The 54,621-nt window shown below is 43.3% G+C and overlaps 1 long non-coding RNA gene across 1 annotated transcript; it reads right to left on the bottom strand.

The window, feature by feature from the left end:
- Positions 1-23,552: 23,552 nt before the first annotated feature.
- Positions 23,553-27,048, bottom strand: LOC310742691. The gene is made up of 3 exons (XR_014538652.1): positions 26,922-27,048; positions 25,049-25,149; positions 23,553-23,631 (listed from the first exon to the last, which is right to left on the bottom strand). It is a non-coding gene; the product is annotated as an uncharacterized lncRNA (long non-coding RNA).
- Between the last annotated feature and the right edge of the window lie 27,573 nt (positions 27,049-54,621).

Raw genomic sequence — 54,621 nt, forward strand, 5'->3', positions numbered from 1 at the left:
CATTTCCTCTTAGCATCCATGGCGGGATCTTTTCTGTTCCTGCTCTTGGCCATTGCATCTATCTTCCTTGGCATGTCAATAACTTTCTTGTCATGGGGGAGGAAAAGGGATTTCCCTCCCAGCAACAGTTTTAAACAAAGTAGAACAGCTTAAAGTGAAAATAAGCAAAGGGCAGCATGGGGCAGGGTTAGGGGCTAATGAAGGCATACTATGTCAAACAGACCCAGTGGGTGAATAGGGGCAACAGCACTGAAAAATAAAATTCTGTGGTCACCAGAGACAAAACTTGCATAGAAGTCTGTTCTGTGATGCAACAGAAACAGTTCATTCTTCGGAATATGAAAGCATTTCTCCTGAAAATTCAACAGCACCTTTGTATGAATTTCTCCTAATATACACATTTTTTTTGGTATGCAATTTTGCCCAACATGACATTTCTGCAGAGCAACTTCCTCTAAGATAACACATTTTCACAAACACTTTCCTCCAGTATATGCATGTTTGTACACATTACTTGGCTGGAGAATTACATTGCAAAATTCACAGAGGTGGGAGTTTAAAAGGGTAGCTATGTGGCGCTGTGGTCTAAACCACTGAGCCTCTTGGGCTTGCTGATCAGAAGGTCGGCGGTTCGAATCCCTGTGACGAGGTGAGCTCCCGTTGCTCAGTCCCAGCTCCTGCCAAACTAGCAGTTTGAAAGCACGCCAAAAAGTGCAAGTAGATAAAGAGGTACTGCTCTGGCGGGAAGTTAAACGGTGTTTCCATGCGCTGCTCTGGTTTCGGTGTTCCATTACACCAGAAGCGGCTTAGTCATGCTGGCCACATGACCCGGGAAAACTGTCTGCGGACAAACGCCGGCTCCCTCGGCCTGTAAAGCGAGATGAGCGCCGCAACGCCGGAGTCGTTTGCGACTGGACTTAACTGTCAGGGGTCCTTTATCTTTTATGTTCCAGTTTGTGTATTGGTTTAGGAAGTAAGAATGACAACTGAATTGAAATCACCCCCCATCTCTAAAGATAAGGCTGCCCCCCACAAAGGAAGGTGGATAGAAGCAGAAGTCAATAGAGGCTGGTCGACAGGGGCACCACCAACCTCAGTTTGCCCTCAGTCAACCCCCCAACCTGCTGTGGTGTAGTGGTTAAGAGCGGTGGACTAGTAATCTGGTAAACCGCGTTCGCATCTCCACTTCTCCATATGCAGCTGCTGGGTGACCTTGGGCTAGTCACACTTCTCTGAAGTCTCTCAGCCCTCACTCACCTCACAGAATGTTTGTTGTGGGGGAGGAAGGGAAAGGAGAATGTTAGCCGCTTTGAGACTCCTTCGGGTAGTGATAAAGTGGGATATCAAATCCAAACTCTTCTCTTCTTCTTATCCTCTTAACTTACAACCAATCCAGGGTTGAAGTCAGACTTCATTTGAGCGAGGGGGGGGATTTGATTTTTTTTAGCTCCTCCCCTTTGAACCTTTGTGCCATTTTTAGGGGCACCCCTACATTGACCAGGCTCTCCATTTCCTGGCTTTTCAAAAGGCTGATATTTTTTAAAGAAGACCAACCAAATTGCTCCCCTTGCGCATTAATTGTTATTTCAATTTACCACTGCTGCAAGGCAAATGGTGTCGTTGACATAACAGTAATTTATTCTGGCTATTCCGGAAAGAGCAACGACACACAACTCATTAACTGATTGCCATATTTGTGCAATAGTGAGAAATCCTTATAGATTAGAAACGTCAATATCCAGCCCTAGCTGCAGGACTTACTTCAAGTGCCCAGAGGTTGCTTAGTTAAAGCCTGCAATTAAGCTGTCAGAAGTGGCGTTGGAGCTGCGGTTATCCATTGAATGGAAAGATCTGTGCTTTGTTTGCTAGTCTGATAGCCTGGTGCACATTGTGGGGTTGGGGTGTGTGTGTGAATGAGTGAGAGACAGACAGACAGACAGACAGACAGACAGACAGACAGAGAATGTGTGCATGTGACAGAACAAGAGCAAGCTGTGACACAGAGAAGGATGAGGGGGAAATTTAAAAGTTAAATGATATAAAAATTGTAGCTACTACTCCCTCTAGTGCCAATCTCATTTAAGGATGCTTTTGAGGTCCAGATGTGCGAAATGTTTTGCATAACAGGAGCAGGTGGAGCAGATGCATTTCTATCATCTCGGATCTGGAGATTATTTAAATATCTGAACGGCCACAATATAGCAGGCAGAGGTCCTCCATGGGCAAAAGAGAGAGAGAGAGATTTAGGTGTGAAGAGTACCACCCACTTACAGGCAGTTGCTACAAAGAGAGAAGGGAAGAAAGAGTTGAATTCAGCTATGTCCTTTTCTGAGTCAACTTATCGAAATTAATGGATCCAAATTATTCACATCACTTAACTTCAATAGGTCTACACTGCGTAGGACTGAGACTGGATATAACTCAAAATCTCCACTTCTGGGCACTGGAAGTGCATGGAGTCAGATCTGTTTTTTTATACACCTATATTAATTATGCATTTTAGGTTGTTTTATCCATGTTGTTATCTTTGTTTTTAATGTTTATTTTTGTGAGCTGCATTGCTTTCCTTTTATTTATTTTTTGGGAGGAAAGAGGGCCTGGTAAAAATGAAGACGAAAAAGTAAGTCTAATGTAACATGAAAAGACGGCCACAGAGGCATACTAAAATGAGGTGGGGACTTAGGCTGAATTGTGTTTTAGGGTTCCAGTTGTCTCTGGCTCATACATCACATATTCTCCCAATATTGGTGAAGAGAGCACAGCAGAGGTTATATTTTCTGAGAATCCTCCGGAAAAACAATCTCTCAAAGGACCTGTTGATGGCATTCTACCATTGCACTGTGGAGAGCGTACTAACTTATGGTCTGTGCGTGTGGTTTGGGAGCTGCACGGCCAGGGAAAAAACAATGCTATCCAGGGTTGTAAAGACTGCAGAGAGAATTATTGGGTGCACTCTTCCCACCTTAGATCAAATCTATGCTGCCAGGTGCCATAAGAAAGCGGCAGAGATAGCACATGATAGTACGCACCCCGGAAATGATCTCTTTCAGCTTCTGCCTTCTGGAAGAAGGTATAGGGTTATAAAGGCCAGGACTAGCCACCTGAAAAACAGTTTCTACGCTAATGCAATTCTGGTTCTAAATGCAGCATAAGGGGTCTCTGTAGTATAGTGTTTTTTAAAATGGGGTTTTAGAGTTTTTAGGGGGTTTTGAATGTTTTATGTAGTTTTGTAGCAGTTTTATGTAGCTTTTATGTAGTTTTCTGGTAGTTTTATGTAGTTTTAATGTAGTTTTATGTAGTTTTCAATTTCATTGTTCCGCAAGGGACAATGACAATAAAGATATCGTATCGTATCGTATCGTATCGTAATATTCACCTACAAATGGAGTTATCTGCTAAGGTCCTCTCTGATTCCCACCTGCCTTATCTACCATGCCATTTCCTTTCACCGGTCTCGCTCCTGGGTCTTTTACAGCACCTTGCTCCTTGAAATTAAGCACCTCCATCATGCCAGGAAAAGAACTTTTGTCTCTTAAATTCCTGCTATTAAATCAGGCCGCTATTAAAGACACATGAGCCGGACTAGTTTAAAGCATGACAGCACTGAACTCCGACTGTTCTGTCCCTGAAATCCTCTGTAAAACAGAAGACACCCTGCTGGCAGTTCAGCATTCAGTGCATTTTACTATGGTTGTAAACATGGTCATGATTCTGTTGCCTTGGAATGAGGAAGCAACTGCTTTATTCTGAATTACAGTGAATTTTAAAGAGGTCATGTCTAAGATGAGCACTACTATTTATACTGGTAACATCCAAGATAATTTAGCAAGAGCCAGAGACTCAGTTTAACAGAGGACAGACACTCCCACCTAGCGATCCATTTCCATATGTGGTAGGCATACAGATGACATTTATCACCTGTTCCCTTATCATCCAATGACTGATCTCATGATGGGGGGGGAGGGGAGGAGAGGGCAGTTTACATCCCTATCCAGTGGAGAGATTTAAATCTTTCCACCCAACCCACAGTTGTGTTTACATTGGATCTATATTGGCTCCCAGTATGCTTCCAAGCACAATTCAAAGTGTTGGTGCTGACCTCTAAAGCCCTAAATGGTCTCAGCCCAGTATACCCGAAGGGGCGTCTCCATCCCCATCGTTCAGCCCTGACACTGATGTCCAGCTCTGAGGGCCTTCTGGCAGTCCCCCCACTGCGAGGTTACAGGGAACCAGGCAGAGGGCCTTCTCAGTAGTGGCGCCTGCCCTGTGGAACACCCTCCCACCAGATGTCAAGGAAATAAACAACTTTTAGAAGGCAGCCCTACATAGGGAGGTTTTTAATGTCTGATGTCTTCCTGTGTTTTAATTTGTTGGAAGCCGCCTGGCATTGCTGGGGTAACCCAATTGGAAGGGTGGCATATAAATAAATTATTATTATTATTATTATTATTATTATTATTATTATTATTATTTTCTTTCTTTCTTTTTGCCAAAATTGGTGGGGTCTGGAAAGGGCAGAACAAATGGGTAGGTGGGAAGATCAAGCCCCTGAGGTGAGGTTAGCTACCCCTGCTCTAGAGATGGGAAGTGAATGGAACCTGAAAATTGACAGCTCTGGTACATACAATAAAATGATGGTTTTTAAATAGAAAAACAACAACGATGCCTCCAAAATCTCCCCGACTCATAACCAGGTCAGTTTCCAGAAAAATAGTGACTTCAGAGGTAAATAGGGCCACTTGGAGAACCAGTAGATATGAATTGCTGAGATCGTGACTTCAGCAAGTTCATCTTGTCCCTTCCTGCCCCCAGGAACACCCTCAAGACTAATTTAGAAACACTAAATATTTTATAATACTTCTCTGCTCTTGGCGATTTCTCAGTGCCCTCCCTGCACCCTCAACTCTCAGGTCCTTAAAAGGTTTCCACAGATGTTGCTGGCGGCTGATTCAGGAGTCAGGATATAAGTAAGAAGGTCAATCAGGTCTCCAAGTGCTTATGTAAAGGCGATGTCGATGGGGTTACACAAGGAGCACTTCATCCATCCTCTCCCAGCTTCTCTGGTGCAGCTATAGTGATGCAGGCTTTTGCTACCTGCCTGTTTTCTCAGTCACTGTGTGCTTCAGTCTTGACCTTCAACATTGTCCTGCACATCCATTTCTAAGCGAGGGAAAGTTCAGAAAAGCCAGACCATCTGAATTCCAGGAGCTGCACAGACTTAATAGTTCTGTGATGGAGACTAATGGGAGTCTCTCTGGCGATACTTCTGATACTTTCTATTTCTGACTGGACGGCAGGGGAGACCTTTCCTGTATTACTTAAGTTCTTCTTCGTCCAACTTTGCCTGGAGAAAGGTGAAAATGACAAATGAAACTGGGCAGCCAAAGGTGATGAGGGAGCCAGAAAGAAAATCACTGACACCCCCCTGAAAAAAACTCCTGTAGAATATTTTTGAAATTCAGTGTGTTGCAGAAAGGTCTTGTTATAGCCACAAGTCACCATTTAAGCCTCAGCCTAGATAATGAAGGATTAGGAGGAAGAATGCTGGAGGAATTCCAATTTCTTATAGAAAAGCAAACTGATTTGCAAACTGAATTCAGAAATTCTTATAGAAAAGTAAACTGATTTGCTGTTCTCGGGCTAATATGTGGATCAGAACTTAGCAGCTCACCAGATTTTGCTCGCCTTTAGGACTGTTTTGGCACTGTCCGGGGCAGTTTAAGTAGGCAGGCGGCCTGTTCTTCACTCCCTAGGCTAGCCAGCTACCCTCAGGAAGGGGATGTTGTCTAAAATAAAACTCAGCTGCTAGTTCAGTTGGTTCTGTGTCTGGAATGAGGGAGGCAACATCTTCTCTTTCTCTTCAGTTGGCAAAATGTATTGGGCTGCCCTAATATGTGGGGAATATGAGGAAATTTGTCTGCTTCTTAAAGGTACGATAAGGTGCAGTAATAGAGATAACTGTGGCTGGCTTCAAGGGATGTTGTGCTTGCTTTTGCTGCATCCTTAGTTACTGATCAGTTTTGTTGCTATGGAATGACGACCTTCTCATTCCTCTGTTGCTGCAGTGTGTTATCACAACTCTGTTTCCCGTCGCTGTTGTCACCACCACCATCGCTAATCCAATATCAATCATAAATTGGAATCACACTGCCCATTGAAATCAACGGACTTAGACTGACATCACCAAGGATTATTAAGTGTATTTCTATCTCACCTTTTCATTAAAAAGGCTATAGTAAAGGTAAAGGTAAAGGTACCCCTGCCCGTACGGGCCAGTCTTGACAGACTCTAGGGTTGTGCGCCCATCTCACTTAAGAGGCCGGGGGCCAGCGCTGTCCGAAGACACTTCCGGGTCACGTGGCCAGTGTGACAAAGCTGCATCTGGCGAGCCAGCGCAGCACACGGAAACACCATTTACCTTCCCGCCAGTAAGCGGTCCCTATTTATCTACTTGCACCTGGGGGTGCTTTCGAACTGCTAGGTTGGCAGGCGCTGGGACCGAGCAACGGGAGCGCACCCCGCCGCGGGGATTCGAACCGCCGACCTTTCGATCGGCAAGCCCTAGGCGCTGAAGTTTTACCCACAGCGCCACCCGCGTCCCTGTCAAAAAGGCTATAGTTTCTTGCTATAAACAAAAACAAACCCTCAAGCACAACAACACAATAGCACACTGAAATAATAAAAATGCCTCAAAAATAACTGCAAATATTATTATTTTTCCTAAATAGCACTAACCATACTTGAAACAGAAATTGGAACTTAAGGCCTAAAAGTGACACAGAGAAAAATACAAGCAGTTCCTTAAAAGACTTGGTCTAGCCAAAATATTATGTTGTTTGTGGGGTACTGGGTCCCCACTAACTGTCATCAGCTGTGAATTTTATTAGTAATACTTTACCAAATTGTGATGGGGGGGAGCCTTACTACTCTATGAGTTTCCAGCTTTCCACACAAGTTAGATGGCATGGCAACACACACACACACACACACACACACTCACACACACACACACATTTGCATTAATGTCGATAACCAAGCAAGAATGTGGTAGGAGACCTTGCTTTGCGCTAAGTCAATTGTCCTGTTCATCCAGTGTTCGTGGATGAAAGTAAATTTCCCTTGGTGTGGAGAAATGTTATTAAAAAGAGGTGAAGGGGAGGGGGCGTCCTTTAAAAAGAGGGATGTTTTTAAAAAGGCAAAAGGCTGGTAGCAGACTACTTTGTGTCTTGTTTGGTCATGGCGATGCTTCCAAGTATTCTCCAGTCGCAACGCATTATGCTTCTACTCTCTCGTTCTTTCACACATACTTGTGAAGTGACTGGGACACCATGCAACTCTGACTGAGAAACAGTTCTGCTTAAAAAAATGAGCTGTTGTGCTTAGTTACTGACCTCTGCTGAGAGTAATGCTGGTAGTTATTGTGCCTATTGTGGCAACATGACCCTAACAGGAAGCAGGAGGGAAATATGGTTTCAGGTGAGGAAGGGAAGGGCTTATGCATGTGGAAGGAAATGCAATTTCAGGCACAAAATCTATGGACACTGGGCAGAGAGGCGAAGTACATATGCCTGTGAATGTCAGAGGTTGGCCGATGTTCACATTTTTATTGGAAATCAGCAGACAAACCTTTGAATGGAAGACTTGGCGGCCTCCAGGCTATCATTCTTTTGTAGGAGGGGCTCAAATGCACATCAGAATTTTAAGTTTGCACATCACCTCCTGGCAAATAGAAGGGGAAGAAATGGAGGCAGTGAGAGATTTTACTTTCTTGGGCTCCATGATCACTGCAGGTGGTGACAGCAGCCACGAAATTAAAAGACGCCTGCTTCTTGGGAGAAAAGCGATGACGAACGTAGAAAGCATCTTAAAAAGCAGAAACATCACCTTGCCAACAAAGGTCCGTATAGTTAAAGCTATGGTTTTCCCAGTAGTGATGTATGGAAGTGAGAGCTGGACCATAAAGAAGGCTGATCGCCGAAGAATTGATGCTTTTGAATTATGGTGCTGGAGGAGACTCTTGAGAGTCCCATGGACTGCAAGAAGATCAAACCTATCCATTCTGAAGGAAATCAGCCCTGAGTGCTCACTGGAAGGACAGATTCTGAAGCTGAGGCTCCAATACTTTGGCCACCTCATGAGAAGAGAAGACTCCCTGGAAAAGACCCTGATGCTGGGAAAGATGGAGGGCAGAAGGAGAAGGGGACGACAGAGGATGAGATGGTTAGACAGTGTTCTCGAAGCTACCAGCATGAATTTGCCCAAACTGTGGGAGGCAGTGGAAGACAGGAGTGCCTGATGTGCTCTGGTCCATGGGATCATGAAGAGTTGGACACGACTAAACGACTAAACAACAACAACAAGGTGCCCTCTCACCCTTGGCACAACAAATTTACTTTTGAAAAAAGACATTTTGCAGTCAGGAATGTTACAGGGAAATGCACAGAATAACATAGGGGGAGTGGATAGTTAATGGGAAGAAGAATGCTGCCCAAGCAAACCACGATGTTGTATAACCACTGCACAAACTAATTAGTGCAAATGGTTAATAAAGAACAGACATAGTCTATTGTCCATGTAAGCTGTGTACAGAAGCGCTGTATTGCGGCCCAGGTTTTTTTTGGGGGGGGGAGGCCCGGCACAGATGCCATGTGCGCGACGTATGACGTGTGCGATGTCATGCGCCCAGGAGCCGGTCACTGAACTGCACCACACTCAGCTCCACGTTTGACCTCCTCTGCCCCCCTCAACTTTGAGGGGGCCCAGTCACCTGCCAGCAGATATTGAGGGGGCCGAACATACCTCTGCCCCTAGGAATTGGCACCTCTGGTTTGTGCAAGGGAAACAGCCTGTTCAAAGCCCAGATACCCCACAAAAAAAGGCATTATATAAGAGCACAAGTGTCACTACAGTTTGGGAAGAACAACAAGCCACGGAGCATCACTTTATGTGTTATATAGGTCAGATTGTCATGTCATGTGTTATATAGTCCAACGAGGTGTTATCTTACTTATAGTACTTATAGTAACACGTTGTACATAAAGAGCTAAGGTGCTGCTGCCAGGAATGTAGTGAAGTAAGTGAACAACATAAGAAGCCGGTCTCTGGAAACCTACATGCCAAACCATTCAGTCTAATCCAAAACTATATGCTTACCATATTTTTCTGCCTATAAGATGCCCCCATGTATAGGATGCCCCCTATATTTGGGGACGCAGATTTAAGAAAATGGGGGGAGATGGCACAGAGTTGTTGAATGTTTTGGGGGGATTATCCAGGGTTAGTTGAGCTTTTTTAGGGGGGATTGCTGAAAATCGCTCATCCACATGTGTCGCATAATCCACCTCCCGTCTGTCTCATCGCTGGCAGAAGCTGCCAATCGCTCGCACAACTGCCAGAACATCAGCCAGTCAACACCACCCATTGACGAAGCAACCAATAACATGCACAATAGCCACTGACAGCCTCAGCAGCAACCAATCAAATGTTCATTCTACGCAGTACTCATGTATAAGACAACCCCCACTTTTTAGCATGATTTTTAAAGAAAAAAACATAGTCTTACACACGGAAAAGTACGGTAATTCCTGTCTGGCATAAGTCTGTTAAAGGGCAACTCTACCTGTGTAATATACAGTGGTACCTCGGGTTACATACGCTTCAGGTTACAGACTCCGCTAACCCAGAAATTGTACCTTGGGTTAAGAATTTTGCTTCAGGATAAGAACAGAAACCGTGCTCCGGCGGCGCAGCAGCAGTGGGAGGCCCCATTAGCTAAAGTGGTGCTTCAGGTTAAGAACAGTTTCAGGTTAACGAATTAGGTTCTTAACCTGAGGTACCGCTGTAGTTAAGTGTGTGACTTTTCTTTTCAACAATGCACAACACAGTTTTTTGTTTTGTTTTGAAAAGCTTCTCAATTTACATCCAGAAATGAAAGCCAACATACTAAAGCAAGGGTTGCCTACTTTTTTGGGACGTGCGGGCATATTTTCAAACCCACCTGTCCTGATCACCACTACCAAGGGAAGGGGGACCCTCTGGGCACTGAGGAAGGCCTCTGTGGGTGCTGTGTTGGTAACACTTGCACTTAAGAACTATGGCCAATATCTGCTGACATAAAGGGTGTTCTGTCTTCCTGCCTTTTTTAAAAGCAGGGCAGATTTATGATGCACTGAGTTGCAGCAGTTTACCACAATTTTTCAGCACTTGATATATGGACAGCTCCAGCACCATAGATATGGTTTGAATGGCTTGTCTGAATAAAGCAGTTTTTAAAAGAAATCTGAAAGAAAGCAGGAGTGTGTGTGTGTGTGTGTGTGTGTGTGAGAGAGAGAGAGAGAGAGAGAGAGAGAGAGAGAAACTTGGTATCAAGGGAAAGGGCAGTAACCTAGTCTAGGTTGCTCCCCCGAAATACTAGTTTTCAATATACAGGGAGGTTTTTTTCCATAGAAGACTGAAACAATACTATAAAGAACCCCAACCAACAGCTGTAATTTGAAGCAGCTGAGGCCTGGAATAGCTTTACCGTGCGATGTCAACTCCTTACGAAGGGGGTTTGCGCAACTTAAATTCCATAATGACAAAAAGCCATCATTATTCCAATTCACAGACGGGGTTTAATGATTCCAGTGTATTGCTCAACCTTTATGCTTCAGGTTCTTATATAATCCCAATACTGACAGAACGGTACAGCAGCGCAGCAAGTTTAGTATTTGCTATGGAAACAGATATTCTCCCCACCCCACCCTCCCCTATCACACTAATCAGAGAAAAAGTCTCCTGGTGTGTTTGGCAGTACTTTCACCACCAAAAATGGTGCATAATCCAATGCAAAGTGTTTTATATAATGAAGTGGGAACGATGTTGGGGGAGGAAAGAGAGGTGCTTTTTTTCTGTATAAAAAAGGAATTATTTTTGGTACTTTTTCAAAGGCTTAGTGTTCTCTGCTTAATATATCTGTAATAAACTCAGATTAAAATTTCCTATTCCGTTTTTTCTTCTTTCAGCTTTCTTGCTGCTAAAAACTCAATTAACAAGAAAACCAATGTAGGAAATTGATTCTGCATTGAGTAGAATCCATTTATTCCTTCCATTTCACCTTTGCCTGCTTAGTGAATCTCAGCAAGCCTTCCATTGCACAGGAGTCCTTATAGCTTATTTGTTCACAAAACAACAAGGGTTGTCAGCTATTCCACCGGCAGGGCTCCTCTTCCATAAATAGCTGAGTGAAAAGGAATAATAATAATAATAATAATAATAATAATAATAATAATAATAATAATTTATTTATACCCCGCCCATCTGGCTGAGTTTCCCCAGCCACTCTGGGAGGCTCCCAATCAAGTGTTAAAAACAGTACAGCGTTAAATATTAAAAACTTCCCTGAACAGGGCTGCCTTCAGATGTCTTTTTAAAATAGGATAGCTGCTTATTTCCTTCACATCTGAAGGGAGGGTGATCCACGGGGTGGGCGCCACTACCGAGAAGGCCCTCTGTCTGGTTCCCTGTAACCTCACTTCTCGCAATGAGGGAACCGCCAGAAGGCCTCCAGCGCTGGATCTCAGTGTCCGGGCTGAACGATGGGGGTGGAGACGCTCCTTCAGGTATACAGGACCGAGGCCATTTAGGGCTTTAAAGGTCAGCACCAACACTCTGAATTGTGCTCGGAAATGTACTATGAGCCAATGCAGATCTCTCAGAACCGGTGTTATGTGGTCCCGGCGGCCACTCCCAGTCACCAGTGTAACTGCCGCATTCTGGATTAATTGCAGTTTCTGGGTCACCTTCAAAGGTACCCCCCCACGTAGAGTGCATTGCAGTAGTCCAAGCGGGAGATAACTAGAGCATGCACCACTCTGGCGAGACAGTCCGCGGGCAGGTAGGGTCTTAGCCTGTGTACCAGGTGGAGCTGGTAGACGGCTGCCCTGGACACAGAATTGACCTGCGCCTCCATGGACAGCTGTGAGTCCAAAATGACTCCCAGGCTGCGCACCTGGTCCTTCAGGGGCACAGTTACCCCATTCAGGACCAGGGAACGATGCAACAGTTGGACGTTTCCTGGAAAACAATTGCAGTAATGGGAACAACCTTTACTCTGCTGGATTTCAGCTCATCACCAAAGGAATTCAAGACACCCAGAAAACAAAGTTTACCTGAAAAGTTACTGGGGAATAATTTGTGTGTTCTTATTCTTATTAAGGCTACATTTGCCATTTGCATGAGTGGCGACTCTCTTCTCTCAGACAGGGCTTTGATCTCCAATGCAAGTGCCTGGTATAAGCCTTTCATTGTAAGGTCTAATGAAATTAATGAGCTTCGCTTCCAAGTAAATGTGCTCAGAATTAGGTTAGGTCTTCCTTATATTCCCCCCGGGGAATATTGGATTGTGCTATTTGACAAGGAGATTAGACAATGTGTAACGCAGATAATTTGCTCATAGAAACAAATTGCAATAAATAATAGTAGCTGTTGTTGTCTGAAGCCTTTTGTTCAAAGGCAGCATAAAAAAATGGCCATTGTGGAGCCTGATGGGTGCAAGACAAGGCTTCTGTGTGCTTTTCCCCAGATGGATTGCATGAATCACAGGCACAAATGAGTGCTACTAAGGCAGTTTTTCTTCTGTGTCGAACAAGAGGCATTTTGGAGAGGCATTTTACATCATTTGAAACGTGTGGCTTTCCATTGTGTCTTTTTTTGTGCGTTTAAAAAAAAACATTGTGGGACGCGGGTGGCGCTGTGGGTTAAACCACAGAGCCTAGGACTTGCTGATCAGAAGGTCGGCGGTTCGATTCCCCGCAATGGGGTGAGCTCCCGTTGCTCGGTCCCTGCTCCTGCCAACCTAGCAGTTCGAAAACACGTCAAAGTGCAAGTAGATAAATAGGTACCACTCTGGCGGGAAGGTAAACGGCGTTTCTGTGCGCTGCTCTGGTTCGCCAGAAGCGGCTGAGTCATGCTGGCCACGTGACCCGGAAGCTGTATGCTGGCTCCCTCGGCCAATAAAGCGAGATGAGTGTCGCAACCCCAGAGTCGGTCATGACTGGACCTAATGGTCAGGGGTCCCTTTAGCTTTACCTTTTTTAAAACACCAGAAAACGTGGGCAGCCCTTTTACATTGGGACCACGCACTGGTATTCCAGGTGGGTAGTGGTTGTGGCCCGGAATGGCTCCCCTTCGTCAAGGCACAGGTGAAACAATTTCACTGCGCCCAGCAGTTGGAGCCCTGCACAGCCAGCTGCAAGGGCTACTACTATTGCATGTCAAGACCCCGAAGCCTCCCCCTTATGTTGAATAATAACACGTGGACACCATATTTTAGGTTAATGGGCAAAATTTAGGCCACAACTTTATTGGTTACAGAATGTGAGCAGTATTGGCTTAGGCACTGGAATTGAACCGACTATATCTGACTCCTGCCCGCCTGCAGGAAGTCTCACAAGGGTTAAGCACCAGTAGGGGGAGCCCTGTTGATGCACATCAACTTGAAGCTCCCCCCCCCCGGTCACCAGAAGGTTGTGCCATGGCCCTAGCCTCCACCCGGGCTTCGGACAGGAACCACGACCCCCGGATTCCTTTCACACAGGCATGGCCAAACTTGGCCCTCCAGCTGTTTTGGGACTACAACTCCCATCACCCTAGCTAACAGGACCAGTGGTCAGGGATGATGGGAATTGTAGTCCCCAAACAGCTGGAGGGCCAAGTTTGGTCATGCCTGCTTTAACAGAATACCCTTTAGTATGGAGGGGCAGGTGATGGCCACACCTCCCATCCCCCAAACAAGGTTCTGGACCATAAAGAAGGCTGATCACCGAAGAATTGATGCTTTTGTATTATGGTGCTTGAGGAGACTCTTGAGAGTCCCATGGACTGCAAGAAGATCAAACCTATCCATTCTGAAGGAAATCAGCCCTGAGTGCTACCTGGAAGGACAGATTCTGAAGCTGAGGCTCCAATACTTGGAGTGCAATACTGGTGTGCTCTGGTTCCTGGTGTCATGAAGAGTCGGACATGACTAAACGACTAAACAACAACAACCACTCAAGCCGAAGGCTCGCCGCCAATACCCTCACACCTGCAAGTATGACACTGAACCTGGAGTATTGAACGAAATCTAGTCCTATCCCTTACACCCTTGTTGGATATCCAAATATGTTTGAATCAAGCAAACAGCAGCTGACCAGGATTTTTCTTAAACACACCGCTGCCATGGTCATAATCAAGACTGGGCATCTCAGGTAGCTGTTGCTGCTGCTTCTCGACACAAGTGCAAGCTTTGCATTCCATGTCAAGTGTTGTTTGGTCCCAAGACTCTCCAGAAATTCCTCTTCCATTCTCACCAGCTTCACCTTCCTACAATGTGGTTCTATCAGGAATCACAAAGGCCATGAGAAATGCCATCACTTTTATGAATAGCTCCAGGACAGTGGGAGTAGATGGATAAAATACACAAGGGCATTGGTTGGTAACCCTAGCAAATGAAGCTTTATAAAAATCTTCATGGCATACAAATAATCCAGGTGTAATTATGTACAGCATTCTTGGCGAAATGGAAACATTACATTGCTCTGAATATAAAGAGGAAGAAATTCTGGGCATGGTTTCAACTGCAAAAAGGTGTTTGGTTCTCTAAGGATTTGCTGAAGAGAGTTTATACAAGAATGTGACAACATTTTGCATGTAGAAATATGGGGAAACAAAAAACAAAATGTGTTGTGCCACAAAAGCTTCCCTATTTGGAAGGAGAAACAGGAGCAAAGAACTATAAATTTCATAGCATCATTTCATACTTGTCTTCTAGTTGTAGAGCACATGTTTTGCATCATAAAGCCCTATGGTTCAGTTCCTGGTTTTCCTATTTTAGGGATCTAAGGTGACAAGGCTGGGAAAGAAGGTTTGTGATTGAAATCTTAGAACAGCATTGAGGAGCTCATGATCTTCCAGATGTTGTTAAGAGTACAGATCCCATCATCCCTGACTCTTTGCTATTCTAGCTGAGGTTGATGATTAAAGTTGGAGTCCAACAACATTTGAAGAGCCACAGGTTCTTCTAGGAAAACATGGGGTGAGCTTTTAAACATCAGAAGGGTAATCTGTGTACTTCTGTTCTAGAGCTGAAACAATGATCTAGGACTCTTCAAACATTGCCTGACTCCCCAATTTTGCCATTCTGGTTTTGAATGTGAATTTTAAAACCTTAATTTATATTATGAATATGAAATCTTATCTCCAAATGTGAGTTCTTGTTGGCATCTGGTTATTCTTTTGATCGTCAGTGGCTATCAAACATTAAATGGTCAATACCATTAAATATGAAATGCCACAGCATTCCAGCTGTTGAAATACTGTCCAATATCACGTTCACAGTTCAAATACCTAAATCAGGCACCATCAACCTGTCTCAGCTTGAAAGGGAAAAAAATGAACTGAAGTGAAGGCCCAATACAGGTGTTGATCATGATGTGAGCTGCGCACAGGTGGTCTGAAGCGAGCGAGCGAGCAAGCTACCACCATTCCTGTGGAGCCTCCTTTTATTGAGACAAACATGCAAGCTAGGCAAATACATTTTTGGGCTGTGACCTTTACACATCTTCCGTCCCGAAATCATGGGGTGGTACGAAGCTATTTTGGCACCTGTTCCACAGCGTCATTTCCCCCTTGCTCAATGTATGACGTAGGAGACAAAAGTCTCATGGAAAAGGGTTACAGACAGGACACCGCTGACTGCTGAGACCGCAAAAGGTCAGACTTAGGAAACGATGTTCCAGACAGCCATGGCTTGTCTGAGGGGGAGTTTTTCCTGCAGCCCAGGGTCACACGTGCAGGCAGACGTGGCAGCCTGCTGGTGGGGAAGTGTGCTCTCTCCGGACCCCACTCCCCACTCCGCGATATCCCTACATTGAACTTTTAATAAAAATATGCAAGTTGTGTCTAAAATCAGCCTTGTTACCAGACGACATGGAAGAAAACCACTTTAACATCTCTCTCTCTCTCTCTCTCTCTCTCTCTCTCTCTCTCTCTCTCTCTCTGTGTGTGTGTGTGTGTGTGTGAGAGAGAGATGTCTCATCCACACCTCAGTTTGCCCTGCCGCTTTCACCCAGGGAAAACACACTTTTTACCCCTGAATCAAAACAATCCAGTTTTATGGGGACTGCTGTTTGTTCTGATTCAGCTGCAAAGAGTGTGTTTTCCAGGGGAAAGCTGTGGGGCAGGTGCAAAACTGCCTAGAAATCGTGTGAGAAACTGAAAACTGCTCAGACCTGGGCATCCTAGGCATGCGACGAGCAGAAGTGTGGAAAAGCCCAAGGAGAGAAAACTAGCAGCCTATTCCCCATCTGTTTGATCAAGCCAATTATTCAACTCCCCCTCCCCCAATTCTTTATATCAAAGTTTGCAAAATGATAGAACTGTATAACTGTATAACTGTATAATGATGAGTGAGTAGGTCCTTGAGGTTTTGTACTATATGCCCTTTACAGTGCATACCTATGTGGGCCTATGAACAAAATCCTAATGGAGAGTAGGACTCAAATCAACGGCTTCAAGTGACAAGAAAGGAAATTCTGACTAAACATATGGAAAAACTTTCAGACAGTGAGAGCTGTTTGACAGTGGAACGGTCTTCCTCGGGAGACTGGGGACTCTCATTGCTTACCTTAAAGTTTTTAAAGCAGAGGTTGGATGGCTATCTGTTATGGATGCTTTAGCTGAGATTCCTGCATTGGACTAGATGACACTTGGGGTGCCTTCCAGTTCTAAGATTCTATGAATTCATTGTTGGGAAAAATGCCCAGGAAGACCACCAACTTCCCAAGACCCCGGGGCGTCTCTCCGGGGGTCACTCTCTGGCTGTAAATCTTCCTCAGTCCAGAGAAGCTGGTGATAAGTGACTCCTCTCTCCTGAGAGGAGCACGCTCGTCTTCTTGCATCTGATAGCAGAAGAAAGAGTCAATCAGTAGCTCTAAACTACAGTGGTACCTCGGGTTACATACACTTCAGGTTACATACGCTTCAGGTTACACACGCTTCAGGTTACAGACTGCGCTAACCCATAAATAGTGCCTCAGGTTAAGAACTTTGCTTCAGGATGAGAACAGAAATCATGCTCCGGTGGTGCAGCGACAGCAGGAGGCCCCATTAGCTAAAGTGGTGCTTCAGGTTAAGAACAGCTTCAGGTTAAGAACGGACCTCCGGAACGAATTAAGTACTTAACCCGAGGTACCACTGTACTTTATTTTACAGTCTATATGCAAAGAATCCATCAGCATGTCTGTGCTCTCTCAGCATCAGTACAGAAAAAGCATCACACACAGAAGTGAAACTAACTTTCCCAACAGTACTGAGACTTCCTGTCTCACGCTCTCAGAAACTCACATGATATAAACAACATAGTGCTACGTACTGGAGCAGCGCGGGTGGATGAAAATCCTAACATCATTTGGACTTATTCGCATGAGAGTGGGTATAGGACTGCAGCACCTTGAATTTTAAGATATAGCATTGATAATTATTTGCTTGAATCACCATCATTGCCTTGCTAGCTGCTGAATTTTCGAGAATAAACACTGCATATACTAGTAGCACGTCTGATTTCATTTTCTTGAATAGCATATTTCTAACAATGATTTCTCAGCTTGGCAACTGTTATCCCTGATAAAAGGGGTCTCTGCAATGAACCTGATGCCTTCTTCCTTGACAAACAACAGGACAGACATTTGTAAAGATTTTCTTTTCTTAAAGAAACCCCCAAACATAATTACTGTGGCTCAGGGGAATGACCTAATTAACTTTCTGCGAATGCCTCTCATTAAGATAGCAATTAGCAAATTCTTCTCTTTCAAGCCTTTATTGCTTTTGCAATGCAAATCCAAAAACAAAACAGTGAGAACTAGAGTCACCAATCACGGCAGACAGCGCACAAGCAAAACACGAGTGCGGCTGTGGGGTTATTTAGACTCGCTATCAAAATTAACAATAAATAGCACTGTGGTCAAATGTTGCAATTTCAGAATTTCCTGATCTTCTGGCAGGAATATCAAAAACCCTGTCATGCTTTTCAGGCAGTAATCAAGAGGTGGTCATGACGGCCGCACTACACCATTCCCGCAATATCAGCAGCTCTCAAAATAAATGCCCATTTTCATTGCCCAAACAGCTGCACTTGTGTTCATTTGCAGCTGTTTTGCAACACAGTCTGTGTTATTTAGCTGTTGCAATATAAGGATCAAAGTTTCCACAGGCAGAAAACAAACCTCTTGGAGAGGTTGGGTGATATAGTTGCGGGTGGTGCAGGAGACTTGGTCCGGGAAATTACCGTATTTTTCGCTCTATAAGATGCACCAGACCACAAGATGCACCTAGTTTTTGGAGGAGGAAAACAAGAAAAAAAATATTCTGAATCTCAGAAGCCAGAACAGCAAGAGGGATCGCTACGCAGTGAAAGCATCAATCCCTCTTGCTGTTCCGGCTTCTGGGATAGCTGTGCAGCCTGCATTCTCTCCATAAGATGCACACACATTTCCCCTTACTTTTTAGGAGGGAAAAAGTGAGTCTTATAGAGCAAAAAATATGGTATCTCTGCATCCCTCCTCCTCCGGGGAGTGACCTGGGCTGCAGCTTTTTAGGGTTGGGGAAGAAGCTTGGATTGTAGCTGCCTTCTGTGCAGTCTTATTCTTTGAGGTTAGAGGGGGTCCTGTAGCTGTTATTCCTTTGCTCATGTTTGGCATTGACCTTACGGTGGTGAGATAGGAGTCCATTCTCATCTGTTTCTCCACTTTGCTGGATTTATGAGCCCCATTATCATTACTGGGGCTGGTCCAGATTCTTTTCTTGCCTCTGGATGACATAACACAGTCTGTGATATCAGATGAGAGCCACAAATGCCCAAGAATAATAAAGTGACCTGTGTTCATGCATAATGCTAAGCCATGGCTTAACCTTGAGTTGTCCCCAGATGATCAAACAGGCCATGGCTTGTTTCTCCAAAGTGTGCTTTGTGTTCCAGGTACTCTTGTTTCATGCCTTTGACATTTGGTGGGTGTCAGTGGTGAGGTCGGCAAACAAGCCATGGTTAAGAAAGGGCACAGAGTTAACACATAATGCTACACCGTAGTAAAAACCAAGGTTTGTAAACTGCCAACAAACCATGACTTCAGACTGTGGTTTGTTGACAGTAAGCAAACCATAGTTAAACTGCTGTGCAGGGTTCAAGCACACCAGTGCAAGTAGATAAATAGGTACTGCTGTGGCAGGAAGGTAAACGGCGTTTCCATGCGCTCTGGTTTCTGTCATGGTGTTCCATTTCACCAGAAGCGGTTTAGTCCTGCTGGCCACATGACCTGGAAAGCTGTCTGTGGACAAATGATGGCTCCCTCGGCCTGAAAGCAAGATGAGCGCCGCACCCCATATTCGCCTTTGACTGGACTTAACCGTCCAGGGGTCCTTTACCTTACACCTCATGCTAAACCATGGCTTGCTGTGATATGTGACTCATTTCAATGTGTACACAGCTTTAAAGCTAAAAGACTCATAATTCTTTGTGCCCTAAATTGGATCCACACCTGTCACAGAATTAGGAGGGCATGGGGTGGAATTTTCCTAAGATGACAGAATAGTGGACAACTTGACACCTCAGATGAACATTCAAAACAAATACATCACCCGCAAAATCCTACAAGTAAAGAACTAGAATGGTGGAGAAAAGAGTATACGATGCACATTATTTTGATTGCGGCAGGTCTTTTCTTGCATATAGGGTATGGGGTTGTGTGCAGGGATTTAGAAATTGTACCTCCCAGTTGCAGTCTGACATGGTACCTACAAAATATGAGGCAAATTCAGCTAGTGAAAGTTCCAGGATTAATTTTACAGGTGATGGGAAGTTTTTGCATTTTTCAACAGGAAGCGATTAATAGTCTAAAGTTACATTTATAAGATATGTGCTTGACATGACATTTACATCATTCTCATCCCTTAAAGCTAAAAATGTTATTTACAGCCTTTTCCATTCTTCAACAATGGCACCCAGAGCTTCCTATCTGAAAATATCCTAAGATATAATTATGTGGAGACATCAGCTGTCTTGCAAAGGAAATATGTAAGAGACGATAAGAAGCGAATTTTGTACAAAATTCAAAGAGTCTATTAAAAGAGGGCAAAAGCAACACACAACACTTGTTTTAACTCTCGACAAAGGTTTATTGTCGGCATTTTAGACAAATAGTATCTCTTTCACCTTCTTGCATTATAGTCACGGAAACAAAATGAATGGATTAATAAAAGCAGCAGGGAATCTATTTTTGCCTTCGGATTGCTCATATGTTGTCATAATGCATTAAAAATTTATGGATGGATGAGTTATCTGCTGTAGGCCTTATTCAACCTTGCAAGAAGCTGCTCTACCCCAGACTCAATAGTAGAGAAAGCTTTAGGTAACCGAAAATACAGATGAGAGGCCACTGTAACATTCCACTAATTTGCCACCACCCAGAGTCAGTGCCAGGGTAGCAGAAAGATGAGGGCAATTTGCTGAGGAGGACTAGAATAATCAGAGACTGAAACATCAAGAGAAGAACTATAGTTCAGTGGGCAACCACAAACACTGTATGCAGAAGCTCACAGAAGTTCTTGGGACGCTCAAGGATTTTGTTCAGTCCACCTTTAAAAGTGAATTAACCCAATTCACACTTCCAGGACTAAATACATAGTTTAGAATAGTTACCCTTTGGTTTTCACACTTTTTCTGAATTTTGAGATGCATTGCTTATTGGGACTGAACCTAAATGGGTCTACTTGGAAGGATATAGGCATTGACCAAGGTAGGTTGAGACAGCCACAGATAGCTACAGATCAAGTTGGATAGCCCAGAATGGCTTATTATGAAGTCGCTGTTGGGCTGTGTTAAAGAGTACACTGAACTGCCCACCACTTGACAAAGCCCCTTTCCCAATTTATATCTATCGCACATATAATTGATGCCAGTCTTTGAGCAGTTTGTTTCTAAAGTGTGGCAGCTGCCAGTAGAGGCTGTCTCTTTGGAACGTGTCTTCTCCATATCTCAGCCCAGGTTTATAGGACTATCTCAGGTCATTCATTTGTTTTTATTCCTTAAACAAATATTAATCCTGTACTAATTTACCAGGGAATAAGTCCCTTTCAACTCAGTGGGGCTTAGTTCTGAGTAGACACAGACTGCTGTGTTTGTTTTAAAGAAAAACAATAGTACTAGATTTCTGCCCTTCCTATTATTTTGTTCTTCTAAACAGACTATTTATCTTGGTATCAGATAGATGGATAGATAGACAGATAGATAGATATCACCTTCATGTGGATGGAAAGACCTGTAAATGTCAGCAAGGTGAGAGCTTATAAAACAAGTGACTGCTGATTCCTATAACTCTATAATTCATGAAAATCTTTCTAACATTCATCCATATTTCAAAAAAGCACCAGCAGGTTTTCTTTCAGCTCCCATGACAGCTTGTCTCACTGTGATTTACTTTGGATGCTGTTTGTTCATTATTCCATATCTTTCCCCCATATTATCCTCTAGACTTACTATTTCTCTCACATATCCATCATCTATTATTTACGTCAGGATCACTGAGACCAAGCGGGATAAAATGTCTGAGCACAAGGGATTGCATTGGGAATTGAGTGGCTGTGTCGTAATTAGGGCTAGGTCAGGGTGATGGCTAAACCATGCCCACTCCAGTCTTGAAGTCTGTGTTCCTCTGCTCAGAATCCCTGAGATGGAAGTCAGAGAAGCTGGAAGCTCAGCAGATAGGAGCTACTGCCTTATTGCCAAAGCAAAAGGAGAGGGCCAGGTTCCTAGAATTTCACAAAGGTCTGGCCAATCCAGGGGCTCCACCATTACCTGATAATTTCTGAGACTGATCTTGACACCCTTGATTCATTTAGATTGAAAGGAGGTTATGGGACTTCAGCACACATAGTCTACAGTAGCACACAGTTAGTTAGCACAAAGCCCACTGTCTCTGACCACATCAGAGCTCTGGGCTTATAGAGAGAAGAGAGACCCCATTGGACAGACAGAAGATGGGGTGGAGTGGAGTCCCACTGGCAACACTTGTCAATTATGAGGGATCTGTTGAGATAAATACTGTATAAGATGAGTTATGTTACACTATGTGAACATCCAAACAAGTATGGAATTTATACAGAATGCAGGTAATGAGAAATCTAGACATTCAAGGATAGGAGTGTGGGGGAATGATAGGAAAGAAAGGCCAACCATTTAATTCTTGTTGCTTTACATACAACGTATTCTTGAGAATAAAATACAAACATCTATTGGGGCTTTCCCTCCAAGTGCTTTCCTTAGTGGAGGTATGTTCTGGATTTACAATACAGGGGCTTTTCTGTGATGGCACCCTGACTTTGGAATGCATTGTTATATTTTATTGTTTTACTGCGGAATGAATAATTTTTATTTATGCCCATTGTATACTGCATGGGAGTCTGAGTGGATGAAGCGTGGTCAAGTCATATTTTAAATTTTTTAAATAATTTTACAAGGAAAATACAAGGAAGCACCTTTCAGCAAAACAGTAAGAGAAGTTCAGTCAGTAGAGCATGAGAATCTTAATCTCAGGGCTGTGGATTCAAGCATCACATTGGGTAAAAGATTCCTGCATTGCAGGGGGTTGGACTAGATGATATTTTTGGTCCCTTCCAACTCTATGATTCTGATTCTATGAACTTTGTAACAGTAAGGGCAGCAGTGGAGCAGAATGCCTTCATAGGTGGTGGTCTTTATAGGCTGAATTGACATCTGATAGAGAAGATGTAGTTTTGCCCTGTACAGTGGTACCTCAGGTTAAGTACTTAATTCGTTCCAGAGGTCTGTTCTTAACCTGTAACTGTTCTTAACCTGAAGCACCACTTTAGTTAATGGGGCCTCCCACTGCCGCCGTGCCGCCAGAGCACGATTTCTGTTCTTATCCTGAAGCAAAGTTCTTAACCTGAAGCACTATTTCTGGGTTAGCAGAGTCTGTAACCTGAAGCGTATGCAACCTGAAGCATATGTAACCTGAGGTACCACTGTATTGCAGATCCTGTATTGAGCAGAGGGTTGGACTGATCAGCTTTTCCTAATCTGGTGCCCTCTGGATATTTTGGACTATAGTTCGTATCAACCCTGACCACTGGCTATGCTGGCTGGAGCTGATGGGAAATTGGAGTCCCTATATTAGGCAAGAAAAATTGCCTTCTAGTTTGATATCATACACATTCTGCAAAAGTTTTATGTCTCACTGGTTAAAGCATTTTGGCTACAGAGATTTAGTATACTGGATGTTGAGGACATGAAGAAAAGTATATTTACAAAAGCACATTGATTTCTTATACCATAAAAAGGCAATTTAGAAAGCTCTTTCCTTTGTACTTGGTAAATCCCTCCATGCAGAATGAAAAGAAATTGAAGAATAGTTTGAAAAATCAAAGGTGAATGGATTTAGTGATGACAAATAGCAAGGGGAAAAAATGTGAAGATGCTGACAGTTGTTGGAAATGGGATCATGGCTGTAAATAAAACACCACTCTTGTTTGATCAATCAAGGACAGTTTTCTTTAATTAAAAATGCTGCATTACAATCTTCAAAGGAAAACCGGAGGGATAACCTATATGCAGAAGAATACAGAGAGAAGGATCTCAGCAGGGACTTGTTGAAATGAATGGCTATAGATAATACAGCACATTGTAGGTTTATCAATCAGTTTTCAGGGGCAATGCAACTTATTGTAACCCTACAAATCTAAGTACCCCCTACATTATCTCCTAGACTTATTGTCTTTGTGGAGGGAATCCTTAAAGCTGCTCCACATTTGCCCTGGTCTGGCAATTGCAAGGGCCAGGTTTAGTTTAAAATTCCAAGTTAAGTTCCCTTTTTGTTCCCTTCCTTTGAAATGTTACACACACCCTTAACATTGTGTAAACGAGGCTCTAGTGACAACAAGGGTGAGGAAAACACAATACACACTGGAATTCTAAGCACTGGAGAACTGAGGCAAGGAAAACATTATCATCTACATGAAACCACTGGGGGAGAATGTCCAGAATGGGGTCACCAGCACATTTAGAAATCTACGGAAGTATCAAGGGCACCATCACAAAATGGCCGCCGTGAAGAGTGTGGTTAGTCACAAAATGGCTGCCATGAGGATTACGGCAAGTCACAAAGCACAAGTAGCTGAGTCCAAGGCAAAGGCTGGGTCTGAGCCCCAAATGTGTAACCACATGTTTGACCTCCACACAACACAATAAAATGCCCATTTCATGGAAGACAAACTGGCAAAGCTCAGAGAAGAGCAACTGGGGGAGGACTGTGGCTCAGTGGTAGAGCATCTATTCTGTGTGAAGAAGGCCCCAGATTTAATTCCTGGTATCTCCAGGTAGGGCTGGAAGAGAAATCCTGACTGGAATCCTGGAGAGCCACTATCAGACAGTGTAGACCAGACATGGCCAAACTTGGCCCTCCAGCTGTTTTGGGACTACAGTTCCCATCATCCCTGACTACTGGTCCTGTTTGCTAGGGATGATGGGAGTTGTAGTCCCAAAACAGCTGGAGGGCCAAGTTTGGCCATGCCTGGTGTGTAGACAATACAGTGGTACCTCGGGTTACATACACTTCAGGTTACATACGCTTCAGGTTACAGACTCCGCTAACCCAGAAGTATTACCTCGGGTGAAGAACTTTGCTTCAGGATGAGGACAGAAATCATGCAGCAGTGGTGCAGTGGCACCAGGAGGCCCCATTAGCTAAAGTGGTACCTCAGGTTAAGAACAGTTTCAGGTTAAGAATGGACCTCCAGAACAAATTAAGTTCTTAACCCAAGGTACCACTGTACTGACAAAGATGGGCAAATGGTTTGACTCAGCCAAGGTGATGATGATTTCCAATATTTGCTCTTGTTGTAGTCGCTCCTAAAAGCTGATATGACCGAGTGCAAATAGTTGGATCTGTGCTTGTATGGTACCAGAATATTGGTATTGTGTGGGTTTTCCTTCTTCCCTACTTGCTACCCTGCGGGATCTCACCTTCATCAGCTGCCTCTTTCCAAAGCTCATCACTTGCATGGATCAACCTGTTCTTCTCAATTTGTGCTCCACTTGAAACCTCACACTTCAGGTTTATGAATCTGGGAAGAAAAGCAGAGCCTCCATTTGTGGGTGGAATACTGCAGATCCTACTCCAAAGCAATAAAAGAAGATATTTTCCTCCCTGAGACAGAATCACATGCCAATGAGAAAGAGAAGAATGAATAATGATCCGGTCATTTTCAGCTGGGTAGGAAAAGCAGCTGAACAAAGGATGAATGGATAGGTGGGGGAAAAAGAGCCTGAAGAAAGTTATCAATGAGCAACTTTAGCAAATTTATGCTCTCAAGGAATTCTGAATGGATTGAAATGAATTGTGTGCGAGTCTGGCACACAATAGCCTTTTTTTTGGCATTCTCTCGAAGGATAAACCTCAGTGAAGTGAAGGAAGCTCACCTTTCCCTTTTAAAAAGATTCTGCACTTACAATCAGTGCTATTTGACTGGGAAAGAAAGGATTGTTGAATGGATGACTAATGTCAGAGGCAAGGAGAGGCCTGGGAGCTCGTCTGCTTGAATGGACTAAAGTATGTCATTAATGAACAATCACAGGCTCTCTCAAAAAGCCAAGGGAAAAAGATGAGTTGGACAAAAAGGCACTGGGAACAGCGGATGCATCACCCATTCAAAACCATAAATGGTGGTGGTTTATCAAACACAGGAAGAGGATGTCATGTTAAAAATTATTCCTGCTGGTTTTTGTTTTTTTTTAAAAATTGATCAATATATAAATGTGTGATTCAATGTATGAAAATATAAAAATAATCTAAACATATTCCTGTTTTATATAAAGTCCAGATGAATTCAAATAAACATGCAAAAATGTAATAAACATTAGTAATATCCTTCCAGGCCAACACCTATATCCTATAACAGAAAAGCAGTTGATCTTAATCTTATATCTAATTCCCCCAAAACTAAAGAACGGAAAGCAGATATGTTTCCTCAGATATGGATCTTAATTGTTTCCCAACCCTTAACGTGATCAGTTAGACACTTGCCAGACTTTCTTTATCCAACATCCAATGGTTAATATTTTATTAGGGCTGCCATATTTCTAGAAGTAAAAATCCTGAACATTTTGCAGGACGCTATTTTTGCCAGTTAAATCCTGGACATGTCCAGGGAATTCAGGATGCACAACAACCCTCATTTCTCTAGTTTTAAAATATGTTTATGCTTTTATGATGCCATTTTTATACAAATTGTACCTCTGAGTGCAGAAACATTTTAAGAATTTTTGCTCTGGATTTTGGATGCCAGCAGTGTTGTCAAATTGAGCCTGGTGGTTTAAGATAACTAGATGAGATTGGAAGTCCTCAGACTTTCTGGGCCCAGGAGCATATTTGGAAATTTAATAAATTATTGGGGACACCACAAAACACAATTTCAAAGAAGAAAAACTGGTAATGATCAGAATCTCCCCACCCCACCCCAGAATAAATAGGCAAATAGTCCCTAAAACAAAACCAAAAATCCAGAGACCACCCCCAAGCAACAGGCAATGCCTCATCAAACAGGCAAAACCCACAATTTCATTTTTTTAAAGATAAAAATAAAATTGGGAGGGACAAAAGTCACTGGCAGGCACCTAAGGGAGTTTCTGAGGGCATCGTGGTATGTCCAGTTGCCATATTGCGGATCCCAGGAATAGGTGGACAAACAGGCAGAATTAAAGTGAAAGAAGTTCTGAAATAATTGCTCAAGATAAAACAACTAAAACCACATTAACTGTACGACATAACCTTAAACAAAGCTTCTAGAACTGAGTGAAAAAGTTCCATCATCGACAACGGATGCATAAAAAAAACCACGGTTTTCATCTTTCCATGAATATCATCTCCTTTATGATGCTAAATATTTGTTTATGGTTAGCTTGGCTACGAAAGGATCTAGTTAAGTGACTCTGCGAGAAAAGTACATGTAAAAAAAGAGTTGAAGTGTTTTCAGTTGCTATGGAAATGCCCAGTGAAGTGTGTCCCTGATTAGAATGCACATTACGAGAGCCCTCCCCTCTCGGTGGAACGAAAGAAACAACAGAAATGAATGCCAGTCAGTGAAATTCACTTGACGATACCCATTTGCCCCCATAAGAGCAGCAGCAGCACTGGCAGGAAGACTAGACAGTGGGGAAAAGGTAACATCAGAACCTTCCATGGGGTTTCTCTTGGAAATCTAGGGGGTAAATCTGATAAATTGGGGGGATGGGCACCTGCTGCCAATGACTGGCTTGTGATCTCTTCCTGTGCTGGATTTACGTATAAGCTAAACAAGCTATGGCTTAGGGCCCCATTCTCTTGGGGGGCCCCAAAAAAATTTAAAGGAAAATAAACCTGGATGTACATTTCCAAAATATGAGTTAAAAAACAAAGAAAATAAAACCTACATACAGCAACAGTGTTTTGTGTTGTGTAGGCTCCTATGATGTAAGTAATGGGTCCCGCCTGCTAGCCTGCTCCCTAAAATATCACTGGTTTGCTCATTTCTATATATAGGGTGCCTACATTCTGCATGGACTGGTTGCAAATGTTATGTGCAAATGGCTTTAGATACCTATTAGGTCCATAAATTACCAGATAGCATATATTCAACACATAAAAACAGCGACAATTTGTTGTTGGCAAAGGACAGCTGGACGTATAAAGGGCCCCATTACCTTCAGTAGCTTAGGGCCTCATCAAACCTAAATCTGGCTCTGATCTCTTCATGATCCATTTACAAATTAAGTCCGTCGCTCCCTAGGGAGCACCCACAGTTTTACTTAGGTCATGTTGTCATCATGCATTTCCCCACCATTCTGCCGCCATATTGGTAGAAACACAGAATGTGAAGCCTGTTTAACATTACGATGAAGGAGAAAAAAATCTCATGAGGACTGCTATTTTAAGTGTCCACTATTCAGTGTTATAGGCAGTTCCATCACCTGGTGCCAAAGATATAATACTCACCAAGAAAATATAAATGCGGTATTACAATGGTACCTCGCAAGACGAATGCCTCGCAAGACGAAAAACGCGCAAGACGAAAGGGTTTTTCGTTTTTTGAGTTGCTTCGCAAGACGATTTTCCCTATGGGCTTGCTTCGTAAGACGAAAACGTCTTACGAGTTTGTTTCCTTTTTTCTTAAAGCCGCTTGAAGAGGTGCAGTTGTGACGGACCGTGCTTCGCAAGACGAAAAACATCGCAAGACGAAAAGACTCGCGGAACGAATTAATTTCGTCTTGCGAGGCACCACTGTATTTCTATTTTTTTTAAAAAAGTGCCTCCACAAATACATGGCACGCAATTAGTAGGCCGAGTCTAAAAGTGGCGTTTCGTCTTTCCTCCAGACAATCTTTGAAAACTTGCATAACACAAAAAAGGTTATTGTTATAATTACCGATTTAAAACTTAGTTATGAATAGCTCTTAGCTGTGAGAGGCATTTTGCATTCCAGGAATATCTTGCATTATTTACTTCTGCTTACAGCTTTTCTGGTGACATCATAGGCCTCTCAAGCAACGGTCATGTGTTTGCTTTGAAAGTCTTTCAGTTTCCCTATTTTAAAACAGGCAACCAAAACGTTTCCATGGAGATCGGCAAGCGAGTCAAATGACGAACTTCTTAGCTGTACTTCTGCTTTGGTTTCTATGGTTTCCGGATTTGAGGTTTAGTGGGGCGGGGGAGCAGTGCAGTTTCCAATTTGTTAAATATAAAAGGTCAATGCAAGTTGAAAGAGGGAGTCAGAATTCCACCAGCAAAGGACCTCTGTCACCTCTGGTAAGTGGGGTGATTTGCAGATGTCGTGCTGTTCAACCACATGGTTTTCTGTCCCAATTTCATAGGGTAAACTAGATTGCTAGGTCTCTCCAGTCTCTGCGCTGCGATTAATCATTTATACTGCACTTTGACTGTGCCAAAGACATCACAGTCTTCATTTCCATCCTCTCAGGTAGGTGGTTATTATTGCTCCCATTTTACCACCGGGGAAACCATGCAGAACAGCTTGCTAATTGCCTTGGCCACCCAGCAACTAAATGTTGGAAGAGGCATGAAACTGATGCCACAAATGGTAGCTCCAAATCAGTTCGAGTTCTTCCTTCCCCATGACATGTTGTGATCCTTCCCCACCAAGTGCTGGGGGTTTCCCCACCTACTCTTCTGCCCCTATTTTCAGGTGTTGTTGAAGAAACAAATAGCACAGCAGTCAGGTCAGTGTGCAGCAGAGACGAGATATATTTTTATATCAGCATTTGAAGAATCTCAGTTCAGCCTCATTTGACTTACATACATGGAAGGCAGAGATTCCATCTCTATCACTTACCCGCAACAAGTTGGAGTGCTGAATACTTTGCCATGTTGAGCATCGAGATTGCCAAGCAGGATTGGGCATACCCTACACGAGTAACAAAAATAGTACACTTTTCAAGTGGAAATTACTGTGGACTGGCAAGGGTACCATTTAAGGGGCACAGGAGGAGCAATGACTTCCATATTCTATCAGATTACACATTGGCCTGATTCTAGAAGATCACCACAGGCCATGTTACTGGTTTGTTTCTTTTAAAATACAGTGGTAGCTCTGGTTATGAACTTAATTTGTTCCGGAGGTCCGTTCTTAACCTGAAACTGTTCTTTCTTTTTTAAAAAATAATTTTTATTAACCGGCCAATCACATTAAATTAAATCACATCACATAAATTCCGAATTACAAAGCCGAATTTAAAATTTTGTTGGGGGGACCCATATTTCAAGATCCGAAGGGGGATTCTGATCATCTTCTTGCTGCTGCGTTAATGTCCAAATCAGTCCAAATCAGTCCAAACAGAGTTCATAATTCTATCCAATCTTATCTTGCTGTTTCCACATCACATCTTGTTCATATATTTTCTCTTTTTTCTTTATGATCTCTTCTGATAGTCTCCTTAAGCCGATAAACACCAATAATAATAATAATCCTGTGTGAATTTTCCGTTCTTCCAATCCTCAAATCGAGATGGTTTCCATATATCATCTCCTTCATAGATAACATCGCTCTTTCCATCATAATCTCGCAAAACTGTCGCTCTTAAGTCCCTCTGAGGAGTTTAACCCACAATATATAAACAGCTCTATTTCTCTCTTTCTCCTCCCAGACTCAAGACCTCCGACAGAACTTCCCAATATGGCGACGGCATTTTTAACTGCGTCATTCCAAAGCTCTTATACATTCCACGCTCGAAACTGTTCTTAACCTGAGGTACCACTTTAGCTAATGGGGCCTCCCGCTGTTGCTGCACTGCCGCCACACGATTTCCACTCTCATCCTGAGGTAAAGTTCTTAACCCGAGGTTAGCAGAGTCTGTAACCCGAAGTGTTTGTAACCCAAGGTACCACTTTAATAATTCGAGTAAGTGTTGTTATAAACAATAAAAGGTGCCCTGTGTTGTAGGTATTCAAATCAGGTGCATAAATTCTCTCTCTCTCTCTCTCTCTCGGACTGTTTGACCTCTGTTGATATTTTTGCTGCAGTATTATGAGATATAAAAAAGTGACAACAATGAAGGTTCTGAAACCATTTGCAGTTTAATCCTAAATGCACCCAAGAACAATCCATTGAATCTTGCTTCTAATCTCACCCACTCCTTAACACCCCAAATTAGAAATGGCACTCCTTAGCAGCTGATTTCAGACAGGAGGTGAATAGCACTCATAGAAGAGCCAGATGTGGCTGTCACATCCCTGAAGAGGCATCTGGAATCATAGTTGGGCTAGATTGGGGAGAAGGATGGATCTCAGCCCTCTAGGCTTCTCTACCTGCCCCCTGGGACTTGCCCCAGTTGCCTTCTTTGTTCAAGGAGGGTTCCTTGAGTGTTTTTGTTTGACAGGAACATGTCTTTGAACTCTCATAATGCTCTTATTTCACCTGGATGGATGAAAGAGTCCACCTCTGGCCTGTGGCCTCTGGAAAGTTGTCCAGTAGGCAATGCTGCCCTCAGCTGAAAAAGCTTCTCCATCCCTGCTCTGCTCACGCAAAAGTGAGACGTTGTTGGCTTTGCATTTCCACAAAAGAAATAAAAGAAAAGAAAAGGCCAAAGGAAGAGAAGGGCAGCGCCCATCATTGCTGAGAGTGTAGGTTAATGAATCTGCATCTTTTGCATTATCTCCAAAAGCCAGTTCCTTTTCATTGTATGTTTTGCGGATTAGTCGAAAATCACACTCTCCAGGGAACCTGCATGTATTGCTACCAGTGACTTTTAAAATAGCATTTAAGCTGTGCTCTTTTGTCATCGCTTTATTTATAAGAAGGACATAGGCATTACTCAGTTTGGAAAGGTTTATGCTGTGTGGCAGGATATTGGGCAATTCCCCCACCATTGTGTGCATTGCTCAGCTCGGGACAAGGCCTAGAACCTGCTAGTTTCAAGTCAATACAAAGAAAGAACAATTATGACCACACTAGCAAGCAATAATTTCCCTAATGTGTTGCTGTCATTGTGTTTGAAGTCTCCTTCTGTGAGTCTTCAGTTTCTCTCTTTTTTTTTATAAATTTTTTATTGGTTTTTCAACACATATTAAAAGACAATACAACACAATACATAAACAAACAAACAAACAAACAAACATATAAACACGTATAATTTCTTGACCTTTCTTTCCTAAAACCTTCTTTCAGCGACTTCCCCATACCTCCCCTTTCTGCATCCCTGTTTTAAATCATTCCAGCAACCCCTAATTTCAATTTCTTATAGCACTTTCTTTAAATCTTTTTTCTCATATCCAATTGTTTGTCACTGCAATTCTATTTTGCATTACCCAAGACATTTTAACATTCATTAATTTTACAACAATTCTTAAGATAAACTTTAAATTTCTTCCAGTCTTCTTCCACCGTCTCTTTCCCTTGGTCACGGATTCTGCCAGTCATCTCCGCCAGTCCCATGTAGTCGATCACCTTGGTCTGCCATTCTTCCAGTGTGGGTAGTTCTTGTGTCTTCCAATACTTTGCTAAAAGTACTCTTGCTGCTGTTGTAGCATACATAAAAAACGTCCTATCTTTCCTTGATACCAATTGACCTACCATGCCCAGGAGGAAAGCTTCTGGTTTCTTCACGAAAGTGCATTTAAGCACCTTTTTCATTTCATTATAAATCATTTCCCAGAAGACCTTAATCCTAGGACACGTCCACCAAAGGTGGTAAAAGGTACCTTCAGTTTCCTTACATTTCCAACATTTGTTATTGGGCGTATGGTAAATTTTTGCCAGCTTGACTGGGGTCATGTACCACCTATATATCATTTTCATAATGTTCTCTCTTAAGGCATTACATGCCGTGAACTTTATACCGGTGGTCCATAACTGTTCCCAGTCAGCAAACATAATATCATGTCCAATGTCTTGTGCCCATTTAATCATAGCTGATTTAACCGTCTCATCCTGTGTATTCCATTTCAACAGCAAGTTATACATTCTTGACAAATTCTTAGTACTGGGTTCCAAAAGCTCTGTTTCTAATTTCGACCTCTCCACCTGGAAGCCAATTTTCCTGTCCAATTTAAAAACTTCATTTATCTGATAGAAGAGTTTCTCTCTTTCTCTCTCTGGGAGGAAAAAAAAATCAATCTATATGGCTCATGATAACTTGAAGTAATTTTTCTAAGTCAGGAAAGAACCTGAAAGGGCATCTCCCCTGATAACAGAGAGCAGAGGAAGCAGGATGCGGAGTGGCTCTATTAAAGACCCTTTGTGCTTGACACTGGAACACCCAGTGGCTGCCTCCTCTTCTAAGCTCATCATCTCCAGGTCCTCTGTTCCTCCATTTTTGGGGAATAATGTGCACTAGGATGGCTGATGTGGTTTCTTGCAGGTGTGGAATACACACCTCCCGTTATCCCTGGCCATTCTTCATAGAACTGATGGGAGTTGGAGTCCAACAACGTTGGGGTGAAGCTCAGTGACACACCATCTGCCTCGCAGGCAGAAGGTCCCATGTTCAAACCCCAGCATCTGCAGGTAGGCGTGGGAATAATTCCTGCCTTAAACTCTGGAGAGGTAATGCCAGTCAGTGTAGATCATTTGAGGACCGGGACATTCGCAGGAAAACCAAAATGCTTGTTTACAAAGCTATTGTACTACCAATCTTACTGTATGCTTGTGAAACATGGCCCACTTATAAACACCATCTCCAACTCCTCAAAAGATCCCTTCAATGGTGTCTTCAAAAAACGTTACACATCACTTGAGAAGATGGGCAAACTAATACCAGTGTACTAGAAGAAACAAAGATCACCAGTGTCGAAGCAATGATTTTTCAACATCAACTTCATTGGACTGGTCATGTGCTGATGCCTGATTATCATCTTCCAAAGCAGCTACTCTATTCCGAACTTAAAAATGGAAAGCGTAATGCTGGTGGTCAACAAAAGAGGTTTAAAGACTGTCTCAAGGCATTTTTTTTTAAAAAAATTGTAGTACAAACACCAACAATTGGGAAACACTTGCCTGCGAGTGCTCCAGTTGGAGAACAGCCTTTCCAAAAGGTGTCATGGGCTTTGAAAACACTCAAACTCAAGACGAAAGGGAGAAACATGCTAAGAGGAAGGCACGCTTGGCAAATCCACACTGTAATCAACTCCCGCCCGGAAACCTATGTCCCCCGTGTGTGGAAGGATATGTGGATTCAGAATTGGCCTCCACAGTCACTTACGGACTCACTGTTAAAACCGTGTTTATGGAAGACAATCTTACTCGGCTACGAGTGATCGCAAGAAGAAGAAGAAGAAGAAGAAGAAGAAGAAGAAGAAGAAGAAGAAGAAGAAGAAGAAGAAAGAAGAAGAAGAAGAAGAGGTGGACAAATGGCCAGTCACAGAAGAAGGCAGCTTCCTAAGTTCCTATCTTGAGAGATGCAGGTAAGCAAGCCTGCAGTAAAAGCTGCTGTGGTTGTAGAGCAACAAAGTGAAGGCCTCAGTCTTGAAAGCTTGCCACCTGGAGGGCTAGAGGTTTTCCATTCTTGCTCTACAGGCTCTTTAAGCCACAGCCTCCATAACTAGATGCCTATTATTATTTCAGCCTATATGAGAGAGTAGACTTTTTCACTCACGCACAGACCCACAAAGTTAGAAGATCAATCCTGAGAGCCACTCATCTCCAAAAGATGTACCTGAAAATGTCTAATTATCATTATCCCTAGTCTGTAGCTGGCCGCTTGCATATTATCGAGACAACTACCTTTATTATACATCATCTTTAGAGTGCTGGGTGATTAGAACTGTACATCACCAGAGTGACAGAGATTTAATTAAAGATGTGTCAAGTGGTTTGCTGTAATGGTAATTAAAGATCTGTCTGATGGATGTGCATAATTTGGCAGCCTTTGAATAAGGGCTCTGCCCTCCAGTCCGTAAGCATGGTGGGTAATTGCTAAAGCATCTCATCGCTGCTCTTACTGGGGAGGAACTACTTTCCCAACCCCCTGTTTTAGAAATAAAACAGAAAGAAATATGAGCAGAGGCAGTAAGGTGTGCCTGAATGATGGTGGCACACGGTGTGTGGATAATATGTCATCATTCTCTTGTTATTAATAAGGTGGCTGGCTTCTAATAGCAATGTGATTTTCAGTTCTTCAGCTAACAGAGAAAGTTGTGGGTGTCTATTGGAGTTTTAGAGCCTGGGAGTTTTCAAGAGACCCAGTAAATCAAGAGACCCAGTAAATCTATGGCAACCTTAATCATTTGGTTTGGTGCCTGTGTCTGGCATATGTGCATGAGATGGTTAACACCTTTCTGCAGCACTAGCAGTGTGAGATGTGTGACTTTGTCAGTTTTGGTTTTTTCTGAGTTTCTCATTTTTCAAACATAAATTCACTTCTCCATTTTCCCATATAAGTTTGTGATTATCTTTATTTTAAATCCCCATGGAAATGCATCAGGTTTTTATTGCAAATTTATCCAAATATAAACATTTTTGCAAAGCAGATCTCCCTAATAAAGTACATTTTTGTTTAACGGCTTAGCCACAATTACCTTTCCAGGTATGGTCCCTGTTTTAAACCTCCACATCCTCCCCCCCCCTTCTTCTTCTTTTGCCCAAGAGCTTTCCCTGCAAAAACTTAATGCCCATGGTGTTCAGTGTAACTTATTTTCTGGCAACTTTCATTTCAAAAAAGAAGAAGAGAAAATTGGCTCAAAGCCATGTGAAGCCCCACTTTAACTTCATTGTGTTTCCCAAGACATGGAATCTAACAAAGGGACAACATGAATGGACTGTCCACTACTACAGCAAAAAGACTGGTAAACTGTAAAAATAAAAATGCTTTAAAATCTCACTTTAATACTCCGATTGAAGCTATGTACAAACTCGCTACACTTGAACGAGTTGTGTACAAATGCAGACTTGCCATGGACAACTTTAACAATATTGAGAATTCATTTTTATAAATACCGTACTAGATTAAGATCTGGTTAACTACAATAATGGGATGCGAGTGGCGCTGTGGGTTAAAACACAGAGCCTAGGGCTTGCCGATCAGAAGGTCGGCGGTTCAAATCCCCGCGACGGGGTGAGCTCCCGTTGCTCAGTCTCTGCTCCTGCCAACCTAGCAGTTTGAAAGCACGTCAAAGTACAAGTAGATAAATACGTACCACTCTGGTGGGAAGGTAAACGGCATTTCCGTGCGCTGCTCTGGTTCACCAGAAGCGGCTTAGTCCTGCTGGCCACATGACCCGGAAGCTGTATGCCGGCTCCCTCGGCCAGTAAAGCGAGATGAGCGCCGCAACTCCAGAGTTGTCCGCGACTGGACCTAATGGTCAGGGGTACCTTTACCTTTAACTACAATAACAAGTCCCTCCTCCCTCTCTGTAATGTACACAATATCTCTCCCACCCCCCAACATGGGTACTATTTCTTGTTTTGTCTTCTATTTTGAGTCTTATCTTATTCTCTGCATGTGTGTGATACCTTTCCAAGAAGCTGAACACCTGACAGTCAACTGTTTCCTGCATAAAGAGGAGCAAGGGAGGCTGGATCTAGCCCCACTCCTTAAGAAACAAACGGCAAAGCGTTAACTTTTTGGAAAGCGTAGGTCCAAGTGTTGGATTGCAGGTATGTGTGTGAGTGTGTGTCGTGGTTCAGCATTTGTTTGTGCTTGCAGCTCTGCCTGAGGAAGCCAGATTCTAAACACAGAATAAGCTTGGCTGGACTGAGACAATTGGTCCCCCAACTCTGTGTGAAATGAGTAGCATAACTCTCCATATTACAGCCAGCGATGTCAAAGCACTTCCTATCTCATGATTATACTGTGCTTATTAAGCTTTTAGCTAATGCATTATCGACGAGTGCATTGCTTTTGGCCCATATCCATCTGAAAAGATATCAACAAAAGTTATAAGTAGATCACAATATATAGCTTATAGCTGGGGTTCTTTTGCCTCCGACATAACTGGTAAATCAGTTAGAAAGGCCTCCTTTTTATAATATCTGGGTGGTCAAGTTGCCAAACACTGCAATTCTAGGCACACTTAGTAGCAAGTTCATTGAAATAAAAAAAGGACTTATTTATGAGTAAAGTTGCAAAGGATTGGACACTTGCACAAGGAGAAACCTATGTGATCTTTTTTCAGAGCATCAATAAAATGAATTTGAAAGCCCAAATTCAAATTCGGAGGCATCAAAGCTAAGCCTCCAGAGCAAGTTGCTTGGCTCTCAAGCACCTGCCTACACTCCCAATAAGGCAATTTCTGTTCCCTATCTCAGGAACTACTAAAGTTTATGGTCCATGCAAAGTGGGTTGGGTAGCCTGTGTAAGTCATAACAACTAACTATCTTGCTAGGTTTTATTTGTATACTGGCATTTCAAGCTGTAAAACGACCGCCATGTTGCGCAAATGAAACATTTGGTATTCGTTTATATAGGTGTTTGTTGGTTGTTGTTATGGGTTCATGCATATGTGTGAATAGACGCCTGCGCAAGTCACAGGAGCATAGGAAGCTGTGGGAATGTTCAGGGATGTAGGAGAAGATATATTTTTTTGATTATAGCCTTTCCAACTTGTGTTAACAAGTTCAAAATTTAGCAGAGTAACATTCCCCTTTTTAAGCTTGCAGCGGATGTGTTTGCTCAGGCTCGCTAAAGTCTCTATAGTAACTGTTCTGGTATTTTCCCCTCATTCCCTCATAAAAGATAAGACACGACACAGTCTTCTATAAAAGTATAAAAAGAGTTTACTCACATTCTGTTCACAATTGGATCCCAGAAGGCAGACTTAGCTTAGAAAAGTAACATACACCTGGAAACTATCTCATAAGGAGACAGTTCCAGCCAAGAGAGCATCTTTGGCTAAGCAGATGTTGCTTCTTCGATGCATGTAGTCAAAGAGAGAGAGATGGCTGCCCTGCCCTGTGCTTTTGTCGTTACCTGCACAGGTGAGGCCACACCCACCTCTAGTCACATGCAGAGGAAGTCTGTCCCAGCCCAGAAGGAAACAGGAAGTTTACCTGCTGGCTGGACAAACATTCCTCCCCATGTGTAAACATGTTCACTCTAGGAATGTTGTACTTGACTGCTCTTGTGTTTCACATCCCACAGAAGCTGCCTTATATTTGAGTCAGACCATTGGTCTATCTACTCAGTACTTTCTACACTGACTGGTGACAACTCTCCAGGGTTTCAGACAGGGGATTGAACCTGGGACATTCTGCCTGCAGAGCAGATGTTCCACCACCAAGATGCCCATTTCTGATCCATTACCATTCTCTGCTGTGATTGACAGCACTACATCATTCCCGATAAAGAGATCCAACTGAATTCTTCTTCAGATGAGGCGCCTATCATTGGTGATGGCCTGTCTCTTTCCAGTCACTGCTCATTCTTACATTCACACACTTTAAAAAATTAATATTTTGGGGATAATAGCACAGCGTGTCTCCAATTTATTTTATGTCAGGAAAAAAACATGGCTTCTGTGACAGGACTCCAGCCACCCTAGATATTGTGCCATGATGGGGAGGGAGATCCAGCCACAACAAAGCGTGCCCTCCCCATCCAGGAACTTCAGAAAAAGGGGGAATATTTCTACAAGTCTCCCTTTTTCCTAATCAGACTAAAAAAATTCCCTTGTGTCTCCCCAAGAACAACTCAAGTAGCATAGATCTTGGCTTAAGGCACAAGTGGTGGAATAATGGAGTCCGCAGGGTTGTAATGGAGCAAGACAAATAAAGAGGTTCTTATAATATAGGCATAACCAGGAAAGGTTGCTAGCATACAAGTAGCTTTCCCGTGGAGCGGAGGAACAAAACAAACAAAGGTTTAGACCCAAATCCTCTTTCCCTGAAAACTAAATGATATATTGCAGTAACATTCTCTCTAAAGAATCTTTGCAGTTCTTCTTTGTTCTTTAAACGGTGTGCTTTTCCTCCTTATACTGTTGAGATCTGCCTTGAACTAACTCTCCCAAAGCAAGCTACTTCTAGAAATAACCTCAACCCACCCGTTCCTGCAGATCACAGGCTCTGGTAACTTTGTGGGTTTTAGTTCCCAGCTCTCAGGCCAGCTACATGCCCACCTCTCGGGGCCACGAGCCAAGGTGAGGTGACCAACTCAGGCACCAGGAAACCACAGAAACAGCAGGTTGTGATGTAGATCTTCACTCACCCTTTCTTCTCTAGGTGGGGAAAGGGATGCCATTTTGTGGTTTGCCTCAGGTGCCAAAATGTCCTGGGCTGGCCCTGCCACCTTTACACCCTCAGTGAATTTCTCTCCTTCCATTTGAGCACTAGGGCAGGCATAGGAAGTTAAGCCTATAATCCCCAAGCAAGAGTTCATACGTTCATATAATACAAACTAGGGACGTGGGTGGCACTGTGGGTTAAACCACAGAGCCTAGGACTTGCCGATCAGAAGGTCAGCGGTTCGAATCCCTGTGACGGGGCAAGCTCCCGTTGCTCGGTCCCTGCTCCTGCCAACCTAGCAGTTCGAAAGCACGTCAAAGTGCAAGTAGATAAATAGGTACCGCTCCGGCGGGAAGGTAAACACCATTTCCGTGTGCTGCTCTGGTTCCCCAGAAGCGGCTTAGTCACGCTGGCCACATGACTCGGAAGCTGTACGCCGGCTCCCTCGGCCAATAAAGATGAGTGCCGCAACCCCAGAGTCAGCCACGACTGGACCTAATGGTCAGGGGTCCCTTTACCTTTACCTATAATACAAACTGAAATATACTCAGAGTCGAGTGTGGATTTCATGCTCTTTATTCAGCTCATAGTAGTGAGGAATGAAAGTCCCCCCCCCCCAATATCTGCTTTTATATACATTATTTACACAATGGGCCACACGTGATTGGCTAATTCCGGGATTCTCCTGTAGGCCAATCAGGTTGCAGATTCACTTCCACCTGGAGCTGGATTGGGTGGCTCCTGCAGAGCAATCATACTGCTGCATTGTTCTAGGACCAATCAGACTGCTGCCTTTTGGATCCTATTCAACTCAGTACATAACACAAACCAAATCTATAAAAGCAACGTCCATACACACCGTCCATATCAGCAAAATCTATTTCCGTCACACCTCAGAGGTTTTGGAAACATGGTCTGAAGTACTGATGTTGTCAGGGATTGTCTGTTATCAGCTTGTCACTGGAGTGCTTTAGAGAGCAGGCGCTGAGCTGCTAGATCTTCAGTGATACCCTGCCTTGGATTGAGCCAGTATAATGTAGTGGTTATAGTGTTAGACATTGCTTGAAATCTTTTTTTTTTTATAAATATTTATTAAGTTTTCCAATTTTATGCAAACACAAAAAGAAAAAAGAAAAGAAAAGTATTAAAAACAAATCAATTTCAATAACAATTTTTCAGTAACATGTTTCTTTGACTTCCTCATACCTCCCCTTCTTGTTTTCTAGTTCAAATTGTTAATCCAGCAAATCCTAATCTCTTAACATTCCTTTTAACTAATACCTTATTTTCCATTCAACTTTTTAAATTTTATGACTTAAACAATTTTAATCCCAGTTATCTTTATCATAACAGCTAGAGACCACATAAGTTCAATCCAGCATCTTTTCAGAGTTCATTAATTTTGTAGTATTTCTGTAAATAGTCCTTGAATTTCTTCCAATCTTCTTCTGCCGACTCTTCTCCCTGGTCACGGATTCTGCCGGTCATTTCTGCCAGTCCCATACAGTCAATCAACTTCATCTGCCATTCTTCCAGAGAGGGTAGATCTTGCGTCTTCCAGTGCTTTGCTATAAGTATTCTTGCTGCCGTTGTAGCATACATAAAAAAGGTTCTGTCCTTCTTTGGCACCCAATGGCCGACTATGCCCAAGAGAAAAGCCTCTGGTTTCTTCAAGAAGGTATACTTAAATACCTTTTTCATTTCATTATAAATCATTTCCCAGAAAGCCTTAATCTTTGGGCACGTCCACCAAAGGTGAAAGAAGACATTGCTTGAAATCTTACTCAGCCATTAAGTTCGCTAGGTGGCTTTGGGTCAGTCATAATTCTCAGCCAAAACTACCTTCCTCCTGGAAGGAAACATGGAGTATAAACATACAGTGGTACCTCGGGTTACATACGCTTCATGTTACATACGCTTCAGGTTACAGACTCTGTTAACCCAGAAATAGTACCTCGGGTTAAGAACTTTGCTTCAGGATGAGAACAGAAATCATGCGGCGGTGGCGCAGCAGCAGCGGGAGGCCCCATTAGCTAAAGTGGTGCTTCAGGTTAAGGACAGTTTCAGGTTAAGAATGGACCTCCCAAACAAATTACATAACCAGAGGTACCACTGTATTGCACAAATAAATAAATTAAAATACTCTCCAAAAGCATGGCTCACCACTATAAAATTCTGGCTATGCCTACTTTTCATGTCCGATCCATCTTCTTTAACTTTCCACATCCTGGCAGAATCCTACCACTCCAAATGGCTAGCTTGCATTGAGAGCAAAATCAGAACCTGTGGCCTATCACTCGAGTCATTGCTTATGCTCTTGCAAATGGAAGCATTCCAGACAAACAAGTGCAGAATCCTAGAGACTGAATTCCAAACCTTTTGCAGTGCAGCCAACAAAACCTGTTCCTCATTGGTGTTGGGAATTCTTCCCTCATTTGGCCAGGACACTACATATTTACACCAGCTTTACGATCCCCATCTACGCAGAACTCTTTCCCTCACAACATGTAACGTCTTACCGTCTGCAGTTTTGCAAGGTAGATTCTTGACGATCCCATACTCTGAAAGACCCTTCCCCTGTGGCACAAAACAGGTTGAATCCACCACACATGTTTTATATTATTGCCCATTTTATGCAAAAAATATATGATAAGCATTTGACCCCCTTATTGAAGGAGGGGATTTATCGCACTGACTCTTCCAGGGTGTCTTATCTGCTGAATAATTGTAGTAATGACATTGTGGAGAATGTGGCAAGATTTTTGAGTGGCGCTATGAAATTACGTCACCATAGGTCCTAAGAGCCATTTTTGTACCTCATGATGTCTGGACAGTTGTATCTTAAAGGATCTCTTACTATGCTTTGTTAACTATATTGTGTTCTGATCCATGTATACGATGCACTTTTTTATGCCAATAAAGGAGATTGATTGATTGATTTATACTCTCTGAGCTGGGAAACTGTGGGGCAGAGCTGCTCTGGGTAAAGGACTGTGATCAGGAGCCATCTAATTGTCTTTTATGGGTGCTGTAGTGGCATAGTTACTGTGTGGCAGTGGGATGTAAGGTCTTCTTTAATCTTTCATTAGGAATCCACAGCTCACAGTGGTGGAATTTGTGGTTCTCTTGAATTCTAAATCTTCTTGATCAATATTACTGACATTTCCATCATTAGATGCCTTCAGGATCACTCATTGATGTTTCCCAATGAAGAACACCTGGTCCCTAACATAATTTTATGTACATGTGCAATCTATAATTATTTCCATCACAGCAGAAGATAACTTGCTGTTACTCCATTCATATATGGAAGCAAAATCATTCCCCAACTTAAAAAGAAAAGAAAAGGTGATATAAGAAATAGTAGACTAATCAAGTCATCATCTGCCTGGAATGTAATAGCAGCAGTCTTCTCTTAATATATGTGTTTCCCATTTTAAATGAATTTCCCATTTTAATTGAGATTTCATATTGTCCAGTCTTCAACATCCATTAATGTGTCTGTTAAAGTGTTTTTATTCCTGACATAAATTTTATTTTAAAAAATGGAGAGGGATCATTTGAAGAATATGATCTAATGATAATGGGCAGATTGTAAATTTCAGAACTGTGCATGACATATAGTAGTCGGATGAATTCTCTATATTGCAACAGCTCAGAAAGGTTGAGATGGTGATCTAAAAGTATTGTATGGTTCTATATCATTACAATGGATGTTAGGAACATAACACTATCTTAGTAGTGCTTATAAACCTCAGTTGCACTTAAATTACTCAAGACTTCATCTACTGAGTGGAATCGTGGAATCTTCTTTCCCATTCTAATACATTCCCATATCCATACATTCAGAAACGTAGTATAAAAGAATGCTCAACATTATCTACAAATATGCAACTATCAAGCAAGACTCTGAGATCTGGCCCCAGTTCAAACAGTTACTGGGCAGCAAAACGCTTGGCATTGCAGAGGACCCTAGAAACCTTTCAGCATCTCCTCACCTCTTACTGGCACATAGCACCATGTGTGAAGCTGCTTCTGCCTCCTATGAACATTGGTATTTGTGGTGGCCTAAGCTGCATGAGCTTTCTTTACCATTTGAGGGGTAATACACAAATCCAGCTTCTGCATGGAATGCTCGGCTTACTTCAGTGCTGGAGTTCAAATGGTGTTTGCTGCTTCCTCCTTCAAAAAGTATTCCAACTAGTGCGTGTGAATTAGCAGGAGCATGGATATAGCCGTCTCAAGCAGAGGCAGATTTCCAGATTTCCTTTTAGCTTGCACTGAAACAGCTCACAACAATTGAGGGATGTGATCAGGCAAGCCCCCAAAAGCTAGGACCATTCATACCAACTATGGTGTCATGAATGAGCCAGACCCCAAGAGAAGGTTGCAGCTAGCTCCCAGTGAAGGCAGGAGCCAGGAGGAGAGAGGGTTAACTACAAGACAAGAGGATTATAGCCATGAGTCAGCTCCCACACCCGTAGGAATGCCAACTGATAGCAGCTTATTAGAGAGCCAGCCAGAAGCTTGCCAGCGTGCTAGCGAAGAGCAAGATACAGGGGTTAGAAATGAACCCAACTTAGAAAGCGGGAAAGTCCATGGAAGTAAACTTTCAGAGAATGAGGAAGAGGTGGGAGCTGACCCCCTCTCCCCAAAGTCTAGGTGTATGGGGGCTCTTCAAAACAGAATACGTCACAAGAGGAAGTTTGCCTGTTTCTGGTCTCGCTGGAAAACCCTCCTTAGAAGGGACATCTTTGATTTACTGACGGATGGCTGTGCTCGCCGCCCCGATGAACTTTGTTGTTTTTGCAATAAATCTTCCTTTTAATCAACTCTGCTCGTTTTGTTATGAAGACTCCCTGACATATGGTAGGGTTGTTTAACTGTGACCTTCCAGGTGTTGTTGAACTACAGCTCACATCGGCTTCAGCTAGCATGGGCAATGGCAAGGGATGGTAAGAGCTGTAGTAGCATCTGGGGTCATAGGTTAGCCACCCCTGAGCTATGGGCTTCTATTCCCCAAGAGTCCAGTGAGATTTCTTTCCCAGATTCTGCTAGGATGTTCATAAACATTTACACAGCACAGCTCTTATGCACGTTTGCTCAGATGTCGCTACAACTGTGTTCCGTGTGGCTTACTTCCAGGAAAGTATGTGTGGGGTTCAGAAGCAGCCAATGAGAAGGAGTGCCCCCGGTCACCAGAGACGGTTTTAAGGTAGTGCAACTGGTCTGGCTGCACTGGACCCCAGTGCCGCAACAGTAATGTAGAACAGAGTGTGATTGGTGGGGGTGCCAAATTTGAGAGCCCAAAGTCCACCACTGCCACTGCAGACCTGACTATGGTGTCACTGCTGCACACCCTGATGGTGTGTGGCAGGATGGTAGTGAGGTCAACAGACTTCAGGTGCACTAGCAGAGCCAGTCTTGTAGTTCTGGTAGTGTACCATGCCAATCTCACTCCTTGCCCTGTTGCTCCTTTGCCATTCCTGCTGGGGAGGAAGCTAAGCAGAAGTTGGCTTCTCATTATGTGTGAAACCAGCACTTGTGGTTTATTTTCCTCCAGCAAACTGCAAACTAGAAGCCAATCTTCTCATGCAAAGCCAGCCTCTGCCTTCCCTCCCTGTACAAGACAAACATTTGACACCCTTCCCCAAGCCTTTGTGGCACTGGTTAAGCCAGGCTTTGGGAAAGAAGTGTGAGGCTCTGGCAGGATCCTAGAGCCCTCCAACCACCTTCCTAAAGCCTGGTAATTGCCCAGCTTTGGGAAGGAGGCAAGAGGACTCTAGGACCCTTCCAGAGCCCCCACGCCTCCTTCCCAAAGCTGGGCAAATGCTTACCAAGTTTTGAGAAGGTGCCTTCCTTGGCTGTGTGCCTAGCGGCCACACTGCTCATACTACCCTAAGTCTGCCTCTGCCCCCATTTCCTGGCATGTCACTCACTCACATTAAACCAAAGCTTATTTTTAACTATGGTTTAATGTGACGTGTGGGGCCTTGGGTGGCGCTGTGGGTTAAACCACAGAGCCTAGGACTTGCTGATCAGAAGGTCAGCGGTTCGAATACCTGTGATGGGGTGAGCTCCCATTGCTCAGTCCCTGCTCCTGCCAACCTAGCAGTTCAAAAGCAAGTCAAAGTGCAAGTAGATAAATAGTTACCGCTTCGGCGGGAAGGTAAACGGCGTTTCCGTGCACTGCTCCGGTTCGCCAGAAGCAGCTTAGTTATGCTGGCCACATGACCCAGAAGCTGTATGCCAGCTCCCTCAGCCAATAAAGCGAGATGAGTGCAGCAACCCCAGAATCGGCCACGACTGGACCTAATGGTCAGGGGTCCCTTTATCTTTACCTAATGTGATGTGTAAACTGCCTCAGCGTTTTGTGAGTCTGATTCTGTAATCTTTCCCCTTCTTTTCTTTCGGTTGTACTTGAATTTTCGACTGTATATTGATACTGCATATGTTATACACCATGGGCAGGCAAACTAAGGCCCAGGGGCCGGATGCGTCCCAATCTCCTTCTAAATCTGGCCCACGGATGGTCCGGGAATCAGTGTGTTTTTACATGAGTAGAATGTGTGCTTTTATTTAAAATGCATCTCTGGGTTATTTGTGGAGCATAGGAATTTGTTCATTATTCCCCCCCCCAAAAATATAGTCTGGCCCCCCATAAGGTCTGAGGGACAGTGGACCGGCCCCCTGCTGAAAAAGATTGCTGACTCCTGTTATACACTGTCCTCTTTCGAAGACTTGAAACAAACCGTGGGGGCAGAAATGTTAGCCGTACAACAGATGCAGAATGCATAGCCAAGCGATTGCCCTTTGCTGTGTCCTACCACCTCTTTCAGATCAGGCAAGGACGCCCCCAAGTGATGAATAAGAGCACTTGAGCCCAGGAAGAAGAGTGGCTGGAGATGGAATACGAATGATGAATAATGTGCTGGAGAAGCTCTTTATATATAAATAGCTCCATAACTCTGATCACATTACACCGTAACCCAGGTCAGCCCCATGCGGATTGCAGCAAGGCCCTGTTAAAGAGGATGATGCTTTCTGCTACTGCTCTCCCTTGCCACTTATCTGTGAGTTGCCATGGTCTTTTCAGTGCAATTAGTCAGTCAGTCAGTATAATCCAACCTTTGCCTTTGGTAGTACTGAACTTGGCCAAATCTGAGAAAATTAGGAAATGAATCAGAGGATGAATAACATTAATAGTGACGCAGAAGGGCCAGAGAAAACCAAATCACTCTTCATATCCCTTAAAGCCAAGGAAGACAAAGGGTTTTCATAACAGTATCAAAATAGGTATTGATATATAGTAATAGTATCTCTCCATACTCTATTTCTTCCCATGACAGATCTGAAAAGCAAACTCAAATCTGATGCTTTGTATAATTATTAGATTTATTTTAATGCATATCCTATATACCGTATACTACAGTGTATGTTTCCAGTTTTTAGTTCTCTGTTTTTATTTATGTTACTGCAGTATTTACTGTATTTATCAACCTTATATACCTCCTTTTGCCAATAAGGCCCCAGGGTGGTTTAAATCAATACAAATATATAAATGCAATACAGTAAAATAAAATTCAAAGGTATAAAAACAGGTCCATAACTCTGAGAGCAGCAGAAGAAAGGCAGCATTAAATTTAATATTTACCATATCTATATAAATCTGTTATATGTATACTTAAATGTTCTGCTTTAAACATTGTAAACCATCATAGGAACTTGATTTGGAGTGGAAGGTGGGATAAGAAAAGCCCAAATAGAATACATACATTAATATATAATTTATATACAATAACTTAGATCTATGGCCATTCCTTGCGGGACGCGGGTGGCGCTGTGGGTTAAACCACAGAGCCTAGGACTTGCTGATCAGAAGGTTGCCGGTTTGAATCCCCGTGACGGGGTGAGCTCCCATTGCTCAGTCCCTGCTCCTGTCAACCTAGCAGTGTGAAAGCACGTCAAAGTGCAAGTAGATAAATAGGTACTGCTCCGGCTGGAAGGTAAACAGTGTTTCCGTGCGCTGCTCTGGTTTGCCAGAAGCGGCTTAGTCATGCTGGCCACATGACCCGGAAGCTGTACGCCGGCTCCCTCGGCCTATAGAGCGAGATGAGCGCTGCAACCCCAGAGTCGGCCATGACTGGACCTAATGGTCAGGGGTCCCTTTACCTTTACCTTTATGGCCATTGCTTGGTGTGTGGGGCTTCCTAGCCATTGACTCTGCTGTTGTAGTACCATGGAATGTTCCTAAACACTCTCAGGAATGGCTAACCTTTTTATGGCTCATGCATCTTAAGCCACAAAATGGCTGCCAAAGGTGGTGGCATAGTACAAAATGGCTGCCACATCAAAAAGAGCAGAAACAGAGACAGGAACACAGAATAGTGTGGGCAAGACTTCCCATCAGCTGCCCAATTAATTGGAAAAAAGGCACCTACATTGGCCACCACTGAGCTCACAGAGAGAAACTCTTTGCACTCAGCCTATTTTCTGATGGTTGGGGCAGCGTGGGTGTCCAATCCCGGCAGCAAAGGCAATGCTAACAAGTGTAAGGGGATGTGCTCAGTGTAAAGGTAAAGTTAAAGGACCCCTGGATGGTTAAGTCCAGTCAAAGGCAACTATGGGGTTGTGGTGCTCATCTTGCTTTCAGGCCACGGGAGCAGGCATTTGTCCATAGACGGTTTTCCGGTTCATGTGGCCAGCATGACTAAACCGTTTCTGGTGCAACGGGACACCGTGACGGAAACCAGAGAGCAGGGAAACACCATTTACCTTCCCGCCACAGTGGTACCTATTTATCTACTTGCACTGGCGTGCTTTCGAAATGCTAGATTGGCAGCAGCTGGGACAGAGCAACGGGAGCGCAGCCCGTCGCAGGGATTCAAACCACTGACCTTCTGATCAGCAAGCCCAAGAGGCTCAGTGCTTTAGACCACAGCATCCCTGCTCAGTGTAGGAGAGACTGCGCCAATGCAAATAGGAACTGAGCAGGAAGAGCAGAGAGTCTCTTACGCACTGTGTGTTTTTGAGGGGATATCTACTGAGACCTCTTGGGAGTGCCATAGGAAGTGCCGGCAGGCTCATTGGCACCCATGGAGACCACATGAGAAACTGCAACAGCAGAGCATGAATGAGTTTACAGTGGTTCCTGGGGTTACATACGCTTCAGGTTACATATGCTTCAGGTTACAGACTCCGCTAACCCTGAAATAGTGCTTCAGGTTAAGAACTTTGCTTCATGTTGAGAACAGAAATCGTGCTCCGGCGGTATGGCACCAGCAGGAGGCCCCATTAGCTAAAGTGGTGCTTCTGGTTAAGAACAGTTTCAGGTTAAGAACGGACCTCCGGAACGAATTAAGTACTTAACCTGAGGTACCACTGTACTGTTATGTACTGAAGTTCTCACCCTGGCCACCAGGGTGTATATAGTTTTGTGTATATAGTTTTCACTCAGGTCCACATAAGTTAATTTAGGCGGGAAACCCTGGGTTGTTGTTACAATGTTGACTGCTGGCTGCCTATAAAAGCAGGCCGGCTGAGCTGTTTGCAGTTCAGTTCAGTTCCAGCTTACTATAAAGAACCACTTGGAGAAATCTCTGTGCCAACTGCTATGCCCACCCACAACTTAATATTTACAGTGAGAAACAAGGCAGTAAAAGAAATGAAATGTCAGTCGCGATGGGAAAGAATTGCTGGTTAAGGACAGTGGGAGGTGGAAAGTCCAAGCACGGAGCTGGGTGACAGATACACTTTACTGGAGCTCAGAGGTTGGATGGGACACCGTATGTGTTGGTTGCCCTTTAACATGAAGAGGAAGATGAGGCTAAAATGAGCCTCATTTTGTTTGTGTTTGTTCCTCTCCCCACCATCCGTATTTCCAGATTTTGTAACAGTGTTAGAACAAACAACTCTCTGAATAGTGAGCTGCTAGCCCTGGCACTCCTCTGGGGTTTTTAGTCTGAGAGGCACAGAGATGTAACATGTTCCCTCAAGCACTATGTGCCAACAGGGTGTGGCAGCCGACTGGCAGCAGGAGAAAGGAACAAACACTACAATAACCAAGGATGTGGAGATCCCAGGGGCAAACTTACATGCTCCAGAGCATATAGGGGTAAATAAGTCAGGTCTCTAGTGTCCAGAGTACATAGGGGAAAAAATATTCCAGAGTTCTTTTAAAAACAAAAAACAAAAACACCTGATTCTGAAGCAAGCTGGTGGAAATTCCAGCTGAAATAGCCTAATAATAAGGGATATAATAGGACAGTGTGGCAGTATGAAGCAAGAGGGAAGCAGTGGGAAATTCAGATGAGAGAGATAAACATTTAAAAGAAATGAGGACAGGAAAAGCCATTGTAGAATCATCTTGTGGAACGAATGAGATAGTGAGAAAAGCCATCTGGAGAAAGGATGCGACACAAGGCCTCGAAGACGTAAGCCCAGCAAAAGCCAGGTATACCTAGGAGCCAGGATATTTTAAGGGTGGCAATAACCACTAACACTGCTACAGTTAATTGAAATCGTTGCTACGGCTCCCGGCCGGAAATAGCCTGCCACCCATTTATGGCTCGTATTGAAACAGCTCAGACTTAGCAAAGCACATCTGGCAAGATCTTAAGCAGCTTCCAAGCCAGGCCTCTAGAGGACGCCAGTACATGTCTGTCTGGCAATTTAGATGACCAAGCAAGCAAATAACATGCCTGTCTACTAAAACTACTTGCTTCAAAGCTGTGTCTCCGAGGGCCAGCAGGTTTAACACCAAATGTAGCTGGCATTTGAGGTGGCTTGGTGTCAGTGCAGCAGCTGGATGAATTGCACCATAGTCCTTTGGGAACATCAGTGACAAATCATTATATGATGGCCGCTGTCTGCTCAAAAGTCTTTTTTATTGAAACAGGATCTTTTCAGCATCCTTTTCTTCAATAACACCCCCCCGCCATGTTTCTGGCCACAAAACATCATTTTAACTTTCAGTACATTTTCAGTATATCCATTTTCATCTCTCCATCACTATAGATTTTAATTACCTTCCTGACACTTAGTTGCTTTTTGGTCCTTGATGCTGATTCCCGTTTACAGTTTCCTTCACAGCTCTTGGCTTGTAGCTTAAACTGACACATTTCTGGAATCCCAGACAACATCCAGCATCATCTTTTATTGTCTGCATTCGCTGCTATTTCTCTTCGCTGCATGTGATTCTTTCATTCACTTAGCCTGTTATTTATGCATCTGACTTTCCATCAAGCAAGTGAGCAATTGCTGGCAGAGGCTGCTTTCTTGTAATGTCATGCTTCTCCAGTAAAAAGCCAATTTAACAAATTTGGGCCCTCTCTAAATGCATGTATCTGTATGCAGCATATCTCGAGGCATGTGTGGATATTAAATGTGGGATTATTGGATGTGAGTAGAGGGTGAGCAGAAACACACTGACTGGCATAATAAATAATAATAATAATAATAATAATAATAATAATAATAATAATAATATTTATATGCCACCCATCTGACTGGGTTGCCCCAGCCACTTTGGGCAAAAACAAAAATACCTGATTCTGGAGCAGGGATGGTCCCAACAAAAACAGTAAAAACTCAATACAACATCAAACACTAAACAACTTCCCTGAACAGGGAACACATAGCTGTTTATTTGTTTGACATCTGCTGGGAGGGCACATTGGCATGACTTTTTACAGCATATGTATATACAAACACTAATGAGCTTTGCCTGTGAACCCCCTAAAAGCAGGATCCCTATTCATGTGTAAGCTCTTTCAGGTCTTGTGCTAAATCTGAATGAGGGTGTGGGCACAGTTAACATCCCCCTTTGCATGTTCAGTGTCCTGCCCCCTTTGAGTTTCACAGGGGGAAGCCTTGGTCTGTGGCACTTACAAGCAGGCAAGGCAGAATCCTATGAGGCAAAGCAGTGTCACATCAGGACCTTGGACAGAGCAGTGTAGCTTCTGTCTGGAGCAGAACTGTTGTCTCAGCAGAGCACAGAGACCTTTTGCGGTCTTTGGAAGGCTGTCTCTTCTGAGAAACTATGAGTGCTTCTGAGTGACCACTGTCCAGTGTTGTGGCACTGTTTCCTGTTGCATGGGGACAACATGGAATGTATTGGAAAGGCATCTTGTGAGTCTGAGGTGCCGGATGAAAACATCCTTTGGCATGCAGGATCCCAGAGCTGAGAACAGAAACTTCACTATTTAGCATGTCCACCATCTGGGTCTTCCTATGAGGCCTGGGTGGAATTGGGGACTGCAAAACATGATATTCAGTAACCAGGTTGAGAACATCTGCACACAGATATTACTACTATTATTAGCTGAATGTATGTGCCACTGGTTTTCCCAGTAGTGATGTATGGAAGTGAGAGCTGGACCATAAAGAAGGCTGATCACCAAAGAATTGATGCTTTTGAATTATAGTGCTGGAGGAGACTCTTGAGAGTCCCATGGACTGCAAGAAGATCAAACATACCCATTCTTAAGGAAATCAGCCCTGAGTGCTCACTGGAAGGACAGATCCTAAAGCTGAGGCTCCAATACTTTGGCCACCTCATGAGAAGAGAAGACTCCCTGGAAAAGACCCTGATGTTGGGAAAGATGGAGGGCACAAGGAGAAGGGGACGACAGAGGATGAGATGGTTGGACCAAACTGTGGGAGGCAGTGGAAGACAGGAGTGCCTGGCGTGCTCTGGTCCATGGGGTCACGAAGAGTCGGACATGACTAAATGACTAATCAACAATAACATGTGTAACTGTTTATTCTAGAGCTTCAACCATTTGCAGATGGGTCTCAGGCAGTCTCCTATGCATTCAGGACCACTCTCACATAGCTCCAGCAGTAAAATGGCATTATTTGCTCAGACCATTCACTGGACCAGTTACTTTCATATCAGATGATTTCTCACCCCCCCCCCTCCAACAACATCAGTAGAAATTTAAATGGACAGCTTAGGGAAGTTTACATGTGATAGCTGTCAAGTGAAGGCTGTTTTAAATCACTCTGCCTACTGACTGTTGTTACTTGGATTCTGATTCAAATGTTAGCAGATCTATTAACCTCCTACAGGCTGTGGGGCGCAAACCTGATCCAAGACCTACAGTATTTTTCAAGGACATTTCAGGGGCACCAGTATAAAAGAGGGACTAAAACTTCCTAAAGGTCCATATAGTAAAAGCTATGGTTTTCCCAGTAGTGATGTATGGAAGTGAAAGCTGGACCATAAAGAAGGCTGATCGCTGAAGAATGGATGCTTTTGAATTATGGTGCTGGAGGAGACTCTTGAGAGTCCCATGGACTGCAAGGAGATCAAACCTATCCATTCTGAAGGAAATCAGCCCTGAGTGCTCACTGGAAGGACAGGTCGTGAAGCTGAGGCTCCAATACTTAGGCCACCTCATGAGAAGAGAAGACTCCCTGGAAAAGACCCTGCTGTTGGGAAAGATGGAGGGCATAAGGAGAAGGGGACGACAGAGGACGAGATGGTTGGATAGTGTTCTCGAAGCTACCAGCATGAGTTTGACCAAACTGCGGGAGGCAGTGGAAGACAGGAGTGCCTGGCGTGCTCTGGTCCATGGGGTCACGAAGAGTCGAACACGACTAAACGACTAAACAACAACAAAACTTCCTAGGTCCTATGTATTTCAGTATACCAAACCCTACAGTCTATATTCCTTATCCCCTGAGACATTTAACTAAGCATTCCTCCCAGCTTAGATAGGGTTTCTTCAAAAATATGAATGGCTTCAGCAAATTTCAACCAAGGATGGCCAGTTGTGGACCAAATCTGCCTGTCATAAAGATGGCTGAATCTGTTAATTTGAGTTTTTCTCAGTTTTCCAATCTTATGCTCAGTTCTCCATATTTTCCACATCTGTTTGCAATGATCATCATCATTATTTTGAAAGTCTTCATAAAAAGTTATCAGCATTTTAGCGCAAATGTCTCCTAATATTCATGTTTATATGCAAATGTGGCTAATATACAGTGGTACCTCGGGTTACATATGCTTCAGGTTACATACGCTTCAGGTTACAGACTCCGTACACCCAGAAATAGCACCTGGGGTTAAGAACTTTGCTTCAGGATGAGAACAGAAATCGTGTTGCAGCAGCATGGCGGCAGCAGGAGGCCCCATTAGCTAAAGTGGTGCTTCAGGTTAAGAACAGTTTCAGTTTAAGTACGGACCTCCGGAACGAATTAAGTACTTAACCCGAAGTACCACTGTACACATTTTTGCAAAACAACTACCCCAAATATAATGCATTTTTAATGTTATTTTTACTAATACATGCATTTTTATGCACATCTTACCACAGTATATGCAATTTTGTATGCACTATTTGGCCAGAGAAATGTAGTTCAAAATGTGGGGAAGCATGAATTTCAAGCAATGTGCTTTGGTTCTCATACTGTTCCAGAAACTGAATTACGGAGGTTCAACTTTAAATGTGAACTGAATCAAATCCTCCTCATCCCAGGGCCCTCTCATGAGTCTTCAAGAGCCTCTGTTTGCTCCCCAGTAGCAACAACCTTTGCCTCAAGTCTCGGTAGCTACTAGGTTCCACATATCTTCTGTGAGCCTAGGATATTAAAAGCCTATTTCAGAGTGTTCCCCAAATACTCCACTTAGCATGATGTTTGAATGAACCCACTGTCCTCCTGTTAGCTGAGTGCTAAAGCTGTTTTTGCACCTGGCCTTAAGAAGCTGGCTATTCCTCCTTTAGAGATTAGCTTGATTCTACCTTTGTGGGGGCATTGGGCATTCTCCAGAATGGTAAGTGTTCTGTTTTGCAAGAAAGAAATCAGAGAGTGTTTGTTTTTCAAGCAAGCAAGCAAAATGAAAAAGAACACTCTGTGTCCTAAGCAAGACCTTCTAAATGTGTCTGAAATTTTAGCTTTAGGCAAAATAGTGTGTTAACAACAGAAGAAAGCATGAGTTTGTCTTCTTTTTTGATGTGCATTGAATCAATGGTAATTTCAAGACAAAAGTGAAAGAAATCTGGTTTCTTGTCAGCACTTAAGTGGATTTCTTGTGAATTGCTGCCAACAAAAGTTCTGAGCATGGAGGTCAAAAAGACAGGGCAATGACAAACATCACCTTAGCTGTCTTTCACAATCTTCCCAGATCCTTCAAACTAGAGTTTTAGATTTAACTACCATTGATATAAACTAGTATTTTGCTAAATATTCGAGGGAGGGCTTTCATGGGCAAGATGTTTCTTGATTTCCTTCCCCTTTCTCTTTCTTCATGACTGCTTCTTTCCCCAATCATCTGCTTCAGCACCATTTTTTCTTAGCTCATGTGCTCCAAACCAATCATTTCATGGATGAGATAGATTGTCGTCTTTGAATTAGCTTCATGATAACATGTAGCCACATTTTATTTGTTAAATGAAGACATTATGCAGTCAAGGGAGGGCAATGATTCTTGTCCTCTTTTAATTCTCTCCCACATCCACATTTTCTGAAAAAGGAAAAGCTAAACAAGGAATAATTTTTTGGGGAAATAGCTACTTTTCAGCTCAGCCCTAATATAAAAGCAAAATGGCTACCCATTCGTTTGCTTGCAACTAATATTCAGGTTCCAAGAGCAAACAAATTTATGGAAGAATGTAAACTGGTGTTTTTAAAAGAGAACTTGTGTGTGGTGAGGTGGGTTTATCCTGCACTAGTTTCTTTTGAAATTTTAACTCTTTGCAAAAGGCCTGTGCAGATATAATAGGTGTGTTTATTTCCAATAATAGGGATGCAGGTGGCGCTGTGGGTTAAACTACAGAGCCTAGGACTTGCCAATCAGAAGGTCGGCGGTTCAAATCCCGGTGACGGGGTGAGCTCCCATTGCTCGGTCCCTGCTCCTGCCAACCTAGCAGTTCGAAAGCAACTCAA

This window comes from Podarcis filfolensis (assembly GCF_964270895.1).
Source record: "Podarcis filfolensis genome assembly, chromosome: 9".
NCBI classification, from domain to species: domain Eukaryota; kingdom Metazoa; phylum Chordata; class Lepidosauria; order Squamata; family Lacertidae; genus Podarcis; species Podarcis filfolensis.